Below are 72,089 nucleotides of genomic sequence, written 5' to 3'. Positions count from 1 at the left end.
GGAGCCCATTGAAACCTACACAGATGGGTGGACCATGGTCTGCAAACACTCAGGTGTTGAAATAACATGTGCTCGGGATGTTTTTAGGATGTTTTATTTTTAATTTTAAAAAATAAACTACATGGATTTTGAAAGGAGACTAATGATGAAAACAGCCCTCTTGCCTCCCACCAACACACACACACACCAGCAAGATTATCTCAAACCAACTTGCTTTTATTAAAAGGAGAGTGACAAAACTTATATGGTGATACAAGGGCTCCTTTCTGGAATTTCTCCAGCTCGCAAGGCTCTTTACAGCCCAAACAAACAGCACTTCAAAGTTCCATTGAAGCAAGATCCGATGATTTTAGAAGCAAGTGACAGTCTGCCAGATTCCCGGAGAGCCTGCTTAGACAATCAGTCAATAATTCACCTGTACAAAGAAAAGAGAATCAGATTTGTTTATGTTTTTCCACAGAACAGGGCTAATATGAAGTTTGATTTAAAATCAAAAGGAGGAATTGCCTAGTCACTCTGTGGTGGGTGAAGAGGTTCTTCAGCTACGGTGCAGGGAATTCATTTTCTCTACTGCAACATTCTATTACAGAGTTTTAAGGGGAATAGTCATATGTATCTAAACAGGTGAACTGGCTGCCTATAAAATCTATACTGCAGAAAACCACGACTCACATCCAGGTACAGTTGTTCTACCACACACACCTTGTGCACAGCTGAAGCTAAAATTACTTAGGTGATAAATCACTTACTTTTAAAGAATGAAGGGAAATTCCAATTCTCTATGAAGGCTGACACCACTGGGTGGCAGTTGCTTCTGAGAAGCTGCTGGCATGGCCACTCTGGCTGAGTTCCCAGGCTCTCAGTCTGCAACTCCAAGGGGCTCCCAGCTTCACCTCTCCTGCTCTCAACCTTAGAGACTAACCAATTTATTTGAGCATGAGCTTTCGTGAGCTACAGCTCACACGGCATGCATCCGATGAAGTGAACTGTAGCTCACGAAAGCTCATGCTCAAATAAATTGGTTAGTCTCTAAGGTGCCACAAGTACTCCTTTTCTTTTTGCGAATACAGACTAACACGGCTGTTACTCTGAAACCTGCTCTCAACCTGTATCTTTAGTAGGGGGGAAAATCTCTCACCCTCCAAACTGCTTCTCTGGGACCTGTCCGTGCTGCAAAATTAATTTGACCATGCTGGGCGACGTGTATAGTTTATGACAGATACTGTGCGAAACAGGCAGAGCAGGAATAGAAAGGCCCCCAGAGATATGGCATGTGGCCAAGCTAACTTTCCATGGGAACCCTGATGTTTAAAACATTAAGAAACCTACTGAATAGTGCTCACATTGATGTCACCAAGATTTTTATAATTACTGTCCTCGGCCTTCAAAAAGGGGGGAAATCAAGGGCTAAAGTCTGTACATAGCTGCTGTAAGCACTGAAGGATTCACCAGCTCCTAAATGGCTTTAAATCCTTGGTGGATTGGTGCTGATTTAATTATACTGAAGAGTGAGCACTTCTGATTACATGCAGGTGTCACCCAGTGGTCAGTGCATGTTATTTGTACCCGATGTGCCTGAGCTACAGAGAAGGAGAATCGGTTACATCCCCAGCTAGAGAGCCGTAGAGACTTGTGCTTTGCTTAGGAGGTTTCTGCTTTAATACCCAGTCTGTTGGGCAAGATAGTGCCTAGCACACTTCTGTCGACAATGGGGTGTTCGGGCCCGAGCCCCTGCCCATATATGATGTAGTGGTGGGAGTCTGCTATAGACCACCGGACCAGAGGGATGAGGTTTTCTTTCGGCAGCTCGCGGAAGCTACTTGATCGCATGCCCTGGTTCTCATGGGTGACTTTAATTTTCCTGATATCTGCTGGGAGAGCAATACAGCGGTGCATAGACAATCCAGGAAGTTTTTGGAAAGCGTAGGGGACAATTTCCTGGTGCAAGTGCTAGAGGAGCCAACTAGGTGGGGAGCTTTTCTTGACCTGCTGCTCACAAACCGGAAAGAATTAGTGGGGGAAGCAAAAGTGGATGGGAATCTGGGAGGCAGTGACCATGAGTTGGTTGAGTTCAGGATCCTGACACAGGGAAGAAAGGTAAGCAGCAGGATACGGACCCTGGACTTCAGGAAAGCAGACTTCGACTCCCTCAGGGAACGAATGGGTAGGATCCTCTGGGGGACTAACATGAAGGGGAAAGGAGTCCAGGAGAGCTGGCTGTATTTCAAGGAATCCCTGTTGAGGTTACAGGGACAAACCATCCCGATGTGTCGAAAGAATAGTAAATATGGCAGGCGACCAGCTTGGCTTAACGATGAAATCCTAGCGGATCTTAAGCATAAAAAAGAAGCTTACAAGAAGTAGAATGTTGAACATATTACCAGGGAAGAGTATAAAAATATTGCTCGGGCATGTAGGAATGAAATTAGGAGGGCCAAATCGCACCTGGAGCTACAGCTAGTGAGAGATGTTAAGAGTAACAAGAAGGGTTTCTTCAGGTATGTTGGCAACAAGAAGAAAGCCAAGGAAAGTGTGGGCCCCTTAATGAATGAGGGAGGCAACCTAGTGACAGAGGATGTGGAAAAAGCTAACGTACTCCATGCTTTTTTTGCCTCTGTCTTCACGAACAAGGTCAGCTCCCAAACTGTTGTGCTGGGCATCACAACATGGGGAATAGATGGCCAGCCCTCTGTGAGAAAGAGGTGGTTAGGGACTATTTAGAAAAGCTGGACGTGCACAAGTCCATGGGGCCGGATGAAGTGCATCCAAGAGTGCTAAAGGAATTGGCGGCTGTGATTGCAGAGCCATTGGCCATTATCTTTGAAAACTCGTGGCGAACGGGGGAAGTCCCGGATGACTGGAAAAAGGCTAATGTAGTGCCAATCTTTAAAAAAGGGAAGAAGGAGGATCCTGGGAACTACAGGCCAGTCAGCCTCACTTCAGTCCCCAGAAAAATCATGGAGCAGGTCCTCAAAGAATCAATCCTGAAGCACTTACATGAGAGGAAAGTGATCAGGAACAGTCAGCATGGATTCACCAAGGGAAGGTCATGCCTGACTAATCTAATCACCTTCTATGATGAGATTACTGGTTCTGTGGATGAAGGGAAAGCAGTGGATGTATTGTATCTTGATTTAGCAAAGCTTTTGACACGGTCTCCCACAGTATTCTTGTCAGCAAGTTAAAGAAGTACAGGCTGGATGAATGCACTATAAGGTGGGTAGAAAGTTGTCTAGATTGTCGGGCTCAACGGGTAGTGATCAGTGGCTCCATGTCTAGTTGGCAGCCGGTGTCAAGTGGAGTGCCCCAGGGGTAGGTCCTGGGGCCGGTTTTGTTCAATATCTTCATAAATGATCTGGAGGATGGTGTGGATTGCACTCTCAGCAAATTTGCGGATGATACTAAACTGGGAGGAGTGGTAGATACGCTGGAGGGCAGGGATAGGATACAGAGGGACCTAGACAAATTGGAGGATTGGGCCAAAAGAAATCTGATGAGGTTCAATAAGGATAAGTGCAGGACCCTGCACTTAGGACGGAAGAACCCAATGCACAGCTACAGACTAGGGACCGAATGGCTAGGCAGCAGTTCTGCGGAAAAGGACCTAGGGGTGACAGTGGACGAGAAGCTGGATAGGAGTCAGCAGTGTGCCCTTGTTGCCAAGAAGGCCAATGGCATTTTGGGATGTATAAGTAGGGGCATAGCGAGCAGATCGAGGGACATGATCATTCCCCTCTATTCGACATTGGTGAGGCCTCATCTGGAGTACTGTATCCAGTTTTGGGCCCCACACTACAAGAAGGATATGGATAAATTGGAGAGAGTCCAGCGAAGGCAACAAAAATGATTAGGGGTCTGGAACACATGACTTATGAGGAGAGGCTGAGGGAACTGGGATTGTTTAGTCTGCAGAAGAGAAGAATGAGGGGGGATTTGATAGCTGCTTTCAACTACCTGAGAGGTAGTTCCAGAGAGGATGGTTCTAGACTATTCTCAGTGGTGGAAGAGGACAGGACAAGGAGTAATGGTCTCAAGTTGCAGTGGGGGACGTTTAGGTTGGATATTAGGAAAAACTTTTTCACTAGGAGGATGGTGAAACACTGGAATGCGTTGCCTAGGGAGGTGGTGGAATCTCCTTCCTTAGAAGTTTTTAAGGTCAGGCTTGACAAAGCCCTGACTGGGATGATTTAATTGGGGATGGGTCCTGCTTTTGAGCAGGGGGTTGGACTAGATGACCTCCTGAGGTCCCTTCCAACCCTGATATTCTATGATTCTATGAAGCTCCGGCGGTATATGGAGGCTGTAAAAGGACCATAAAGGGACTCATGGGGATTCTCCCAAAGTGTGAGCAGCAAACGGCTGCCATAATAGGTCCCTGTTGCAAGCACTGGAGTTGGGGTGGTGCTGTAGAAGTTGGTGGTGGCTGCCAGGTCTCTGGGGGCAATCCCTGTAGCACTGAGCACTACAGAGAATCTGGGCTGCTCTAAGCTGTAGAGTGTCCCACAGGCAGCCTGGGTAAGGCTGCTGTATGTAAGAGCAGCCAGAGGAATGGTTCTCATACATGTTGGGGCCACTCTAGTCCCCAGGTGGCTCAGAATGTGGGCAGTACAGATGTGGCTTCAAGTCTCCTTGGCCTTGGGCTGAGCCATGTGTGTGGAGCGTCTGAGAGCATTAAAGAACAGCTTGGATGTAAGAAGGAGAGGAACAGGTATTTCTGTACACACTGCAATGTCTGCCTTAGAATGCTAAACTTACCTTAGACAGCAAAAGTGCCCGACTCAAGAGCACCTTCCAATGTATATCACAGTAGGAGGACATCTCCCAAGGGAACAAAAACCTCTACACAGTCTACAGCTCCTGCTGAGATTCTGAGCCTGGGAGAATTCTGTAGAAAGACAAAGAGTCATCCTCAGTCTGCAGAGCAGGGTTAATAAGGGCTGTGATTAGAGGACGACAGGCATTTAAGCTCATAAGAACGGCCATACTGGGTCAGATCAAAGATCCGTCTAGCCCGGTGTCCTGTCTTCTGACAGTGGCCAATGCCAGGTGCTCCAGAGGGAAAGAACAGAACAGGTAATCATCAAGTGATTCATCCCCTGTCGCCCGTTCCCAGCTTCTGGCAAACAGAAGCTAGGGACACAATCCCTGCCTGTCCTAGCCAATAGCCATTGATGGACCTATCCTCCATGAACTTATCTATTCTATATGTTATCTATTCTATCTATCTTTCCTATTCACTTCCACCTGGCTAAGACAGACCAATTATCTTCAAGTGCAAAAGCTTATCACAGCTTAAGTACCACTCCTCAAATGGGTGTAGTTCTGTGCACATTCCGTGGCTGACTTTAAGAAGGGAACAGAGCGAGTTACTTAAACAGGGTGCTAGCTTGCAGGCCGCAGAGTTCAGAACTGGTGCTCTGAGCACAGACATCCTTAGCTGCCCCCTGCCTTTAAGCAATGGAAAGGAAGTAGCTGTCCACATCTCTACCTTCTTCTAGTGGCTGCTGCTGTGGGTGTGATTCCCTCAGGCTCTGACCATGATGTGCCAGACAGTATCATCCATGCAATTTGGCTAATTAGGGTTGAACTGGTTCAGCACTGAGTTGCATGACTACAACGTTTTGAAAGAGAAGGGCTTGAAAAAGTCCCTTCTGGTATGAACGCCTGCCTGTCTGTGAGACTGTGCAGATTTTTTTCTGAAGACTCACACAGGAATAGTTTCTTAATAACTAATTGCCACTCTTTGGTTATACCCAAAGGACCTGTTATTTTGAAAATGCCACCCTAATGTGCACAACCAAAGCTTGTAGAATATGTAGGTTAGACCATTTTTAATGGGAGGTTATTGGGCAACTGAAATGGATCCATTGTCACAGCTGTCCCATCCTGATAATATTATTTCTAGGAAAGCAGCCAAGCACGTAGTAGTGACAGGTTCTGAGAAAGAGTGGGGATAACACACTGAGAAGAGGGGGTGCCATTTTATAGACCCAGGTTCTGTTCCCAGCTGTGTAACCTGTTAGTGGGACATGAGGCCCGACTTTATCATACAGACTGTGAAAGGCACGGAATTACTAACACTAGTGAGCCTCAGAAGTTACATTTTAAGTTATAGTCTTCCACCTCCCAGCCCTATGCACCTTCTCCTAGACCAAAGGCATATTGAACGGAGTTGGCATGAGTTCATTTTGTCTGTATCCCATCCGGTTGTTCAATTCTGTGATTCCCTGTTTGAGGAAGAGTACGTGCTGTGCGGGTAGATTGTGGGATAATTTAAGCAGCAAGCCTCAGAAAGATCTGAGGAAAACATTATGGGAATTTTTCCCCCCAGGTGGTCATAATTCAGTCAAATCTAAGTTTTAGTGGGGCAGCAAAGACACCTCCCTGACCTCAGAATAATTCTTCTCAAATGTCATGTGTCGTCTGCAAACTGAAGACATGCTAGAACTTATGAGAAAAATGTCAGAAACATGTTTCTAATAGAAATGGTTAGATAATCTTCATATAGCCTCCCATATATCCCACTGTATCATCCCTTGTTTTCATTTACTTCTTACCTGGCACACCCTGGAGCACCAGAAAGACAACAGCAAAGAGCAGATAAAGGATCTTCATGGCTGAAGGTGGGCCTGGAACTCAGCGTCACTGGAGAGAAGAGACACCAAGATAGAGAGGAGACTGAGTCCCTTTATTTATAGGTTATGGGAAAATACTGATCTCTAGAAATATTATTTTAAATCAAAATGACATTTATGTATTCTGTAATCTCTTAATAGGAATGATTGTCATCTATACAAGGAGGATTTCAGAGAAACATGATTGAGAGGCAAAATACAGTTTACAAATGTGTTTTGTTTCCAGTGTCTTAAATTAGGTTTCTTGTAGTAATCTCTTATTCCTTAGACAAAATACAGACTGTAGAATTATTGCACAACCACATTTTATATTCATCAAGTTAGAATTGAAAGCAATTCAGAAATTACAGAGAGCAAAATAAAGGTGGTTGGATTTTTATGTTTATGACATTTCTAACAATGAATTCATGATGTGATGTTACAATTTACCAAGAAATAACAGGTCACATCAAGTCATTCAAGGCCTCATCAGTCTTGTTACATAGGCAAATTTTACCCTAGTTCTGTACTATGCTGGGCAGGTGACTTTGGTTCCAACACGGAACTATGAAGCCTTTAATGCATCTCTAAGCAAAGGTGTTCATTAGTGGAATTAAGGGAGCACCTGTGGCAGTTCTAACAAACAGCTGTAAAGTTACAATTCAGAAAATGAGAACAGTTACTGAAGCACTAAGAATAACAATTCAATTAGTTATCATTCTTTAAAGCACAAACACATAATGCAGATACTGATTTAAACTATTCCAGTTTCTCTCGAATTTTACCAGTATTCTAAGTTCTTAGGCCACATTAACTAACTATTCTATGATAACTTAATATTCAAATAGCTTACCAGCCAATTAAATCTTCTCCCTTCTCTTGTAAAAGAAGCTGTCAATTTCAGTCAAACACAAACTCCATGTGATTTCTAGGCTACATTCAGAAACACTCAAGTTTCTCTCAGTTATCTTCTAAGGACGAGACATTTCCTTTTACAAATACTTTTCAACTTTAACATTCATCATCACATACTGAGCTACCCTAATTTCTAGACAACCAAGTATCAGTTTATTAGCAAAATACAAGTATACATAAAATATTCTATTACAGCGCAATCCCGTTTATCTGACCGGCCTGGCAAGATCCAGAATTTTGGATAACTGGGCATTTGGACTAACAAATGGGCAAGAGAATTTAGTGCTAGAAGCAAGGGGGAACAAGAAGAGGAGGTGGCAGGGGTAGCGCAAACCTGTGCTGCAGGCCAGCTCCAACCCCCTGCTCAAAGCAGGACCAACCCCCAACTAAATCATCCCAGCCAGGGCTTTGTCAATGAGCTGGAGGAACAGACCTCCTGTGCAGACCCTATTTGCATAGACACACCTGCTTTGCCAAGGTGATCAATTTCTGCTGGTTTGGGTTAAAATTCACTTAAACCTTGGATGCAGGGGATGTGAAGCCACATTGGTCCCTTCTGGTCTTGGGAATTCATTAATCTATGAAGTGTTGTTATCCTTATTGTATGATTAAAGGACAGCCTTCTATGCTGGTGGTTCTCAACCTTTCCAGACTACTGTACCCCTTTCAGGAGTCTGATTTGTCTTGCGTACCCCCAGGTTTCAACTCACTTAAAAATGACTTGCTTACAAAATCAGACCTAAAAATACAAAAGTGTCACAGCACACTGTCACTCACAAATTGCATACTTTCTCATTTTTACCTGAACATCTCATTTGATAAAATAAATCAATTGGAATAAAAATCTTGTATTTACAGTTCAGTGTATAGAATATACAGCAGTATAAAAATTCATATGAAATTTTAGTTTGTACTGCCTTCACTAGTGCTTTTTATGTAGCCTGTTGTAAAACTAAGCAAATATCTAGATGAGTTGATGTACACCCTGAAAGACCGTTATGTACCCACTTGGTTGAGAACCACTGTTCTATGCTGTATGCCTATTTCAGGGCAGCTGAGAGGAAGTTGCTTCCTGAATTTCTCTCTAAACCATGTTGTCTCATCCAAAGCCCACTGGTCAACGAGACTATCTATTCACTTTGTTCAGCTTTGTACCAGACCAACGATGTTTAATCAGTGTAGATGTCCAGGATGTAATCTTGACCCCATGGAAATCAACAGAAAACTCCCATTGACTTCCATGGGGCAAATCACCCTAGATTGTAATTTTCTCTAGACAAGGATTTGTCAACTGTAAGGATGACACAGAAAATATGGAATTTATTACTACTAATAATGTCACATATATACAGACATAGAACATAATCCTTAACATAGCTTAGGGCTAAATCCTTAAAACATGTCAAACAGCACATGTTGTATCTGTGGTTCACAAAGGAGTTAGATTGAGTGACAACAACGGTCGGTAGCAAACCACAAACTCTTTCTAAGTTGTGAAGTAACTTCATCTTTGATCAGGTTCTTCTATATATGCTTTATATTTTGAAGTTTGTAACAGAGATAGAGTAAATCAAGGTGTTATGAGGCTGTATAATATTCGAGATGATAAAAAAATAAAAGCTATCTTGAGTACTCTGCAACAGAACCCTGCAGTCTGAGGAAGTTGCATAGCCACATGGAGTGTAGAAATCAGTTTGGACACCTTTGGGTACAAATATATAAAATAAAATGTATAAAAATAATGTCTCACTAATCATTAACAAAGGTATGACAAAGCATATTTTGATAAAGAAGGTGATACCATCAGTTGATATATTGTGAAGCCAATGAAAAGTTAAAATATGTAAAGTGAATCCCATTGAAATATGATAAGGACCCTATAACACTTGGACCGATCATCTGTCCTATGGCCAGTTCTAAAGAGGTCTCATAAGAAATGTACCTATTCTTCTACGAATAAAAAGAAGTGTAAAGAATAAACACATATGGTGCAGATGGGACAGCTGTTTTGTCTTACTATTTAAATAATTGTGGATAATAATTGTAAATTAGTGGTAAACCAAGGAACTGAATCAGATCATTTATATTACTGCATTATGAGCTATGTAACAAGTACAGAATCTTCAAGGAACATGTAAAGACTTTACATAAAGAATCTTTCCTGACTTCAAAATAGACATTTCTGCAGACAGCTCAAAGTGCTGACAGAGGATGATACATGTGGGAAAGGGTACAGAGTCATGTCAAATTGGACAAGAATCACACCACAGGGAGACCTGGGGAAGGCATCTGTAGTCGGTTGATGATCAGAGCTCAACTAGTAGGTGTTCAGTTTATATCCAAGACATTTTACACAAAGCACTGTGAGCTAATATGTCTTACACAAGATGTTCTGTCGAAAGCTCATGGATTATTACAGAGAAAATGTTGCAGCAATCCATAAGAGATGCCTCATTTTGTCATTGGTTGGTGAGAAGAGACAACTCATATTCTGGTTGGACGTTTCCAATCTTTTATGCCACTTTCAATGATATAAATATCAAAAATACATATATTTTCTTTACCAAATTAAAAGATGATTATTGTAAAGCTAAGTACTTCTCTGAAAGTACATACATGAGTTAAAATGATCAAGATGACTAAAATATATGATGTATACTTGCATTTCACAAACAAATTTAACCTGAATTGTTTAGAAATTGTGGTAACTCAGTTAGCACGATTAAGATTGTTGAAGTCTAGAACTATCTGTAACAGGAAACAGCACTGATCAACAGCAATAGATAGCCGAGAGAAACCCCTGAGTGTTTCAGAGTTTAGCCTAGAAATTGTTCAGATTTTGTGGTCAATGAAATTGACAGCTTCTTACACAAGAAGAGGAAGAAGCTTTCAATTGGCTTGTAAACTACATTTCTTAACCACTATTTGATTATATATCTAAAGTTGCCTGAGATAATACAATACAGACAAAATCCCAGATAAATTGGGATAAATATTATCGGCATATTATGTTTGGGGATTAATGTGCGATGATTAATTCGATTGTCACTCTATTGCTTAAGTAACATGTCTGATTTTGTAAATTGTAACTTTAGAACTGTTTGGTTTAGCTGCCATTAGCACTCCCATAATTCCATTGGTGAACACACTTGGTTAGAAATGGATAAAATTCTGCATTTATTGATCCATGTTAGTGCCAAAGTGACCTGCACAGTGCAATATATATAACCATGTAGTGGTGTTGGCAGCAACAAGGACTGAGTTCAATATCTACTGGTTCCTCTTGAAACCCTTCTGCCAGGTGGAGCCGGCAGCAACAAAGGTCCGGTTCAAAATCTAGGGGTTCCTTTTCAACAATGCAACACAGAACCGGCTTGAGCCCCCACCCTGTAACCTGGGAAAATTACTCACCACCCCTGGGCACCTCTGAGAGGCAATACTTCCCCTCTCACAAGTAAAAGAATAAATGGACACTAATCAGACATCAGGAATGATAACATACAAAAAGCCAGTTGGAGAACACTTCAATCTCCCTGGACATTCAATAACAGATTTAAAAGTAGCCATAATTCAACAACAAAAACTTCAAAAACAGACTTGAAAGAGAAACTGCAGAGCTACAATTCATTTGCAAACTTAACACCATTAATTTGGGCTTGAATAGGGACTGGGAGTGGCTGGCTCACTACAAAAGCAATTTTCCCTCTCTTGGTATTGACATCTCATCAATTATTGGGTGTGGACCACGTCCACGCTAATTGAATTGGCCTTGCATCACTGATTTTCCACTTGTAAGGTAACTACCTTCTCTTTATGTGCCAGTATATTTATGCTTGTATCTGTAATTTTCACTCCATGCATCTGAAGAAGTGATTTTTCACCCACGAAAGCTTATGCCCAAATAAATTGGTTCGTCTTTAAGGTGTCACTGGACTCCTCCTTGTTTTTGTGGATTTAGACTAAGACAGCTACCACTCTCATAAGATGTACACCAGTTCATTGCTGGCTCTCTGGGGGAGAAACATCTACTTCTTCACTATGTGCCTTACGGTATTGGCTGCCTGGTTAAGGGGCACCTTCGCCACAGCAGATCCCCTCAGGACAAATGAAATATGGGGGAGCAGGAAGGTGTTTAAGGCATTAATCTTCTGCCATGGTGCCAATAGGGAGGAGTTGATCCTGGCCACATCTTGTAAGATCTCCTCAATCGTATCCTCAGGTGTCTGCTTGATGTGGAAACCCGTGTGTGTGCCGAGATGTTGGTACGCTTGCCCGTCTTCAAGGAAAATCATGGGTTCACCCTAGATCTGAAATGGCATCACCTGGACTGAGTCCCTTCTACTAGCATCGATATGAAGGAATGCACACTTCTTGGCATTGAAGCAGAGTCCCATCCAGTTGGCAGCCTGGCTCGTAACATCAAGCATTTGTTGGAGACTCTCAGGGTTGTCTGCGATCAGGACCAGATCATCTGCATAGGCCAGGATATTCACTGTATTGCCATACAAGTCGAAAATGCCTAGATTGCTGGAGATTGCTCGAATGATTTGTAACCCAAAACCAGCCAAAATTGATCACTTTGGCAAAGCAGCTTCATCTGCAGAGCACATAGGCAGGGTAGGTGTGTCTATGAAAGTCTGCTCCTGAAGTCGTTTTCCCAGCTCATTACCAGATGTCAGGGGAGAGCTCATTCAGACCCTACTTACATGTAGAACTAGGATAAAGCTTGTATACGTAAAAAGACAGGGATAAGACTCTGAAAAAAATGATTTAATTAGTTTTTCCCTGGTAAATTGTAACTTCACATAAATAATTTATTTTTATAAATTTCATGAACAAGAGCATGTAATCACCTAGTTTTCTTTTTTTTCCTACTTTCTTAATTGCTTTCAATTCTATTTGGCTAATACAAATCATAGCTGTGCAATAATTCTCCACTCTGTACTTTAACTAAGGAATAAAGATCCAAAGAACAGTGAGAAACCTAATATAAGTAACTGGTAAATTAAAATTACTTACAAAACATCTTTTTAAAAAGTATATTTTGCTTCATAATGTTGCAGTTACGCCAACATCAACAGATCAAACATCATGTGTTTTACCCACTTACGAGATCAAAAAATCATGAGTAAGACCCCCCAAAATCATGATGATCTTGCCCCAGATTTATTGGGAAAGGTGATGCTGGCCCGTGCTACAGGGTCTCTCACCCCCACATCTGACTGTCCCCCGTCCGGCAGCTAATTCTATCCCCCCATAGGCCCCACCCAATCAGTTCAACCCCTGCCCATTAATTCAGCCACATCTTCGTTCAATCTCACCTATGCTCTTCCTGGGGGTCTTGACTCCCTCTCCCAGGCCTTAGGGGACTGCAGCAGGGTCCTGTTACCCCCTTTCATTCTGGGGAGGTGGCTGCTAGAGCCCCTCACACCCCCTCTGTCCTTTCTCAGGCTGGGTGTTGCAGGGGGGAGGTGGGAAACAGTGGTACCATCCCATCCCCATTGCTCACAGATGGGATGGGGGAGCCACCATCAGCTGTTGGGCTTTTTAGCTCCTTCCTCCTCCCACCCCTCCTGTGAGAACTGGTTCCAGTTGCTGGGGGAGAGGGAGAGGGAGAAGGAGAGATCGCTGTCTGCTGCAGCTCCGATTGCTTCTTCTGCCCCAGAAGGAGTGCAAGTTCTTCTGGGAGACTGCACCTCAGTCACTTGGAACATGCAGGGGAACTGGGTGTAGTTTAATGGGGATCATTTGCACCTGTAATGAGGTAATTAGCGCACCAGCTGGCTAGTGAACAAAGGAATGCAAGCAGTCTAAAATGCTGACCCAGGAGCAGGCAAGGTCTCTTCTATCTACCACTACACTGTGCTGTACCAGGAGTGTAAGGCAAGAAATAATAACTTAAAGGTGCCCTCATGTGCTGTTCAAACCCCAGGAGGACTTACAAGCCAGGGTTTATGCAAGGGGAAGACACATATGTTGGATCATATTAAAGAAGTTCTGTATTAAAATCACAAATGAGTTTGATTCCCCAGAGTTTAAATTCCAGGGTATTACTAATTAAGAGGTCTCTTGGTTTTTGGTACTGTTTCTTTCCCTCTATGTGTGAAACTTGCAAGCTGCTAATTGTGTTAGTACATTCTAAGACAGAGTCTGTTCTCAAAGCAATTCACAGAGAGAGAGACTCAAAGCAATAATCTAACGACAGAAACAGCACCCAGAGACTCCCCGCCCTTTTGTTGTATTAACAATTGTGATTAAAATAGAGATAGAGGATGTATGTAGATGGATGCTTGGTGTGGATAATAACTGAATGATCAGGGAGGTGCCAGCCTAAGAATCCAGTGTCCATCGGCTGAAGAAGGCGTCAAGTGGAAATAACCAGAGGACCCCCCCAGAGGGCAGACTGGAATCCACCCAACAGCCTCAAGGATGGGAGAACCAAAGAACAAGATAACACCTTGGAGCCGTCAGGAATGTGCTATCTGCTGATTGATTCAGCAACAGCATGATGAAGCAATTCCCATAGACTGGCATAGGAAGAAATTCCTATAAAAATAGACTCTAAAAAGTGAGAACTTTGGGGTCTGATTCTGCAAACCAACTTCCAGGAGCATCAGATGAGCATCTGACAAGGCCCTGCTCCCTCCTCATGTCCAGGCCACCTGGCCAGTGGCTTGGCATGAGCAACTCTAAGGCTGGTAACTATTATAACAACCTTGCAGAACCCGTGTGTGTGTGTTTGTATGAATGAATGTGTGAATAAATATGAGATTGAATGGCATGTTATAGCTATAACTAACTGCTTACTAGGATTCTTTCTGTATTCACAACAAATGTGGTATTTTGCCTTTTTCCCTTTAATAAGATCCTGCTGGTTTTTATTTTATTGGTATAACACATACAGTTTGGTAGTAGTCATCTGCCAATCTTTTTCCATTCTAAGCTTTCCTTCTTACATGGTTGCCCATTTCTGGAAAGGTTTTCTGTTTGGGAGGAACATTCTATGCTCTCTCTATGACCAAAGGGGGATTTTTGGGGAGAGTCTGAGCAAAATTCACTCAGCTGTAGTTGGTTTACGTGTGTGACACAAGTTCAGCTCACTTCTGGGACATGGTCTCTACCAAAACCAGAGACTCTGGGGCTTGTGACCAGCAATCGTGGGAAATATAGAATGCTAAGAAAGCTGGGTGTGAGAGACCTGCTCCCCTCTGAGGGGAGTTGGTAAGACCTGCTGAAACCCCTCTAGGAAGGAGGAGAGAAGAGAAGGACAGGATGGGAGATCTTACCAAAGAGTTTAAGAATGAAGTGTGGAAGCCTGGGATGATCTGAGCAAAGAACATTTTGGAAGATCGATGTAAAATGGCTGAAGGGGAGACATGCCCACTCAGAAAAGGACCTGGGTATTACACTGGATGAGAAGCTGGATATAAGTCAGCAGTGTGCCCTTGTTGCCAAGAAGGCTAATGGCATATTGGGCTGCATTAGTAGGAGCATTGCCAGCAGATCGAGGGAAGTGATTATTCCCCTCTATTCAGCACTTGTGAGGCCACATCTAGAGTATTGCATCCAGTTTTGGGCCCCCCACTACAGAAAGGATGTCGACAAATTGGAGAGAGTCCAACGGAGGGCAACGAAAATGATTAGGAGACTGGGGCACATGACTTACGAGGCGAGGCTGAGGGAACTGGGCTTGTTTAGTCTGCGGAAGAGAAGAGCGAGACCTGCGGAAGAGAAGAGCGAGGCCTGCAGAAGAGAAGAGCGAGTGATAGCAGCCTTCAATTATCTGAAGGGGGGGTCCAAAGAGGATGGAGCTCAGCTGTTCTTGGAGGCAGATGACAGAACAAGGAGCAATGGTCTCAAGATGCAGTGGGGGAGGTCTAGGTTGGATATTAGGGAAAACTATTTCACGAGGAGGGTGGTGAAGCACTGGAATGGGTTACCATGGGAAGTAGTGGAATCTCCATCCTTACGGGTTTTTAAAGCCCAGCTTGATGAAGCCCTGGGTGGGATGATTTAGTTGGGGTAGATCCTGTTTTGAGCAGGGGGTTGGACTAAATGACCCCCTGAGGTCCCTTCCAACCCTTCATCTATTCCTTACACCTCTTACAAATCCGTTTGTGTGGTTATCAGAGCTAGGTTCAGTCACAGCCTGACCACATGGTATGTAGTCTTTGCCACAGAGCTGAGTGGCACCTAGACTCTCTCCACTGCTCTGAAACCTCCCAACCCCCATGACTCCTTCTCTTGTCCCAGAGCACCCAGACATGGCTAGAGCCAGCAGTTTCCCCTCACAGAACTTAAAATGACAACACAAAACCTCTAAACCTTTCACTGTGCACATGGGAGCTCTGAGAGATTCCCCAAAACAAGGCCACATTGAGGAGAAGAGAAGGATTCCGGCTAAGTTGCTTTAAGGTTAAAGCCTGAGTCTGCTCCCTGTTACACTGACAGGTGTAAACCAGAAGTGACTCCACGGAATCCATCATCGTTACATTGGTGTGAAACTTTCATAATGAGATATGAATCAGGTCCATGATTTCTATGAAAATACTAGAACATGTTTACAAAAGGGAAATGTTTCAGCTATTTCAGCTGATCACATGATCTCCCAAAAGCCTTATCTGATCCCATGTTGAGATCTGTCCCAGATGTCTGCCAGTTGCCAAAGGGAAAACCTGAGTGAATGAGCTGAGCAGGATTTCACCCTTTCAGGGTCAGAGCTCCTCAACTGTAAAATTGGGTTAATAATATGGTCTCTGTCTTGACTTTTTTTATTGCAAGCCATTTGAAGCAGACACTGTCTTTAACTAGGTAAATGTACAGTGCCTAGCACAATGGGGCTTTGCTCTAGATTGAGGCCTCTAAGCACGACCATAATAATAGCTGGTATGGTCTGAACAAAAATTACCTGGTGCTCTATAGTAACACTCAGTCATTGACAACAACAACCTGTATTTTGGCAGACCTTAGGGACAGGCCACATTAACTCGGGGAGGGATAGCTCAGTGGTTTGAGAATTGGCCTGCTAAACCCAGGGTTGTGTGTTCAATCCTTGAGGGGGCCATTTAGGGATCAGGGCAAAAATTGGGGATTGGTCCTGCTTTGAGCATGGGGTTGGACTAGGTGACCTCCTGAGGTCCCTTCTAATCCAGATATTCTGTGATTCTATGAACTCACACGAGAAAGCTTCCTAGATAATGTACCCACTGAGTTTGGCATGGGGTAGAATTCATGGAGGTTGCTCTAAAGCCCTCAAGCCAGCAAGATACCTGAGATGTAACCTGGAGAAGAAGTCAATTTCAACCTGACATGACCACAGCCTCTGAGCACCCTCTGGAGTTAGATCCCCACCTCCTGAGCTATCAAACTCTCCCTACACCCCAAGAACAGCTTCAACCACTCCTAGCTGCCCAAACCCCCTAAACCCCGTCCCCACCTCCTGCAAATCCAACTGTCCGTAAGCGAATGGCTATGCTGGAGGCAGAGATGTAACTTCGGCTAGCCGCCCTGCGTAGGCGTGTCGGGTTTCAGAAGGGATCACACACCAGCTGGCCAGCCAGTTCCACCGCGACTGCTGCCACAGCTACATTTCTACTTCCTGTGCCCTAGCTGAAGCAGAACTAGTGCAGGTGCATCTACCTGAGCTGGAAATTACACCTCAAGCCCCAGTCTAAAGACACCCTTACGCGGACGCCAGAGTTGATAAGCTCTGCACGGTTGGGGAAGGGAGAGGTCAGAGGGCTCATCATCCATGATCTAGCAACCTTTCCAAAGTGTCTTTCACTGGCACTCCTGACTCTCAACCACTCCATGACAGCAGCATCAGAAAGGTGCTCCCTCTAGTTGAACATCTTCCTTCAAGTAGGAACCTGCTGTCTCACAGTGCCGCCTGCTGGATTTTAGCGACAGAACAACGAAGACAACTGGAGAATGGCGACAGCCTCTGACAAATTAAAGCTGTTGTAAATGTTCAAATGTAAATCCCACACGTCTAAAGGGTGAAAAAAAATCTACCGGGAATTTCTGATTCATGGTCCAATGACAGAGGTGAGTTTCAGGGAAACGTGAAGATGGGAATCAGAAATTAATTTTGAAGTTGTTGGAGGACTTTCCCTTCATAGAATCATAGAAGATTAGGGTTGAAAGAGACCTCAGGAGGTCATCTAGTCCTACCCCCTGCTCAAAGCAGGACCAACACCCTCTCCCCGGGTTCTCGTCATGCAGACAGAAAACAGAAGACCAGTAGTTCGAAGTGCAGGCAATACAAAGTTTATTGGGGTTAGTTCCAGCAAGCATGTATACCATAACCCTGACACCGCAGAGCCTTGTTTCCCAGCATCCCATTCCCAGCTCTCATGCCGCAGAGCCTTGCCTGTGTCCCCATTTCCCTATTCCCTATTCCCACCTCCTTCTTCTTAGAAGGTCCAAATATACCTGCAGTGCACACCCCAGTCACACCCCTTACAACTTATGGTCATGTTCCACTTTGGGGGGTCATTGGTCTGTGGTCTTCATCCCACCCCTTTTGTACCCCATGGGAGGGGTAAGGAGTGGGGTTGTTTTCTTGCCAAGGCCAGGCTTTTCTTTGGCTTTTAGTGTTTTATACCTTCCCCCTCAATTCCCCCCTTGCCCCTCCTAACTGGTTGCTTGACCTTGGCTTGTGAGAAGAGCCAGGCAGCCTTCCCGGGTGTGCTCATATATTACATTCCCACCATGCCCTGTAACACTTTAACTGATCTATCCCTTATCTCTTCCCATTGTACTAAAAGTCCCATCTGGTTGTGGGAAATGCAACACACAGTTTCTTTGTTCATTGTTCTTCACACGTATTAGTATAAGATATAAGAGTAGCAAAAGGTCAAACCCCAAATTCTATCTCAGGCTAACAAAGAAGACTATATGCTAAAAGGGGTATCATGGGATCAGTTGGAATACCAGAAATTTTTACCTTTCCTAAATTAGTTCCCATCTTTTTATGGACAATCCTGTGCTTGATTCTGATGTCAATTACACTGGTTTTATGCTAGTGTAACAATAATGGCTTCAGTGGAGTTAATCCTGATTTACAGCAGTCAGTGTAACAGGGAAGTGAATCAGGCATGAGACCTGAATGCAGTTTGGCCTGATTTCCCTTTTCTCCCCAATGTAGAAGATGAGGTTTTGGAGCAGAGAGGTGTGGAGGGAGGGGTGTGTGTGTCTAAGGTGCCATGGAACTCCATGGTGGGTGTGACACACTGTACAGTCAGTCTGTGACCTGAACCCAGCCCCCCGATACCAACAAGCTCAAAGGATTTGTAACAATAATAAGAAATAGAGATTACCCACAGGAGCTCATTGAAACCTTCAGAGATATGTGGACCATGGTCTAAAAATACCCAGGTGTTGAAACAACATGTGAGAGGGATGTTTTAAGGGCATTTTATTTTTAATTTAAAAAAAGAAAAACTAAATGGCTCTCTAAAGGACACTGTGATGGTGCACTCCATAAGGTTTTATGGAAATATGCTGATGAATGTATATATGACATAACTGGAATATGTTGTATGCTACTGTCATAAATATAAAGGGAAGGGTAACCACCTTTCTGTATACAGTGCTATAAAATCCCTCCTGGCCAGAGGCAAAACCCTTTCACCTGTAAAGGGTTAAGAAGCTAAGGTAAGAAGCTGGCACCTGACCCAAAATGACCAATCAGAGGACAAGATACTTACAAATCTGGAGTGGGGGGGAACAAAGGGTCTGTCTGTCTGTCTGTCGCTTTTGCAGAGAACAGATTAAGAATGCAACCTTACAACTCCTGTTAAGTTAGTAAGTAATCTAGCTAGAAATGCGTTAGATTTCCTTTTGTTTAATGGCTGGTAAAATAAGCTGTGCTGGATGCAATGTATATTCCTGTTTTTGTGTCTTTTTGTAACTTAAGGTTTTGCCTAGACGGATTCTCTGTCTTTTGAATCTGATTACCCTGTAAGGTATTTACCATCCTGATTTTACAGAGGTGATTCTTTTACCTTTTCTTTAATTAAAATTCTTCTTTTAAGAACCTGATTGATTTTTCATTGTTCTTAATGAACAATGGATCTTGGAAGGCTCCAATCCACATAAGAAGTCTTCCTGGAGACATTCAAGATAGCAGATGGGTAATGGCTGTCTGTAAAAACTGAGTCATGCATGGACATGTGACTTGCTCAAGTGTCTCCAAAACTCCATTTTGTAGCTGGATTCTATACAGGGGGAGGGAGGGGTATCCACCCACAAGAGAAAGTCTATTTAAACCCCTGGGAGACCCCTCCATTTTGTCTTCACTTGGCTCAAGAGATAGCCTTTCCACCCCCAAGGATATCTTAAAGAAACTGGACCAAAGGACTGTAACTACAGGGGGTGTGAGTGATCGCTGGACCCAGACTAGAAGAAGACTAATCTGTAAAAGGAAGCTTACTGGAATTCCTCTGAGGGTGAGGTTTTTATCTGTATTCAGTTTTCTTATTGTATTAGACATAGACTTGCGTGTTCTATTTTATTTTGCTTGGTAATTCACTTTGTTCTGTCTGCTATTACTTAGAACCATTTAAATCCTACTTTCTGTATTTAATAAAATCACTTTTTACTTATTAATTAACCCAGAGTATGTATTAATACCTGGGGACAGGGGGCGACAACACAGCTGTGCATACCTCTCTATCAGTGTTATAGAGGGCAAACAATTTATGAGTTTACCCTGTATAAGCTTTATACAGGGTAAAACAGATTTATTTGGGGTTTGGACCCCATTAGGAGTTGGGCATCTGAGTGTTAAAGACAGGAACACTTCTTAAGCTGCTTTCAGTTTAAACCTACAGCTGTTAGGGGGCATGGTTCAGACTTGGGTCTGGGTTTGCAGCAGGCTAGCAGGCCTGGCTCAAACCAGGCAGGGCACTGAAGTCCCAAGCTGGGAGGGCAGGGAAAGCAGGGGCAGAAGTAGTCTTGGCACATCAGTTGGTAGCCCCAAGGGGGTTTCTGTGATCCAACCCGTCACAGAGACAAATTATAGAAACAGATCCTTTGCTACACACACACACACACACACTTCAGGAAGGTTATCTCAAACCATCTTGCTTTTATTAAAAGAAAAGTAACAAATCTTATATGGGGGATACAAGGTCTCCCTTCTGGAATTTTTTCAGCTCATAAGGTTCTTTAGAGCCTAAACAAACAGTACTTCAGAGTTCCCTTGAAGTAGGATCCAATGATTTTAGAAGCAAGTGGCTGTCTCCCAGATTCCCAGATATCCTGCCTAGACAATCAGAATCACAGTCCCCTGTAGGAAAAAAAAGAGAATCAGATTTTGTTAATGTTTTCCTGTAGAACAGGGATAATATGAAGTTTGATTTCAAATCAAGAGGCACAAGTGGAATCCCCCAGTCACTGTGTGGCGTGTGAAGGGGTTCCTGGTTAACTCTGGCACAGGGAATTCATTTCCCTACTGCAACATACTGTTACAGAATTTTAAGAGGGATAATTTTATGTATCTAAACAGGCGAACAGGCTGCCTATAAAAACTATACTGCCGAAAAACACAACTCACATCCAGGTACATTTGCTCTATCAAAGACACCTTGAGCACAGCTGAAATTAAAATGAGAGCTAATTAATTCAGTGATAAATAACTTCATCCTTTAAGAGTAAGGGAAATTCCAAGTCTCACTGAAGGCTGACTCTGTTTGAAGGACAATTGCATACTAGGGCCACTCCAGCCTAGCTCTCTGGTTCTCACTGTGCAACCCCAAGGGACTCCCAGCTTCACATCTCCTGCCCTAAATCTGTTTCTCTGGTGTTTTAGTAGGGGGAGAAAATCTCTCATCCTCCCAACTCCTTCTTGGGGAGCTGTGTTTGATACAACAATATGACCAAACTAGGCCTCCTGTAAAATTTATGACAGATATGGTCTAAAACAATAAAAGCAGGAATAAAAATGGCTAGAGAAATGCAAAGTTGCCAAATTAACTTTCTATAGCAACCTTAACATAAGAATGGCCCTACTGGGTCAGACCAAGGGTCCATCTAGCCCAGTATCCTGTCTTCCGACAGTGGCCAGTTCCAGGTGCCCCAGAGGGAATGAACAGAACAGGTAATCATCAAATGATCCATGCCCAGTCACTCATTCACAGCTTCTGGCAAATAGAGGCTAGGAACACCATTCCTCCCCATCCTGGCTAATAGCCATTGATGGACTTATCCTCCATTAATTTATCAGAACCCTGTTATGGTCTTGGCCTTCACAACATCCTCTGGCAAGGAGTTCCACAGGTTGACTGTGTGTTGTGTGAAGAAATACTTCCTTTTATTTGTTTTAAACCTGCTGCCTATTAATTCTATTTGGTGATCCCTAGTTCTTGTGTTATGAGAAGTAGTAAACAACACTTCCTTATCTACTTTCTCTACACCATCTAAACTTTGATGTTTAAAACATTAAAAAAACACTTATGAATAGTGTTCACATTGACACAGAGGTGAAAGTAAGCCAGTATGGTCCGGTACGGCATACTGGCAAGAGCCAGTACGCTGTGCCGGACTGGCTTCCCTGGTGGTGATTTAAGGGCCTGGTGCTCCTGCCACTGCGGGGAGCCCCAGGCCCTTTAAATCACCTCTGGAGCTCCGGCAGTGGGGCTTGGGCGGCGCTTTAAAGGGCCCGGGGCTCCCTGCAGTGGTAGGTGCCCCGGACCTTTTAAATCCCCGCCCAAGCTTTGCTGCCAGAGCCCTGGGGCTCCAGCAACCGGGCTCCAGCAGGGATTTACAATGCCGGGAGCTCTGCAGCTGCCGGAGCTCCAGGCCCTTTAAAGCGCCTCTTCCGGTTGAGGCCACGCCCCTTCCGGTTGAGGCCACGCCCCACTCAGGACTCTGGCGTACCGGAAAGTCCTTTAAGTTACTTTCACCCCTGCATTGACATCACCAAGATTTTTATAATTATCTCCCTTTGTCTTCATAAGGGGGGGGGGGATCATGGGCTAAGAATCTGTGCTGAGCTGCTTTAAGGACTGAAAGATTCATCTGCTCTTAAATTACTCTAAATCCTGGGTGGATTGGTGCTGTTTTACTTATATGGAACAGTGAGCACTTCCAATAGCATGCAGGTCTCACCCACTGGTCAGCATGTGTTACATGTCCCCTCTGTGCCTGATCTACAGAGAATGGGAGTCTGTTACAGGCCCAGTTAGAGAGCCCCTCTTGTGATTTACTTCAGAGGTTTCTGCTTTAATTCCCAATCTGTTGGGCAAGATAGCGCCTAGCACATGTCTGTGTTCTACAGCATCTCCAGTCTGAAAGATGTCACACCCATGAACAATGATACTCTTAATCCAGCTCCTGATGTGCATTAGTACTTGCAACATTTGGACCCACATATAACATACGGAAGCCCAGTGAAATGCTGCATTGTGTCTGTCTGGCTGCACTTTTAATTAATGTGTAAGCTTCCACTTGAATATTTTTCACACTGGGTTGGTGGTGTGGACTTGAGTGAGGACTGAGACACACGCCCAATTACAATGTTCTGCCAGTTTTGAGTTAAATAGTTTGAAAATACTTTACCTTATTTACTTTTTTACCTTTCCTGCACAACACAAACTTACATTCACCCTCAGGTGTCAGTAACCTCCAAACTCTTAGGCTTTTCTTTGTCATAAAGCTTTAGCTTTACAGTTTTAAAGCCTTATAAATATTCTGTTGATGCAGACAGCAGCCATTTTGTTCCCAGAATTTGGACCATTTGATCATCTAGTCTGACCTCATGCCATAGAATTTCCTCCAGTTACCCCCTCTATTTAGCCCAGTAACATGTATTTGATTCTCTTCCAGAAAGGCATCCAGCCATGATATGAAGACACCAAGAGATGGAGAATACACTATTTCCTTTGGCTGTTTGTTCCCTCACTGTTAAAAATCTGTGTCTTATTTCTAACTTGAAATTGTGTGGCTTCAGCTGTCAGCCATTGGATCTTGTTCTGCCTTCTCTGCTAGATCAAAGAACCCTTGAGAACCTGGTATTATCTCCCTGTGACTGTGCTTATGTAACGCCGACACAAACCCCGGTCGTTGGCGGGTGGGATCGAACCAGGGACCTCTGGAGCTTAGTGCATGAGCCTCTACCGCATGAGCTAAAAGCCAACTGCTTGTTAGCTAAGGCTGTAGAGCAGACTCATTAACTGCTCTCTAAGTGGTCTCGGTGCCACTAGATGGGACAGAACACCTCACCCAGGAGGTGTGTGGGTTACACTTATACACTTTAATCAAGTCACTGGAAGCACCCACATACAATGATGAATCCCCACTGACAACTATTTTAGGTTGTGCATTGTATGATATGTGTGCTTTAATGAGGTTCTATGGTGCTAGGCTTTTACTCAGAAACATGTGCAGTGCTAAGTCAAACTGTTTGCAATAACAATTGTTACACGTACACAGTTACCTTTCTCAACTAAGGTTGTAATGTCATCTAAAAATTACATTAGGTTTGTTTATCAAGTCCTAATGTCCTAAAAGACCTGCTGAGTGACATCAACTATATTCCTAATCTTTAATTCTTTATTGATGGAGTCATTTTCCCATTATTTTGCTGGGAACTGATGTCAGACTAATTGTTACCCAGACCATCCCACCTGCCCTTGTTACCTATTGGCAGAACATTAACACTCTTCTGGTCTTCTGGAATCTCCCCAATGTTCCAAAATTTGTTACCAATGGTCAATGCAACAGAGCTCCCTTCAGCCAGTTCTTTGAGGATTCCATAATGGAAATTATCCAGCTCTGCTGATTTAAAAATGTTTATCCCTAGCAGATGTTATTTAACATCTTCCTTATTTTCTAATGGATAGATAGTAGTCACCATCTTCACGTATTATTAGTGCATCAGCCTGCTTCTTTCCAAATACAGAATGGAACAACCTTTGCCCTTTCTGCCTCATTATAAACAATTTTATCGCCATCTAGGAATGGCCCCATATGATTGTTAGGATTTCTTTTCTTCTAGATTTTTTTTTAAAATGCCATTTTATTCTTAGCCCTGCCAGCCATGGATTCTTCCACAATGTCCTTAGCTTTCCCTTTCACAAGGCTAAACTTCATCACTTCTAATGTAGATTGACTATTATCTATTTCCCCTGTTTCCCATTTGGTATAGATACTGTTTTATTTCTAATTGTTGCCTTCACTTCCTCTGCAGACTGATACAAAGTAGACCCAGGGTCTGCACTCACTCTTCCAGATTTTTGTTTTTCCTACTTGACTTCCCTATTCTAAAATATAAAAGCAATGTAGACAATGGGGTGTTTGGGTGCCAACCCCTGCCCATATATGAAACTTCAGCAGCATATGGAGACTGTACAAGAACCATAAAGGGACTTGGAGGGGGGAGACTTTCCCAAAGCATGAGCAACTCACAGCTGCCATAATAGGCCTCTGCTGTCCCTGTTGCAAGCATTGGAGCTGGGGTGGTGCTGGAGACATTGACGGAGGATGTCAGGTCTCTGGGGGCAATCCCTGTAGCACTGAGCATTACAGAGACTCTGGGCTGCTCCATGCTGTGGAGTCGCCCACAGGCAGCCTGGGTAAGGCTGCTGTATGTAAGAGCAGCCAGAGGAATGGTTCTCATACATGTTGGGGCCAGTCCAGCTCTCAGGTGGCCTAGAATGTGGGCAGCACAGATGTTGCTTGAAGCCTCTTTTGCCTCTGGGCTGGGCCATCTGTGCGGAGCCTCCGAGAGCATTAAACAGCTTGGATGTAAGAAGGAGAGGAACAACTGTTCCTCTGTTCACACTGCAATGTCTGCCTTGTAGAATGCTGAACTTACCTTGCACAACAAACACCACCGCTGAAGCATCTTCCAATGAGTGTCCTTACAAAAGGGGGGCATCTCAGATAGAAACAGGTACCCCCCCGGAGTATACATCTCCTGTTGAGATTCTGAGCCTGGGAGAATTCTGCAGAAAGAAAAAGAGTCACCCTCATTCTGCAGAGCAGGGCAAATAAGGGCTTTATTTCCAGGATGACAGGCATTTCCTATTCACTTTCACTTGTCCAAGTCAGCCCAATTATTTGCCAGTGCAAAAGTTTATCACAGCTTCATTACTACTTGAATGGTTGTAGTTCTGTGCAAATTCAGTGGCTGACTAAGAAGGGAACAGAGTGAGTTAATTAAATCAGCCGCTGGCTTTCGGAGGTATATTTCTCCAATCTGCAGCCTGAGCATGGACATCCTTTGCTGCCCATGCCTTTAACAAGTGGAAAGCAAGTAGCTGCCCACATCTCCACCTTCCTTTGGTGGCTACTGCTGTGAGTTTGATTCCCCCTGGCTCTGACCATGATGTGCCAGGCAGTATCATAAATGCAATTTGGCTAAGTACGGTTGAACTGGCTCAGCGCTGGTTTGGATGACTACAGCTTTTTTGAAAGAGAAGGGCTTGAAAAAGTCCCTTCCCCTTTGAAAGTTTGACTGTCTGTGAGACTGTAGATTTTTTTTTCTGAAGAGTCACTTAGGAATAGTTTCTTGATGACCAATTGCCACTCTCCGGTTATACCCGTAGGACCTGTTGTTTTGAAAATGCAGCCCAAATGTGCACAGTCAAAGCTTGTAGAATAGTTAGATTAGAACATTTTTAATTGGCGGTCACTGGGCAATTGAAACGGGTACATCGTTACAGCTGCAAACACTGTCCCACGCTGATGATATCATTTCTAGGAACAAAGCTAAGCACTGTTACGAATTACACCTGGTAGGACACGCACACCAATGCTGCGAATTATACCTGATAGGTCACGCACAGTTCAAATCTAGGCTGAGGCACATAAACAAAGTCCACAACTGCAGAGTTCCCAAAAGACACTAAGTTTATTACGCTCGAGCGTGGTGCCCCCCTGCTAGCCAGGAGGGGACGCTGAATACAGATTATACAAAGGTTATATACTTTTTAGCAAAGCATGTTGCCCTCGTGCATCGGAAACCTTAGCCAATAAACAAACCCTTTTCTTATCTACCACCTATCCCTGCTTGGTGCATTCCTCGTGCTAAACCAGTATGTTAATTACACAGCATGGTCCTAAAGCCATGCATCAGTAACTTTTATTATCAGGATGGGAGGCCTCACATCAAAGGCCAAGAGATAGGGAGTTAGAGACTGACAAAAAACAAATACTGGGAGTCAAGGCAGGCTGGAGACAAGGAGGAGGATTTTCACAGGGATTCAGTATCTAAGGATCACTCCTCCTGGTGTATGATATGCTTGCTTTTAGACAATGGTGGGCCCCAAACCAAAATGGAGTCACATGTGCTAACTTTTCCTTAACAGCACATAGTTGTGGTAGGTTCTGAGAGAGAGTGGGGCTAAGACACTGAGATGAAGGGCTGCCATTTTTTGTAGACCTTGGTTCTGTTCCCAGCTGTGTAACGTCTTAGTGGCACAGGAGGCCTGACTTCATAATACAAGTTGTGAAAGGCATAGAATTACTAACACTAGCCAGCAGATGATACATTGTAAGTTACAGTCTTCTAGCTCCCAGACCTACGCACCTTCTCCTAGGCCAAAGGTATATTGAACAGGGTTGGCATGAGTTCATTTTGTCTGTATCCCATCCAGTTAATCAATTGTGTGATTTCCGATTTCAGGAAGAGCACATGCAGTGCTGGTAGACTGTGGAGCAGTAAAAGCAGCAACCCTCCAAAAGATCTGAGAAAAACATGATGGAAACATTTTTTCTCCCCACTGGTCATAATTCGGTCAAATCTCAATGATTTTCACCGGGGGCAGCAAAGACACATCCCTGACCTCAGGATAATTCCTCTCAAATTTCATGTACTGTCTGCAAACTGAAGAGGTGCTAGAGCTCTTAAGAAAACATCAGAAATGTTTTTCTAATAGAAAGGATTAGACAACCTTAGTATGTGCTCCCAGATACCCCTCTGTATCATCCCTCATTTTCATTTACCTCTTACCTGTTGCACCCTGGTGCACCAGAAAGAAGACAGCAAAGAGCAGATAAAGGATCTTCATGGGTGAAGGTTGGTCAGGAACTCAGTGTCACTGGAGAGAAGAGACACAAAGACAGAGAGGAGACAAAGTCCCTGTATTTATAGGTCATTGGGAAATACTGATCTTTTTCTCTCCTCCACCCTCCTCTGTCTCTCTTCATTCCCCTCCCTCCTGCCCTGTTCTCTTTCCCTTAACTGCTGTCCTGTCTCTCCCTTTCTCCTGTCTCTCCTTGACCCCTTTTCCTTTCAGTCTTCACCTTAACCCCTTCATCTGTTTCTTTCTTGTCTGTTTGCTTTTCTCTCCCTCCCCACCTATTCTCTCCTTCCCACCTTCTCCCTAATTCTTCCCTTTTTTCCTTGTCTTCATCGCTAACTCTGGAAATCCTCCCAGATCGCAGCTCCCACAGCCCTAAGGTTAGTTCATCAGAGGGTGATTAACTAACACAGCACTACGGGAGGGACCCACTGTGCATTCGGATAATTAGGATTTCTGGATAAAGGGAATTCAGATAACTGAGATTATCCTGATGGTTTTAACTCAGATAGCTTTAAAATAACCAAGTTTTTATTGGAGTAAACAAAATGCATGGAATTTGGTACTTATCCATTAAAACTGGCATGAAGGCACGTTCTCCAGCCTTGCATCACAGTGGCTCCAAATGGATTCTTGAGATAGCTAGAAAGTTCATTCAGGTAGTTCATTCACTCAAGGGGTTATCACAGCTGTCTTCTTCTCTTTCTGCATCTCACAATCATCTCCCTAGACTTTAAAGGAAGAGTTATAAAGACTTTAAAGAGTGAGTATAATGGAAGCGACTTTAGTAGTTACCAGATTTGAGGCACTCTCAGTAGCCAGGTGACGACAATCACACTTGCTGTCTCTCTCATCCAGATATTAGATCTTCAGAGAGTGATGCTTTGACCCAAACTGCCTGTTTAATGCACTTGCTGAAGGCTTGGTTTCTTGGGAAAGCTGCTATGGGCCAATCGGAAAGAACCCTGCTTGTGGGGAAAATCTGAACTGCCTTACCACAGGTTGGACGTTGGAAATCTTGCTACTTTCTCTCTCTGGAATATCTTGTGCCATCTCAGATTGTGTAAAACATGTTAGGCCACAGAGGTTTGCGTAAAATATCGTGGAACATATAATGAACACCTGCTGCTTTAACTCTGATCAGCAATTTACTTCTGTGGGACACCTCTATAGTCCTCTCTGCGGTGCAGTCCTTGGCCAGCTTGACACAACTCTGTGTCCTTCTCCCAGGCAGTGTTTTCTGTCAGCATTTTGAGCTGCCAGCAGAAATGTCCATTTATGTAAAATCCTTTCACAGTCTTTGATGACTCTGTATGGTTTTCATAGTTCATCATGCTGCAAGGAAGTCATTTGGCTAATTTGCTTAATGTATTACTAATAATGTTGATAACTATTAAATCAATATTAAGACAAACTGCTCTACATGGTACGGTACCAGGAGTTGTGTAATCTCTACATTTTATTTGTGAGATAGTCGGATTGCATCATATGTTTAAAAATACCAATAAATAATACTAGTAATTGTTAAGAATAATAAAATTAAGGTGTATCGGACCCTGTGGTTGTTTATGCCTTATAACATATTATCTGAATTCACCTTTCAGATTTTCACCCTCTTTAATATAAACCAAATATTTTATTACCTTTGTTAAAATTAGTTCGACATTATAGGTGGCACAGGGAGCAACATCTAAGGTTGAGGTTGCTCGACACTTTCTTTTATATGTCCTTGTTTTCAGTTACTTAGATCTTTGCCAAAGTTGAAGTGTTTAAAGTTTCCTGTGCCAGGGTGAAGCAAGGGCATCTGCATTGCACGGAGAATATCTGGGGTGGGTTTTTTTAAAGCAATAAGCCTGTATCAAGCTCTGCTGAGAAAAACAACTGGAAAAATGGGCTTTTTGATAATTTCGCCATATCTGAATAGATTTCCATGGAGGTAGTAAAGGAATCTCCCTGCCTACAAAATATCACATTTCTGCTGCAATCCACGGAGGCTTTAGAGCTCTTCAGAAAAAAAGTATTGGAAAAAGGTTAATAATGGAAAACTTTAGGCAGCCATATTCTAGGGTCACAAATATATCACTGTACTATCCCTGGATTTTACTTACTGCTTACATGCATCCGATGAAGTGGGTATTCACCCATGAAAACTTATGCTCCAATATGTCTGTTAGTCTATAAGGTGCCACAGGACTCTTTGCCGCTTTTACAGATCCAGACAAACACGGCTACCCCTCTGATGCTAAACTTCCTTGCAAACCAAAAACTGTGAGTTTTGGCAGGTTCTAGGCAGAGCCCCCTCCCACAGATGCAGAACAGGAGTGGAGAGCCAGGAGGCAGACCCACTAGTGGAGGACGAGCAGTCAGTTTTGCAACTGTGTGGCACCAATGGGAGGAGGCACCAAGTGCGACTAACTCCAGCAGATATAACATGATATCAAGGCAAAATATCTGGCCATGTAACCCCCTGGTTACAGCTTTGGAGTCAACTGCATGTACTTCCATTGGTGGGCCAACCCAAGATTAATGACTAATAGTCACTAATTATACTGAATTAAAAATATTGGGCACTCATTGGTACCTTCCTTCCAGGACTATCCAAGCTCTTCCCACAATTAATTACACTCACAACATCTCTGGAGGGCAGGCAAACAGTTACCTGCTGTTCTAATTAAACCATGTGCTGCATCATACAATTATCTTTAACCCTTTAATTATTAAATAAAACTGTTGCACAAAGCATACAAATAATACATCTGAAACCAATGTACATTGCAAACCTTCAGAGGTTCCCATCCCCCTCCCTACATCCTGCCCTGCGAGCATCCACAAAGAATGCTGATGCCTTTCTCTAGCAAATATATTGAATTGCTAAACAGCCCTCACACAGAGCTGAGTTTGCAATACAACATGGCAGCAAAGAAGGCCATTGTAATGTTGGGGCTCCCTACATAGGGGCATCGCATCATGGGAGAAGGAGAGAGTAGTCCCTCCCCACTCTGCTCTGGTGTCCCTCCACTTCTTGAGGGTGTCATGACACCAATAGGCCTAGACTCCACAAGTGCTAGTAGAAATAGTGAGGGGTAGGGCTGGCTCACTCCCCTGGGATTGTCTGAGCTAGGAAATGCTCAAGCAGCACCAAGGAGGCTCCTGTCTCCTGCAGCTCCTCACCCTCTTTCCCCCTCTCTCCTCTGTCTTTTCTTCCCCTTTTCTATCCTCTACTCTCTGCCTCCCTTTGTGCTCTGTCCATGCAGCACCTTGGGGACTGCCATCATCACAGCATGCAGGGGCAAAACGCAGATGAGCACCACTCCTTCCTCTTCTGCTGCCTCTGGCTTCTAACACTACATGTCAGACTGACAGGCCCATAATAGCCCAGGGCCTCCCATTCACTCATTTTAAATACTGGCACAACAATAGCTTTCTTCCAGTCTTCTGGAACTTCCCTGGTGCTCGAGACTTACTGAAAACCAACATTAATGGTCCAGTCAGCCAGCTTCTCAGCCAGCTCTTTTAAAATACACAACTTTCACCAAAATGCTCTCAGTACTCTTTCTAGTGAAATCACCTTGTCAGTGAAACTTTCTCAAACTGCAAGGCTCTGTTGCAGATTGTGCCAGATAGACTAATTTTCTATATATTAGAAATATAGTCTATATATTTCTAAAATTGTATATTATGATGACATATCAAGTCCCAACTTGATCTTTTATGTCTGTTATGAACTTCTAGCATAAAGTACATAATATAGAAGAAACTGATAAAAGGTGAAGTTACTTCACAGTTTAGAAAGACAGGTTTCAGAGGAACAGCCGTGTTAGTCTGTATTCGCAAAAAGAAAAGGAGTACTTGTGGCACCTTAGAGACTAACCAATTTATTTGAGCATGAGCTTTCGTGAGCTACAGCTCACTTCATCAGATGTTTACCGTGGAAACTGCAGCAGACTTTATATACACACAGAAATCATGAAACAATACCTCCTCCCACCCCACTGTCCTGCTGGAGATAAGCTATTACCAGCAGGACAGTGGGGTGGGAGGAGGTATTGTTTCATGATTTCTGTGTGTATATAAAGTCTGCTGCAGTTTCCACGGTAAACATCTGATGAAGTGAGCTGTAGCTCACGAAAGCTCATGCTCAAATAAATTGGTTAGTCTCTAAGGTGCCACAAGTACTCCTTTTCTTTTTGCAGTTTAGAAAGAGTTTGTGGTTAGCTTCCCTAATGGCTGTTGCTGTTACTCAAACAAACATCTTTGTGAGCCACAGACACAGCATCTGCTTTTTGACATGTTTTAAGGGCTTGGCCCTAAGTTCTGCAAAGGATACTTGCTTGTCCCTGGATATATATGATATTATTAAAAATAAATTCCATCTTTTCTGTCATCATTACAGCTGCCAAACCTTGCCTGGAGGAAATTACTACCTTGGTTGAAATACTGGCCCCATGGAAGTCAAGGGGAGGTTTAAACTCTATGGTGATGAATGTGGGTGTGCCTGGCACAGAACATTGGTCTGGTCCCCAAAATGTGTTTTCTGTCTAGGATTTCTTGAGATGGAGGGTGGGAATCTCAGCACACTCCCCACAGCCACAGTGCCTCTGACTGCAAGCCATTAAGTCTGAGTTAGTGCAACAGCCAAACAATGGAAAAACCATCATGGGAGATACTCTTAGATGGCCTGACTGGTTTTGCCCAGACAGTCAATCTCAGGCAAAGGAAGACTCTGTCCCGGTCCAGCTAACAAAAAGGCACTGGGCAGTGTGGTAACTGAGCTCAGGCATGCATGGGGTGGGTCGTTCTGTAAAAAGAATTTCCCTGAGAAGGGACAAATAGACTGGGGATCACTTTCTCTGGAAGGGAAACTGAGCCCAGGCTTTGTCTTTAGAGTTGTGGTGCTTTCAAAAAGAACATAAGGGCTTGTCTACACTGAGAAATTTATTGGAGTAACTATAATGGTGGAATTATATTGCAATAGTAATAGAGGTATAGTTCCCCGGGTGGACAATTGAGATGCTAAAGGAGCACTCAAGGCCGATAAGGCTGTTGCGGAGAAACTAAATGCATTCTTTGTATTGGTCTTCATGATTGAGGATATGAGGGAGATTCCCAAACCTGAGCCATTCTTTTTAGGTGACAAATCTGAGGAACTGTCTCAGATTGAGGTTTCATTAGAGGAGGTTTTGGAATGAATTGATAACCTAAACAGTAATAAGTCACCAGGACCAGATGGTATTCACCCAAGAGTTCTGAAGGAACTTATGAAATTGCAGGAGTACTAACTATCGTCTGTAATCTACCATTCAAATGAGCTTCTGTACCAAATGACTGGAGGATAGCTAATGTGGTGCCAATTTTTAAAAAGGGCTCCAGAGCTGATCCCAACAATTACAGGCTGGTAAGCCTGAATTCAATACCGGGCAAACTGTTTGAAACTATAGTAAAGAACAAAATTGTCAGACACATAAATGAACATAGTTTGTTGGGGAATAGTCAACATGGTTTTTGTAAAGGGAAATCATGCCTCACCAAACTACTAGAATTCTTTGAGGGGGTCAACAAGCATGTGGACAAGGGGGATCCAGTGGATATAGTGTATTTAGATTTTTAGAAAACCTTCAACAAGGTCACTCCCCAAAGGCTATTAAGCAAAGTAAGAAGTCATGGGATAAGCAGGAAGGTCCTCTCATGGATTGGTAACTGGTTAAAAGATAGAAGTACTATCAAAAGTCAGGACACTGGGCTAGATGGACCTTTGGTCTGACCCAGTATGGCCGTCCTTATGTTTTTATGTATTAATATTGATTTAATTGTGGTCAACATTATCAGTAATAAACCAAGCAAATGAGTCAAATGACTTTATGTTGCAGCATTATAAGCTTTGAAAAAACTTATAGAATCATCAAGGAATGTGAAAGGGCTTTATATGAAGAACCTCTCCTACCTTCAAAATGGACAATTCTGCTGACAGCTCAAAGAAAGAGCTGATAGAGAAACTGCCACTTGAGGAAGGACAAGAGTTGTGTCAAGTTGGCCAAGGACCACACCGCAGGGAGGCCTATGAGAAGTGGCCTGAAGAAGTAAGTTGCTGATCAGAACTAAATCAGCAGGTGTCCATTATATGTCCCAAGACATTTTACACAAACCTCTGTGGCCTAACATGTCTTACACAATCTGGGATGGCACAAGATGTTTTGCACAAAGACCATGGAATTTTCCCAAGACAGAAAGAAATTGCAAGAATTCCAGCCTCCAGATTGTGGTTGGATACTTCAAATCTTTCCCATGTGCAGGGGTCACTTTCTGATTGGTCCACAGCAGCTTTGCCAAGAAGAATCCAAGTCTTCACAGCCTATATAAAACAGGTTGTTTGTGCCAAAGCCTCACTTCCTGAAGCTGAGAGAGACGGTGAGTGGGACTGTCTTCACCTGGCTACAGAGAGTGCCCCTAGTCTGGTAACTGATAAATTCTCTTCCCTTGTACTCACCCTATTAACTCCTCTTTTAAAGTTCTATCTAGGGATATGGCTGTGAGATCCAGAAAGAGAAGAAGAACATAGCTGTCATAACCCCTTGAGTGAATGAACTACCTGAGTGAACTTTCTAGCTATCTCGAGAAACCATTCTGGCCTGGGCCACTGTCATGGAAAGCTGGAGAACATGGCTTCTTCATGCCAATTTTAATCAATAAGGAGCAAAATTCCGTACGTTCTGTTTACCCCCCCAAAAAACCTTGGTTATTTTAAAGCTATCTGAGGCAAAACCATCTGCAGAATAAATCCAGTTATCTGAATTCCCTTTATCCAGAAATATGACCTATCTGAATGCACAGTGTGCCCCTCTCTGTCATGCTGTGTTAGTTAATCACCCACTGATGAACAAACCTCAGGGGTGTGGGAAATGAGATTTGGGAGGATTTCCAGAGTTAGAGATGAGGACAAGGAGAAAAGGGAAGAATTAGGGAGAAGGTGGGGAGGAGAGAATATGTGGGGAGGGAGAGAAAAAGTAAACAGGCAAGAAAGAAACAGATGAAGGGGGTTAAGATAAAGATTGAAAGCCGAACCGTTCAAGGAGAGAGAGGACAAAGGGAGACAGAACAGGAGTTATGGAGGAGGAAAGAGACCAGGGCAGGAGGGAGAGGAACAAAGAAAAGCAAAGGAGAGTAGAGGAGAGAAAAAGGGAAGGAAAGAAGGAGGAGGGGGGAGTAGCCACAGGAAACAGGAGCCTCTTTGTGGCTTCTTGAGGGTGTCATGACACCAATAGGCCTAGGCTCCACAAGTGCTAGTAGAAATCTTGAGGGGTAGGGCTGGCTCACTCCCCTGGGATTGTCTGAGCTAGGAAATGCTCAAGCAGCACCAAGGAGGCTTCTGTCTCCTGCAGCTCCTCACCCTCTTTCCCCCTCTCTCCTCTGTCTTTTCTTCCCCTTTTCTATCCTCTACTCTCTGCCTCCCTTTGTGCTCTGTCCATGCAGCACCTTGGGGACTGCCATCACCACAGCATGCAGGGGCAAAATGCAAATGAGCACCACTCCTTCCTCTTCTGCTGCCTCTGGCTTCCAGCACTGCATTTAGAAGCACTTCTTATGTTTATCCAAATATTCCAAATTTTGAATATCCCCCAGGCCAGTTGGATAAACCAGAGGGTGCTGTAATAGAATGTGTGATGTATGCATATCTTTCACTACCAAACTGAATCTTAATGGTCTAGAAATTTAGGGTAGCTCAGTATGTGATTATAAGCGTTAAAGTTCAGAAATATTTGTAAAAGGGAATGTCTCCTCCATAGACGATAGCTAAGAGACACCCTGAATACTTCAGAGTTTAGCCTAGCTATCATGCACAGTTTGTCGCTGAGAGAAATTGACAGTTTCTTTCCCAAAAGCAGGAAGAAGCTTTGAATTGGCTGGTAAGCTAAAGATTGTTCCCACTACCTGAATATTTAGTTAACTTTGAATATTTAGTTCAAGTGGCCGAAGAGCAAAGAATCCTGGTAAAATTCGAGAGAAATTCAAATTGTTTTAATCATTATCTGCATAAAGTGTGAAAATTAATTGAATTGTAATTCTTAATGTTAAGTGACTTGTCTGATTTTCTAAATTGTAACTTTAGAGCTGTTGGTTATAACTGTCACAGGTGCTTCCATAATTCCGCTGGGGAACACTTTTGATTAGCAATAGATAAGAATCTGCACTAAAGGATTCACAGTTTCTGTTGCTATCAAAGTTACCTGCACAGCACAGTACAGAACTAGAGTAAAGTTTGTCCGTGTAACACAACTATGATAAGGCTTTGAATGAATTAATAGGATTTGTTACTTTTTAGTAAATTGTAACATCAAATCAGGAATTCATTTTTATAAATTTTATAAACATGAATAACCAACCATCTTTTTTGCGCTTTCTGCAATTTCTAAATTGCTTTCAATTTTGTATTGGCTACTAAAATATGTAAATGCTCGATAATTCTCGAGTCTGTACTTTGGCTAAGGAGAAAGAGATGACCACAAGAAACCTAATTTAAGACACTGGAAAATTAGTTATAAAACCTGTGTTTGTAAAATGTGATTTGCCTCACACAACTATCTCTCTGAAATCCTTCTATGATTTCTATGGAGCTGTATAGATAAGAATCATTATTATTATTAAGAGTTTCCAGAACAAATATTATAAATGTCATTTGGATTAAAATAATATTTCTAGAACTCAGCATATGCCCATGATCTGTACATATAGGTACTCTGACTCCGCTTTGTCTTGGTGTCTCCTCTCTCCAGTGACGCTGAGTTCCCAGCTGACCTTCAGCCATGAAGATCCTTTATCTGCTCTTTGCTGTTTTCTTTCTTGTGCTTCAGGACGCTCCAGGTAAGATATAAATGCAAGCAAGGGATGATGCAGAGGGATCTCTGGGAGTCTAAGGTTGCCTAATGCTTTCCATTAGAAACAAGTTTCTGACTTTTTTCTTAGGAGTATTAGTACCTCTGCAGTTTGTAGAGGATACATGAAATTTGGCAGGGTCATTGTTCAGAGATCTGTGTTATGTCTTTGCTGCCCCCAAGGAAAAATGTTTGACTGAATTATGACTAGTGGGAAAAAAAAATTCCATCGGGTTTTTCTCAGATCTTTCTGAGGCTTGCTGCTTAAACCACTCCATATTATACCTGCATTGCATGTACTCTTCCTTGAAGTGGCAATGACAAAACTGAATATCAAAATGAAATATAAATAAAATGAAGTGTGACCAACCTCATTCAATATACACTTTGGTTTAGGACAAACTACATGGAGTTTGGAGCCAGGAGATTGTGAATTAACTTCTGCAGCAGGCTAGTGTTCCTAATTCTGTGCCTGTCACAAACTGTATTATAAAGTCAGATCTCATAGCCCACTGGCGGGTTACACAACTGGGAACAGAACCCAAACCTTTTAAAATGGCAGCCCCTCATCTCAGTGTCTTAACCCCACTGTCTCTAAGAATCTGCCATTCCTATGTGCTTGGCAGTTTTCTAAGAAATTATATTATCTGAGGGTGGGAGAGTGTCTGCCGTCATGACAAGGTATCTGTTTAGGTCAGCGTTTCTCAAATGTGGCCACCATGGCCACATGCGGTCACCAGGGGCTTTTCTTGTGGCCACAGCCTCCTGGGCTGTGATCGGGGGGAGGGCAAAGTAACAGCCCCTCCTACTCCCTGTTGCTCCTGGATGCACTGCCCTGGTGTTGGTTGCTGGGGCCAGCAGCAGGGGTTGGGCCCTGCCCCCCTCTGGAGACACCTGGGGCACAATGCTAGAGGAGCATGCAGCCAGCGAGTTCCTCACCTTCCCAGGGGTTGTGTAGTTCAGGCTTTGGGCATCAGCCCTGGAGTGGTGGGGCAGGAAGCTCTGGCCGAGGGGCTTCAGGCTCCAGCCCTGGGCTATGGCTGCACAGAGGCAGGCTTCAGCCATATGGCTTCAGTCTCCATCCCTGGGCCCCGTCCTCTGGCTGAGGGGCTTTGGGTTTTGGCCGCAGGGCTTTGGGTTCCATTTCCATCTCCCCTGGCCCCCACTACCTCCCACAACCCTCCATCCAGGGCTTAATTGGTTTCCAGGCTTGCCAGGGCTGAGTAAGTCTGCTGTGAAAGTGATACTTATATGTTTGTTAATAGCACTTTTCACAACAGACTTACTAGCTAGCAATAAATAAATTGAAATGATTTGGACATGTATATGTGCACATTTATTTGGTTTTCCTAAAGCTAATTAAGTATTTTAGGAAAAAGTGTGAGAGCGGCACCAGCAAGAGTTGGTGGCCATACTCTGAGGCCACCAAAAAATTTGTCCTGAGAACCGCTGGTTTAGGTTGCCCAACAACCTTCAGTTAAAAATGTTCTAACCTAAATATTCTACAAGCTTTGGGTGTGCACATTGGGGCTGGATTTTCAAAATAACAGGCCCTTTGAGTGTAACCAAAACCTGACAACTAGTCATAAAGACATTATTTCCAAGCAAATTTTTAGAAAAAAAAATCTGCACAGACTCTCCCAGACAGGCATGCGTTGAAACCGGCAGGGATTTTTTCAAACCCTTCTCCTTCAAAAATGTGTAGTCATCCAACCTGGTGCTGAGCCAGTTCAACCCTGCTTCACCAAATTGCATTTGTGATACTGCCTGGCACATCACTGCTAGAGACAGAGGGAATCAAACCCACAGCAGCAGCCACTCAGGGAACTTGGAGGTTTGAGCAGCTAAATGCTTTCCATCACTTAAAGGCAGAGGGCAGCAAGGGACAGCAGGCTGAGAGCTACAGTTCTCAACCCTGCAGACTGAGAGCCAGCGCCCCTGTTTAATTAACTTTCTCCATTCTCTTCTTAGTCACAGCACTAATGTAGCTCTAAAGCTGTGATACATTTTTGGACTTGAACTTTAGAGCTGACATGGCCAGGCATCAGTGAATGAGAAATGCCTGTCCTCTTGGAATCACAGAGCTTATTTACCCGGCTCTGCAGAATGATGACTGACTCTTTTTCTTTCTGAAGAATTCTCTGAGGCTCAGGATCCCTTCAAACTCTGTCGATCCCGCAGGGGTTTCTGCTCCTATAAGAGATGTCCCTTCAATTCTAAACTCATTAGCAGATGTGCTGGACGCTTTTTGTGCTGTCGCAGGTAAGTTCAACATTCCACAACGGAAACATTGCAGTGTGAACAGAAATGACTGTTCCTCTCCTTCCTACATCTGAGCTGTTGTTTAATGCTCTTCGAGGCTCAGCACATGTGGCCCATGGGCACGGGTCAAAGGAGGCTTCAAGCAAATTTTGTGCTGCTCACATTCTAGGCCACCTGGGGGCAGAGTGGCCTCAGCGTGCATTAGAACTGCCCCAGTGGCTTCTATTGCATATAGCAGCCTTACCCAGGCTGCCTGTGGGCTACTCCTCAGCCTGGAGCAGCCCAGATTCTCTGCAGTGCTCAGTGCTGCTGGGATTGCCCCCTTACACCTGACAGCTCCCAGCAACATCTTCAGCATCACCCCAGCATTTGCAACAGGGACAGCACAGACCTATTATGGCAACCATGTGCTGCTCATGCTTCGGAAGAATTTTCCCCAGACCTCTTAGTGGCACTTTTAAAGCCTCCATATGCTGCCGAAGCTTCATATATACGAAGGGATTGGGGCCCAAACGTACCTTTGTCTACATTGCTTTTATATTTTAGAATAAAAAATCAAGCAGGAAAAACAAAAGTCTGGAGGAGAGCGTGCAGAAGCTGTGTCTACTGTGTATCAGTCTGCAGGAGAAGTGCAGGCGAAAGAAATAAAACAATATCTATCACAAATGGATACAGAGGAAATAGATAGCAATCAATCTAAGTTGGAAGTAATGAAGTGCAGCAATATGAAAAGGGAAGCTAAGGACAAGAGGGAAGAAACCATAGCTTGGAGGGCTAAGGACAAGAAAGCATTGAATTAAAATATCAGGAAGAAAATAAATCTTTACAATGGTACAGATCCATTTCTAGATAGTGAAAAAAGTTGTGAATAATGAGGCATAGATGGCAGAAGTGTTCACTACATATTTCTATTCTGTATGCGGAAAGAAGCACGTTGATGTACTGATATTACAAGAGGATGATGACTTTTATCTAGTCCATTAGTAACTCAGAAGGATGTTAAACAGCATATTCTCGAGATAAATATTTTTAAATCAGCAGACCTAGATAACTTCCATCACAGAATCCCCAAAGAGTTGGGGGAGGAGATCTTAATTCCACTGATCATTTTTGATACATTTTGGAATGTTGGGGAAATTCCAGAAGATGGGAAGAGTGTTAATGTTATGCCAATGGGCACAAAGGACAGGCAAGATGACCCAGGAAACTATAGGCCAGTGAGCTTGACATCAATTCCTGGCAAAATAATAGAAACGATGACTCAATCAATAAAGAATTAAAGATTAGGAATATAGTTAATGCCAGTGAACAGGGTTTTTAGCATATTCAGTCTTGCTTAAAAAAACATTAATTTATTTTTAGATGACTTTAAAGTTATTTGATAAAGATACCTGCCTGGATGTAACATAATTATATTATTTCAAAAAGCTTGACTTACACTGCACAAGATTCTGAGTAAAAAACTAGCACCATACGATCTCAGTAAAGCACACATTACTATAATATAATATAATATAATATAATATAATTATAATTAATTTGTCAATGGGGAATCATCATCTAATGTGGGTGTCTCCAGGGATTTGATTAAAGTGCTTAAGTATATTTACAGGGAGAAAATACCAGATTCTCAAGGACTCTTTAATCTAGTAGAGAAGGCAAAACAAGAACCACTGGCTGCATGCTGAAGCCAGACAAATCAAGTTAGAAATAACAGAAAAATGTTTACAGTGAGGGTGTTTAACCATTGGGACAAGCTACCAAGGAAATGACATATTCTCCATCTCTTGGTGTCTTCAAATCAAGGATGGATGCATTGTGGAAGATAATCAAATACAAGTTGCTGGGCTCACTATAGGGGTAACTGGGGGAAATTCTATGGCCTATGTCTTACAGGAGGTCAAACTAGAAGATTTATTGGTACCTTCTGGCATTAAAACCTATGAAATTCTGGGAACAAAATGGTTGCTGTCTGCAGGAACTTTCAAACTGTAAAGCTACAGCTTTATAATAAAGAAAAGCCTCAGAGTTTGGAGTTTACTGACACCTCAGGGTGGATATAAGTTTGTGTGTGTGAAGGGAAGGTATAAAAATTAATAAGGTACAGTATTTTCAAACTAGTTAACTCAAAATATTGTTACTGGACACATGTCCTAGTGCTCACTCAAGGGTCCTTCCAGACAGACCTGGTGTGAACAATTTTTGAGTGGAAACTAATATATTCATTAAAATTGCAGTCAGACCAGCACTGTGCAGCATGTCACTGGGCTTCCTTACAGTATATGTGGGTCCAGATGCTGCTAATAGTAATGCATATGAGGAGCTACATTAAAATATGGTAGCTTGTGTATGAGAGCTTACAGACTGGAGATGCTGTAGAACACATCAGTGTGCTCGGCGCTATCTTGCCCAACAGATTGGGGAATGAAGCAGACATCTCCAGAATGAAGCTCATGGGAATCTAAACACTGAAGGACCAGCTCTCTAGCTGGGGCTGTAATAGACTCCTATTCGCTTTAGATCAGGCACAGAGGGGACATGTAAGACACACTGACCAGGCATATGACACAGGCATATTATCGGAAGTGCTCAGTCTTCTATATAATTAAAACAGCACCAGTCCACAAAGGATTTAAAGCCATTTAAGAGCTCATGATTCCCTCCGTCCTTAAAGCAGCTCAGTACAAAATCTTAGCCCTTAACCAAGGGAGGTAGTTGTAAAAAGCTTGGTGACATCAATGTGAGCACTATACCTAATTTGTTTGAATGGTTTAAACATCAAGGTTCCTATCTAAAGTTAGACTGGCCACACTGTAAATCTCTATTCCTTTCTATTCATGTTTGGACTGTTTCCACAATATCAGCCATAAAGTATTCAGGATACCCAGTCAGGATATATTAATTTTGCATCAAGTACAGCACCCCAAGAAGCAGTTGGGAGGGTGAGAGATTTTCCTACCTACTAAAACATCAGAGATGTAGGTCAAGGGCAGGCGATGTGAAGCTGGGAGCCCCTTGGGCCTTCAGAATGAGAGTAAGGGAAGCAGGCTGGAGTGACCATGCAGCTGCTCGGCAACCCTCCTGGTTGATTCACTGAGAATGCAGAGAGTCCCACGCTATCACAAGGCCAGGCCGCTAATGTGCAACTGCTACCAGAATGGAGTCAACTTTCATATAAGACTGGAATTTCCCTTCATTTTTTAAGAGTAACTTATTTATCACCTAAGTAGTTATCCATCATTTTAGCTTCAGCTGTGCACAAGGTGTGTGTGATAGAACAACTGAACCTGGATGAGTGTTGTCCTTTTCTGCAGTACAGTTTTCATTGGCAGCACCTGTGTAGATACATACGGGTATCCGCATTAAAACTCTGTAACAGAATGTTGCAGTACGGAAAATGAATCCCCTGTGCTGGAGTTAACCAGGAACCTCTTCACTCACCATAGAGTTACTTGGGAATTCCTCCTGTGCCTTTTCATTTGAAATCAAACATCATATTATTCCTGTTCTATGGGAAATCATCAAAACATCTGATTCTGTTTTTTTTTCTACAGGAAATGGTGGTTCTGATTGTCTAGGCAGGACCTCTGCGAATCTGGCAGACAGCCACTTGCTTCTAAAATCATCAGATCTTGCTTCAATGGAACCCTGAAGTGCAATTCATTTGGACTTGAAAGAACCTCATGAGCTGGAGAAATTCCAGAGAGGAGCCTTGTATCGCCCATATCAGATTTGTTACTCTCCTTTTAACCAAAACAACTTGGTTTGAAATAATCTTGCTGATGTGTAGGTGGCAGGCCAGGGGGCTGTTTCTATCATTCATCACCCTTAGAAAGCCATCTTGTTTATTTTTTTAAAAAAATTAAAATAAAATAAAATAAAATAACCTGAAAACTGCCCTGTCAGATGTTATTTCCTCAAATGGCTGTTTATAGACCACGGTCCACACATCTCTGTAGATTTCAGTGAACTCCTGTAGGTAGATCTTTAATTTTTACAACTTGTACAAATCCTTTCAGTTTGTGGTGTCAGAGGAGCTGGGTTCAGTCACAGACTGACTATACGGTGAGTAACAAACCCTGTGGAGCTGCATGGGATTGAGACCCCCTCCCTATCTTCCAAAACTCATCATCCACACTGAGGACAGCAGAGGAAATCAAGCCAATCTGGATTCCAGTGTAAGGCCTGATTCTCCTTCCTGTTATACAGACTGCTGTAAATCAATGGTAACTCCACTGAAGCCACCATCATAGTTACAATGGTATAAAACTGTCATAACTGAGATCAGAATCAAGCCCGCTTTTGTGCACAAAAAGACGATATGAAATTTGCAAAAGGAAAAGTTTCTGATTATTTCAATGGAACATGATCTCCCAATGGAACATGATATTCCCTGAAGCAACAATTTACCATTGTACCACACATCAGAAATTTCAGGCGGATTTTTTTTTAATCCACTTGATGTGACAAAATCTACATTTGAAATTTTTTATCCTAGCCTTAATTAGGCAGAGGTTGTCATCCTTCCATCACTGTATTCATTGTAGTGTCACTAAAGTCCAGCAGGTTGTACTCTGAGACAGCAGATTCCTACTTGGAGGATGATGCTAAATTAGAAGTATCTTTCTGACGCTGCTGTCCTGGAGTGGTTGAGAGCCGGGAGTACCAGTTTAAGACACATTTGAAATTACAGTAATCATGTATGATGACCCCTTAATCTCTCTTTTCCACTGCTGTGCACAGTTTATCAATTCTCACATCCTCTAAAGGTAACTTTACACTGGGGCTTGAGGTCGCATTTCCGGCTTGGGTAGATGTACCCACACTAGTTCTGCTTCAGCTAGCGATCTAAAAATAGAAATGTAGTGGTGGAACTGGCCGTTCTTAGGGTGTATGGAGAGTCTGATTGCTGGGGAGTTGGGGGTCAGACTCCAGAGGGTGCTCCAAGGCTGTGGACATGTCAGGTTGAAATTGTCTTCTTCTATAGGTTTCATCTGACATGTCTCTTGGTGGCTTGAGAACTTTAGAGCAACATTCATGAATTCTACCCTGTGCCAAACACAGTGGGTACATTATCTAGGAAGCTTTCTTGTGTGAGCTTATTCTAGCCTGTCCCAAGGGTCTGCCAAAATGCAGACTGTTGTAGTCAATGCGAGATTGTTATTTGCAGCACCAGGGGACCTTTTGTTCAAAACATACCTTCAGTGGTTATTATTATGGTTATGCTTAGAGGCCTCTAGATTAGAGCCCCATTCTGCTAAGCACTGCACATATTCCTAGGAAAGTATTGTGCTGGAGCCAATCAAATTGCAACCAGAAGAGACAGATGAAGTATTATTGACCCTATTTAACAGGTGAGGATCAGAGGGCCAGAGACAAAAGGGCCAGATTTGTAAAGTTTTTTAGACATCTCAAGTGCATAGATTTTTGAAAGTTCACTGGGCACATGTCTGCATCTTTAGGTACCTAAATAGCCTTACAGATCTGTCCCCAAATGACATGACCAAGGTCACCCACGGATTCTATGGCAGAGCAAGGAACTAACCCCTGACTTTCTCAGTCTCCTCTAAAGACTGAATTATAAACCATCCTTCCTGCCTAAGAATTATAGCAAAGGAAAACAGAGTGATGCTGGGAATTACTATGTGATAATTAAATTATACTCTGATAGATCAAAGCATAAAATAAGAGTCTGGATGTAGGGGATAATGGAACCATGGACAGGAGCAGGACGTGGGTTTGGAGACAACAATCCTTGCTAGACACACCTGAGTGCTCTGTGTGATAGAATAATAAAATGAGAGGCTCAGCGGCTCGTCATTGATGTCACATGCTAGGATTTTAGCACAGCACTTATGACAGCATTGTGTGAAATCTTACCCTACAGGGCCAAATGGTGCTTACCTCACACACTCAGGTTTTCCCTTTGGCACACTGGCAGACATCTGGGACAGGCCCACATCTCAAGCTCACACAAGATGGGATTGGATAAGGTTTTCTGGGCTATCAGACGACCAGCAGAAATAGCTGAAATATTTCCCTTGTTTTGCTCTCTTCATTAAAAGTTATGCACCTGTTTCTCTTCTGCCTCTTGGCAGTTTCACACCACAGTTATCACGATGGCTTCAGTGGAGTCACTCCTGGTTTACACCAGACAGGATGACTCCCAGATTCCCAGACATCCTTCCAGGAAAATTAGACACATCAAAAGAAAAGACGCACTGAGATTTTTTGTGGACATCCATAAGAACAGGAATAAGAAAACATTTGATTATAAATGAAAGGCACAGCAGGAATTGCCCAATCGCTGACTAGTGAGTGCAAATATTCCCGGTTAACTTCAGAGCAGGGTATTCATTTTCCTGGAACAGATGACAAGGGACTCGTTTAACCCAGAATGAAAGGAAGATAATATAATTAATGCAAAGCAACATGGGTTTATGGAAATAGATCCTGTCAAACAAACGTGATATCTTTTTTTGATGACATAACAAGTTGGGCTGATTGAATTAATAGTGTTGATGCAGAAGAAGTTATATTTTAATTTATGGTCTTTTGACTCCCAGATGACTATACTTTCTCCTGGGAGAAAGGGTATTTTGAAAGTGGTTGGCTGGACTTCATTTGTCTGTTTCCCATCTGGATGTTCTGTTCTGTGTGGTTTGTGCTAGGAAGAGCATATGCATGGCAGATAGAACATTGGGTTTAAGCAACAAGTCATAGCAGTATACAGTGATGAGAACATGGAGGGGTAATGGTGATTTTAGACTGGTCCTAGTTGAGTCAAATCCAATGGATTTTCATGGGGTCAGCAAGGGTACCTGTCTGACTGCAGGGCTATTCCCCCACCAAATTTCATGTCTCATTTGCAAAGCATGGGGGCTCTACAGCTCATAAGGAAAATAGTCAGAAGCATCCGATGAAGTGAGCTGTAGCTCACGAAAGCTCATGCTCAAATAAATTGGTTAGTCTCTAAGGTGCCACAAGTACTCCTTTTCTTTTTGCGATGTACTGCATAGATATTTCTAGACATCAATAGTCTCAATTATGTATTAAGTTACTGCAATTTCTAAACAACTGAGATTCAATTTGTGAGTGGAAAACAAATAGATATCATACATTTTAAACATTCAGATGGTTTTAACTCAGGTACATACTTTCAAAGAAGTATTTAACTTTAAAGTAACAAGTTTTCACTTGGTATTGATTGAAAGTGGCATGAGGCCATTTTCTTCATGTCAGCCACACTGACTGGTTTCTTGATATACATAAAAAGTTAATTCAGGAAGTTCATTTCCCCAAGTCGTTATGACAACTCTGTACTCAGTCTAGATTTTGTTGCAGTTACCCTAGATAGGACTTTAAAGGACAGTTAATAAGGTGTTTATCGAGGAAGATATTTTAATTGTTACCAGACAAAGGGCAGTTTCAGTGGCCAGAAAATGCCACGTATTCTCTGTCTCTTTGACCCAGATATTTTAGCTCCAGGAAATTACAATTTAACCGAGTTCTTGCAACCTTGTCTCTATGAAATTCCTCTTCATGCATACCCATTTTGAGCCATCCCAGTTTGTGTAAGACACATTAGGTCACAGTGGTTTGTGCAAAATGCCTTGAGACACAAGCTGAGCACCTTCTCATGTTGTTCTGATGATCAGTCTCCTTCTGAAGGCCTTTTCTGCAGGCCTCTTCCTGTGTAGTCCTCACCATGGTGTGGTCCTAGTCCTGCTTGGCTCAACTCCGTATCCTTCCCCAGATGACAGTTTCTCTGTCAGCACATTAAGCTGTCTGCAGAAATGTTTGTTGTGAAGTCAGGAGAGATTCATTAAACGCTTTTCACATTCCTTAATGATTCTGTTCCTGTTTCATAGGTCATCATGCTACAAGTAATTTGACTTATTTACTTGGTTCACCACTAATAATATTGATAACATTACTGGACTATAAAACAAAATAGCTGTCCCTTCTGTACCCATACCTGATTATTCTCTACACTTTATTTGTTAGTTAGGAGGATGACTACATATGTTATGAGATCGCTGTGAAACTGGCAGACAGAAGAAGATCAAGCCAAGCATCATACAGGCCTAATAATATTTCAGTTGGATTCACTTTACAGATTTTCACTTTTCATTGACTTCACAACGTAACAACTGAGTGCATCAGCTTCTTTATTATAAAAAACGCAGTGTCATACCTTTGTTTATGATTAGTTAGGTGGACACACCCGTATGCACTTGTGTGCGCACACAGACACGGTTTCTATTTAAAATGTTTCACTTTCTCCAAAATGCTTGCAATATTTTTTCTAGTGACAGCACTGTGTCAATTGAATTTCCTTAAACTGATGGCTCTCTTGCAGAATGCTCAAGATAAATTTTAATTTTCTATGTAGTTTCTAAAATAGTATGTTATACTGCCATATCAAGTCACAACTTGATCTACAATAGCTCTATTATGAACTTGTAAGCATAAAGCATATAATATAGAAGAAACTGATAACAGATGAAGTTACTTCAGAAATTAGTGAGAGACTGTGGTCAGTTTAGCTAGGGACTGTTGCTGTTACTCAATTTAACTCCTCTGTGAACCACAGACTCCGCATCTACTGTTTGATGTGTTTTAATGGTTTAGGCCTAAAGTATGCCAGGGATTATGCCCCATGCCTGGATGTTTATGACATTGTTATTAATAATAAATTTCATATTTTCTGTGTCATCAATACTGCTGACATGTCCTTGCCAGGAAGATATTACAATCTCGAGTGAAATTCTGACCCCATGGAAGTCAATGGGAGTTTTGTCATTGACTTCAGTGGGGCCAGGATTACATCTTGATCACCTAAACCAATTAAACGTCATTGACCTGGTCCAAAACTGACTAGAATGGAAAGAATCTCAGTGACTGCAGCGGGCTTTCAATGAGGCCCCATGTTTCAAAGAGGAATTCAGGAAATAGCTCCCCCTGGAAGTGGTTTAGCATACAACTGTTTGTGTGTATTGGTTGTATATCTCTTTTCTGTACTATTGATAAATATTCTATGTGTATATAAAGTTATTATCCTATTTTTATGCAGCCACCTCCTTACAGAGAGGTTTTAAATCCTGGTAAAACCTCAAAATATCCCTCATAATTAGGAGGATACTGTGAGCCATGAATATATGTGTGTGGGAAGGGTGGCATTATGTGGTGTATAGGAATTGGGTAGTATCCATTTAAAGAGTGGGGAGCACTTTAGTGCAGCAGTTCTCAAACTTTAGCAACCCAAGAACCTCCTTTTTGAGTTAAAAATGTTCTGGGACCCCCAAGCCCCCTCGCTCAGCTCTTGCTCTGCCCACTTCCCGAGGCCCCGCCCCTGCCCTGCCTCTTCTCTGAGGCCCTGCCCCCTGCTCACTCCATCCCCGCTCCCTCCATTGCTCACTCTCCCCCACCCTCACTCACTTTCACCAGGCTGGGGAAGGGGGTTGGGGTGCAGGAGGAGATGTGGGGTGCAGGCTTTGGGAGGGAGTTGGAGTGCAGGGTGCAGGCTCTGGGCTCTGAGAGGACGTTTGGAGGCAGAAGGTGGTGTGGGGTGTGGGCTCTGGGAGGGAGTTTGGCTGCAGGCTCTGGGAGGGAGTTTGGATGTGGGGGAGTGGTCTCTGGGCTGTGGCAGCTCCTAAAAGCGACCGACACATCCCTCTGGCAATGGTCTTGGCAGGAGTGGGGGCAGTGGGTCTCCGTACGCTGCCACCACCCTCAGGCACCGCTCCTGCAGCTCCCATTGGCCGCAGTTCCCGGTCAATGGGAGCTGCGGAGTTGGCACTTAGGGCGGGGGCAGTGCGCAGAGACCCCCTGCCCTGCAGGGACGTGTCGGCTGCTTGCCTTAGCCCCACTGCGCCACCAGACTCTTAGTGTGCAGGAGGCACTGGGAGGGAGGGGAAGGAGTTGATCAGCGGGGCCCGCGGACCCCAGTTTGAGAAATTCTGCTCTAGTGGGCTTCTGTGACTCCTACTGCTGTAGCCATCAGAACTCTGCTGGAGTTGAGCAGAGGCTGAAGTAACTGGGTATGTTTAGTTTGGAAAAGAGGAGATTAAGGGGGATATGATAGCAGTCTTCAAATACTTGAAAGACTACCATAAAAAAAGATGGAGGCAGTGGGTTCAAACTACAGTAGAGCAGATTTAGCTTAAATCTCAGGAAAACCTTCCTAACTGTGAGAACAGTAGGACAATGGAACAAACTGCCTAGGGAAGTCATGGAATAGCCTTCACTAAAGTTTTTCAAAAGGAGCCTGGATAGCCATCTGTATTGGCTGGTTTAGACACAACAAATCCTGCATTTTGGCACGGGGTTAGACTAGATTATCTTTGCAGTTTCTTCTAACCCTATGGTTCTATGGTTCTATACCAAATTAAAACATTTCACAAAGCAGATAAATAACACATCAGAAATGAATACTCATTGCAGACCTTCTGATGTTTGCAAACCCCTCCCAAAGTGATGCCATTCTGTTGCAAATACATTGCATTGCTAAACAGCCATAACATAGACCTGTTTGTAATGCAATAGGGCAGCCAAACAAACCAATGTAATTTTGTCACAGCATATGAGCAAAATTTCTGAACAGCTTCTGTTTTCTGCCTGCCTTTGCAACACAGCAGGGCATGCAAGTCAACATTTCCCCATGCATTTTCCCACCCAGATTTGCAGACCATGTTAAGCCACTGAAAATCGGCCTTCAATTATGCCAAGTGTTGGGATTTCACTTCTCTGGGGAGATTAATATAATACTGCCTCCCAATGGGGAGAAGTGGGGATATAATGGGGTACACCAGCCCTTTAACATGAGACTACTCCATTCCATGAATTCTGAAGTAAATAAAGAGCTGAGAATTGGGAGTAGCAGGTGCTGAGAGAGAGGAAATGATCCCAGGGAGGGATAGTTGCGTATCTGGGGAGAAAGCAGGCTATTTCTTTAAGGTCCTAGGACCAGGAGCCTTGTGATCTCTCTGTCAATCACCAAACCTATCAAGACACATTCTGGGGAGGGGTGAAGAAAGAGGGAGGAGGTGTTTATTAGTGGATTGGCAAAGCCCCTGGAGGAAAAGGGGTGCCCCAGTGTCTCCCTTCTAGGCTGTAGAAGAGGGACAGACCCCTCCCCACACAAGTCCCACTTCCTACAAAATACTGGTGGGCGTGGGGGTTGGTCTGAAGGTTTTGTGTTTGAGAAAATTTTATTTCGAAAGATTTTTGGGGCCGGTCAAAGTGGAGCTGGACTGTAAAGGACTTGCCAAGAAGCAATGGAAGAGAGCAGCTCAGTGGTAATAAACCTCTTATGGAGGGAGAGGGGAAATCTGAGCGCTGGGAGGGATGGTCTGAAGCTTAGGGGTGGGGTTGAAATGTTGTTGGCTCTATGCCTTGGTTACAATGTATTCCTTACTAGTTGTATCTGTTGGGGACACTGGGTATGGCCACTAGGTAACTCGAGGGGATGGAAGATCACGAGTGTCGATGAAGCCCCCTCGCACTAGGCCCAAGTGTCCTTGGCCCTCCGGCCTGGAGGCACTCGCAACAGTCATGCTGGGGATTTTGCAACAATATGTTGCAAAGTCAGACTGTCTGAAACTAAACAAGGCCAGACAGGGCAGATATGGCAGAACAATGCTGAACAAGGTAGGTAATCAGCCCTGAAGCCAGGGATGTTCCTTTCCTGCCTTGATTCAAATCCATTTAGATTTACTTAAATTGTAAATGATCAAAAAGACCATTTCACAGCTGTGTTTTCCTTGTAGAACTTGCAGGCTTGCTGCTACCCCCCCCCCCCCAAACATTCTCTGTGCACTGCACATGGTCTTGCTTCAGTCTGGTACATGAAACATTAAACACTTTAAATTTGGCAAAGTTCTAAGTAACGGAAAAAAGAGCATATAAAAGAATGTGTCAATCAATCCCAACTTTAGGTATCTCTACCTGTGCCACTTACAATGTGTAACTAATTTTAACAAAGATAAGAAAACCTGGTTTATATTCAATAACGTGATATACACAAAACGAATAGGAAGTGAAAATCTGTAAGATGAACTCAAATAAAATGCTATAAGGTCTAAACAACCAAAAGGCCCAATTAACCTTAACATTATTAATTATTAGTATTTTTAAACACATGATGCAGTCCTACTCTTTTATGTAGAGATTTCCCAGTGACTCATACAGAGCCATGTAGAGTGATTAGTCTTAATACTGATTTAATTGTTACCAACATTGTTAGTAATAAACCAAGCAAATAAGTCAAATGATTCTATGTTGCAGCATGATAAAATATATTTAAAAAAATACAGAATCATCAAGGAATGTGAAAGGACTTTACACAAAGAATCTGCCCTGTATTCAAAATGGACATTTCTGCTGGCAGCTCAAAGAAAGACCTGACAGAGAAACTGCCACTTGGGGAAGGACACAGAGTTGTGTCAAGCTGGCCAAGGACCATACTGCAGAGAGGCCTATGGGAAGTGGCCTCCAGAAGTAAGTTGCTGAGTAAAGCTAAACCAGCAGGTGTTCATTATATGACCCAAGATATTTTGAAGAAACCTCTGTGGCCTCACAAATCTTACACAATCTGGGATGGCACAAGACATTTTGCACCATGGATTTTCCAGAGACAGAGTTGCAAGAATTTCAATGTCCAAATTGTGGTTGGACATTTCATATCTTTCCAAGGTGTGTGCGGAGGATCACGTTCTGATTGGCCCACGACAGTGTTGCCAAGAAGAAACCAAGAATTCAGAAACTGTATAAAACAGGCAGTATGAGTCAAAGCATGGCTACCTGAAGCTCATATATCTGGATGAGAGAGACAGCGAGTGGGGCTGTCATCACCAGGCTACTGAGAGCGTCTCCTGTTTGGTAATTACTAAAGTTGCTTCCCTTTTATTCAAACTATTAACACTTTCCTTAAAGTCCTAATTAGAGAGATGATTGTGAGATCCAGAAAGAAACAAGAACACAGCTGCTATAACCCTTTGAGTGACTGAACTACCTGAAAGAACTTTCTAGGTATCTTGAAAGACCACTCAGGGCCATACAGATCCCTGGAGAACATGCCTTCATGCCAGTTTTAATGGATGAGTGACACAATTACATGCATTTTGTTTATCCCAATGAAAACTTGATTATTTCAAAGCTACTTGAGTTAAATCAAGATAATTCCAGTTATTCAAATTCACTTCATTCAGAAATTCTAGTTATCTGAATGCACAATATGCCTTGTTCTACCTTTGTTAATGATTAGTTACAGATATATATATGTCTGTAGCTAATCATTAATTCACAACATTGTCTAAAATGCATTACAGTACTCCTTTTAATGAGATCACCTTGGCAATGAAACGTCCTCAGACTGCAGGGCTCTGTTGCCAAATCCTTAAGATAGATTTTAATACTTTATACAGTTTATAAAATAATAGGTTATACTGCCATATCACGTAAGAGTTGATCTACTGTATCTCTATTATGAACACTAAGGCATAAAGAAAATAATATAGAAGAAACTGTTAAAAGCTGAAGTTGCTTCAGAACTTACTGATAGTTTGTGGCTATCTTCACTAGCTGCATGTGATGTTTGAGATGTTTTAAGAATTTAGGCTGAAATGATGCCAAGGATTATTGGCTATGCCTGGATTTATGTGACGTTATTATTAGTAATAAATTCCATGTTTTCAGAAAGAAAAGGAGTACTTGTGGCACCTTAGAGACTAAGGTGCCACAAGTACTCCTTTTCTTTTTGCGAATACAGACGAACACGGCTGCTACTCTGAAACATGTTTTCAGAGTCATCATTACAGTTGACAAATCCTTATCTGGAGGAAATTACAGTCTAGAGTGAAATACTGGCCCCAGGAAAGTCAATGGGAGTTTTCTCATTGACTTCCTTGGGGCCAGGATCACATCCTGAACATCTACACCAATTAAACATCATCACCCTGATAGACAATGGATCGACGTGAATGGAAAGGATCTCATTGACTGCAGTGGGCATTACACAAGGCTCCATGGTGCAGAGAAGAATTCAGGGAACAGCTCCCCCTGAGAAGTGCCTTGGGACCAGACTATGTGTATGTGGGTTGTGTATCTCTTTTATGTACTTTTGATCAATATTCTATATATATTTGAGTTCATTTTCCTATTTTTATGCATCCACTCCCTTAGAGAGAGGATTCAAATCTTTGTAAAAATTGCAAAATACTGCTAAGAACATTGCATTCGCTAGAGAAGCGCATCAGTGTTCTTCGTGGAAGCTCACAGGGCAGGATGCAAGGAGGGGTTTGAGAACCTCAGACAATTTGCAATGCACGTTAATTTCAGATGTGCTATTTGTCTGCTTTGTGTAAAATTTTAATTTGATAATTAAAGGGTTAAGGTTAATTCTGTGATACAGCCTTTGGCTTAATTAGAACAGCAGGTAACTACTTGTCTGCCTTCCAGGGATGGTGTGAGGCTAATTAATTATGAGCAGAACTTGAATATTCCTGGAAGGAAGGTGCTAATGCATGCCCAATATTTTTAATTGAGTATAATTTAATTAGTCACTGTTAGTGATTAGTTTTGGGTTGGTTGGCAGTCCTAATGGAAGTATGTGAAGCTGTTCTTCCACCGAGCTGCATTGTCAGACCTTTTAGCTTGATATCATGTAATATCTGCTGGAGTTGGTCCCACTTTGTCCCTCCTCCAATTGGTGCCACACAGTTGCTCACTGACTGCTCACCCTCCACTAGTAGGTCTGCTTCCTGGCTCTCCACTCCTGTTCTGCATCGGTGGGAGGGGGATCTGGACTATAGCTGGCCAAAAGTCACAGTCTTTGGTTTCTGAGAAATTTGGGGTCTTTTGAATTAGGGTTCACTCTGCAAAACCAAATTTGCCAAACTTTCTTGATGAAATTTCATGGAGGGAGGAGCCTGGCCAGCCCTGAAAGCTTCTCCTCTAGCTGGGTCTGATAGTGCTTCTGGGGTCCTTGTTGCCCTAAGCTGCCCCAAGAATCCAAGTTCTGGCCAAGGCTCCCATCATGGAGCACGGAGCCTAACAACCAAGAGAGTCCAAGGTCCATCCAAGACTCTGGCAGCACCCCCTGCATACCACATCTCTGGACCCTGAAGCACCAGAAGGTTACCAAGCAAAGTGCCTTTGTTTTGACAAAAGTTTTGTTGAATCTTTAATAGTTAAGCCCCTTGACCCATTTATCAGGGATTTCAGCTCTGATGATCACTGAGGAGTGACAACCATTCTCAGTTGACCTATCTTTAAACATTGGAGGAAAGGGTCAAAAAGCCTCTAGACCCTTAAACAAAAGCCTGACAGACAGGTAGGAACACCTTTCTCCTACCCAACACTCCCTCCCTCTCTTTCTTTCACTTGGAGTTGACTCACTACTCCATGCTTACAGTGTGAGGTTTCAGTTCCCCAAAATAGGGCGTATATTAAATGCAGCTCTGCTGCCCTTTAGTCACACAATAAGGACAACAACATGTCACAGATTAATGAATTCATAGATCCCAAGGCCAGAAGGAACCAATGTGATTTCATTACCCCTGCGTCTAATACATAAGTGAATTTTAACCCCAACCAGCCAAAACTGAGCACACTGGCAAAGTAGGTGTCTCTGTGCAACTAAGGTCTGCTCAGGAGGTCTGTTCCTCCAGTTCATCAACCAGTGACAGGTAAGAGCTCATTCAGTCCAATGGCTCACACTTCCTTCTCAATATTTAGTACTGTGATAAGGTCCTTTGGGTTTTGAGCCCTTCTGTTGTCTTCAGGTAAAAAAACAGATAGATAGACACATGCACAAAAAGAGGGAACTGTTAACATTGGGACACTGCAGGTACCAAGGAAGTATTTAAAAACCTCCCTGTTTATTATTTTTATTATTAACAACTATTTCATTCAAATGCTTTTTTGGTACTTAGGAGAAAATCTTTCTATTTTAAAGACTCCACAAACTGACTTCTGCAGTTCAGGGAGGAGGAACATCACAGACATTTCTTTGGGCCCTTCAAAGAGACCTCCAACAAAAGAAGGCAAACCAGACGTGACTTTCCTGTTATTCGTAAGGGAAACCAAAAGGAGAACCCTCCCCTGCACTTGAATAAACAAAAACCTTCAGGTTTCTTGATACCTTAGAAAAAGGCAAAAAGGAGCACAGCCCCTATGTTATTTTCTCCTTTGCAATTAACCTGCAATAACATGGGTTAAATATCTACAGCGCATTTGAGTATTAGTAAATCTTCCTCAAACTTCAGTTAAGTTTTGCTCCAACTTCCAGTTGGTTCTGAAAAGAGGGCAAGGTGGGGTTTATTGGCAGAGGAAGGGGAAGAAGGGGCATTTATTATTTGTGCAGGGACTGACTGTCATTTTATCTGAAGCAGTTCACTCATCCATGCCTGGGACACCCACAAACCCCAGCCTCTCACAAAGCCAGCTGTGGTCAACAGTGCAAAAGCTGGATGCCAATTAAGGAGAGGTGCTGAGACACCCATCAGCAGCTGGAAGGGACCCAGCTGGAGCATCAGCACCTCTGGGAAAAGAAGGGGACTGAGCTGGCCAGCCAGGCTGCTGTGGCAGTTCTTTGTGTCTCCACTGGACAGGGAAGCATTCTGTGTACCTGTCCTGTCTCTGTGGAGAAAGTGGCAGGAGAGGTGACCATCACTGCTGCCTCCCTCCAACCACAGCAGACAACTGAAATAGGGTGCAATGACTGAGGGATTAGATCGACAGGTCACCCCTGCTCCAAACCACTTCCAAAGAGACATAAGCTAAACTGGGAAACAGCACCCTTCTTAGGGACTAAGAGTCTCCACACAGGTTTGTTCTAGTATAACTATAGTGGTATAATTACACTAGTGTAGTTATACCAGTAGATTTCCCCATGTAGACAAGCCCTTTCTTCAGCTTGCTCTGCTCCTGTAACTCAGAAAGGAAGCCTGTCTAGCTTAATTTGCTGTGAAGCATAAGGTGAGATGGGTCTAAACATGTGTTGGCTGTTTATTGTTTTAAAATCATTTTCTCTAATTCCTTCTTCCATTTGCTACTTAAACCCAGTTGTTTTCAGAAGGCCCTTTGTCACTGGATAGCTCTGGTCATAGGCCCCCAAAGGGAAGAGATGCAAGTTTCCAGTCAGACAAGCATGACAATAAGCAGTTAGCATAGACGGGGTGTTATACCCAGACAGTTAAATAATTCTACCCCATGACCAGTCAGGGCCCGAGGCCTGATACGTAAGGGGGGCACTGAGATGCCAGTAATGGGACAGAGGTGCAATCGGTCCAGTAACCATGGCATCCATCATAAAACCCTTAGAATTTGTCTTGAATTTTCCTGGCAAGGGTGCAAGCCAAATGTCTTCTCGTTCTTGCCCTCTTGAATCATGTGAATGAGAGGAATCAGAGGGCATGTGTCACTTACTAGTTTGAACTGGAGTAAATGGTAGAATTTCTGTAATTTGAAGTCTATAAACCAAGATTTGAGGATTTCAGTAACTCAGCCAGAGGTGGGTGGGTGAAGTTCTCTGACTTGCAATGCACAGGACATCAGACTAGATCACATGATGGTCCCTTCTGGCCTTCAAGTCAATGAGTCTATGAGGTGCTTAGCACAAGCAGCCCCCCTGGGTTTTGCCCAGCTTGACTCATCAATAGTTTGTGTCTATACTTTTAACTGTTATTGTTAATAATGGTGGCTAGTGATGACAAAAATAATGGGAAAAAAATCACAGCTTGGTCCTGGCAAAAGCTGTTAAATGTATCATGTTAGATCTACAATAACCTCCATAAATTAATGGCTCACATGATTGTCTTGTTATAAATGTTATTTTTAGTCTTTACAAGGATGTTATACCTTCCTGTAATTGCTTGGATGCATAAGATTGCAGGGGGGAAATCCTATATTTAAAAAAGTTGATAAAATAGTTTAAAACTGATACACTCAGATGCACACAAAATCCCCTCTTGCAAGTAACATTCGGGGGGCGGGGGGAGGAGGCTATTTGCTGGAGTTTCAATCTGCACTAAGGACCTCTCCATACCGTTGTCAATGGGTGGTCTTTCCATAGACTACAAGGATGTGTACAGGCCATAGATGTTTGCCAGGTGTAAATAATGATGTTGTTACTTCCACAAGGAAGCAAGGACCTGCTAATTTCATTTCCCTAACATGCTGGTGCTGTTCATATAATATTCAGTATTATTCATTGCAGCAGATGTACTTTAAATATCACTTCCATCAAAACAAGACTTCTGCAACTCAGTATATCACAATCCCCAGCACCTTAAATATGGGGATTATCTAGCTCCTCTTTTTGTGTGTGTGCTTTTTGTCTCTAATGATGCTAAAATCTTAAATGGCACTATGATGCAAAGATGCTTTACCTTCTCCTTGCTGTTTTTGTGTACCAGATTGCTTCAGGTAAGAAGTAAATAAAATCCAGGGATAGTATAGAGGGATATTTTTGAGGCTGGGGTTAGGTTGCTTAATTCTTTTTATTATTATATTTTTTCCAGCTCTTTTTTTGGAGCATTCTAAAGCTTCCATGGATTGCAGTAGAAATGCAATATTTGGTAGGCAAGCAGCCCTGAAGCCAGGGAGGTTCTTTTCTGCTTCCATGGAAAGCCATTCAGATTTGGTTAAATTATAAATGATCAAAAAGCCCATTTCACATATGTGTTTTCCTCAGTAGAGCTTGCTACGGCCTGTTGCTAAAAACAAACAAACAAAACAATCCAAACATTCTCTGTTCACTGCATGGCACAGAGAACTTAAAACACTTTAAATATGGCAAATTTCTAAGTAACTGAAACAGGGGCATATAAAAAAATGTGTCGACCAATCTCAAATTAAGGTGTCGCTACCTACGGTGACACCTATAATGTCTAACTAATTTAAACAAAGGGAAGAAAGCATGTGGTTTATATTCTACATGTGATACATTCAAAACCAATAGGAAGTGAAAATGTGTAAGGTGAACTTAATTAAAATGTAGTATGGACTAAACAACCACAATGCCTGATTAATTTTAACATTATTATTACTAATAATTATTTTATTAGAGCATAAGCTTTCGTGAGCTACAAAAAAAAACACGAAAAAAACACGAAAGCTTATGCTCTAATAAATTGGTTAGTCTCTAAGGTGCCCCAAGGCCTCCTTTTCTTTTTGCGAATACAGACTAACACGGCTGTTACTCTGAAACTAATAATTATAAGTATTAATTATTACTATATGTAAACACGAGTCAATCCTATGATTTTACAAATCAAATGTAGAGATTATCGAGCTACTGGTACAGAGTCATGCAGAGCAATTTGTCTTATATATTGATTTAATTGTGCCCAACCTTATCAGTCATTAACCAAGCCAACGAGTCAAATGACTTTATATTGCAGCATTATAAGTTATGAAAAAACATACAGAATCATCATCAGTGAAGGGGCTTTATGCAAAGTATCTCTCCTACAGATTGGGTATTTCTGCTGGCAGCTCAAAGTGCTGACAGGGAAACTGCCACTTCAGGAAGGTCTCAGAGTTGTGTCAAGTTGGCCAAGGACCACACCGCAGGGAGGCCTGTGGGAAGTGGCCTACAGAAATAAGTTGTTGATCAGAGCTAAACCAGCAGGTGTTCGTTATATGTCCCAAGATGTTTGGCACAAGACACTGTGGCCTAACATATCTTACACAATCTGGGAGGGCACAAGACGTTTTGCACAAAGACCATGGAATTTTCCAGAGACAGAGTTGCAAGAATTCCAGCATCCAGATTGTGGTAGGACAGTTCAAATTTTTCCCAGAAGCAGGGGTCACTTTCTGATTGGCCCACAGCAGCTTTGCCAAGAAGAAACCAAGCCCTGAGAATCTGTATAAAACAGGCAGTTTGGGTCAACGCATCCATGTGAAGCTCATATATCTGGATGAGAGAGACAGCGAGTGGGACTGTCATCTCCTGGCTACAGACAGCACCCTCAGTCTGGTAACTACTAAAGTGACTTCCTTCATGCTCACCCTATTAACTTTTTCTTTAATGTTCTGTCTAGGGAGACGGCCGTGAGATCCAGAAAGAGAAGAACATAGCTGTCGTAACCCATTGAGTGAGTGAACTACCTGAATGAACTTTCTAGTGAGCTCGAGAGACTACTCAGGGCCACTGTGATGCAGAGCTGGAGAACAGGCCTTCATGCCAGTTTTAATGGATAAGTGGCACATTTACATGCATTTTGTTTGCCACAATGAAAACTTGTTTATTGTAAAGCTACTTGAGTTAAAACCATCTGCAGGATAATTCCAGTTATCTAAATTCCTTGTACCCAGAAATCCTAGTTATCTGAATTCACAGTATGTCCCCCCTGTAGTGGTGTGTTAGCTAATCACCCACTGATTAACTAAGCATAGGGCTCTGGGAACTGTGATTTGGCAGGATTTCTGGAGTTAGGAATGATGGCAGTGAGAAAAATGGGAAAAAGTAGGAGAGGAGAGAAGAGGTGATGTGAGGGAGAGAGAGAGAACAGGCAAAAAGAAAACAGATGAAGAGATTAAGGCGAAGGCTGAAAGGAGAAGGGTTCAGGGAGAGAATGACAGGCTCAGACAGAAGAGAAATTAAGGGAAAGAGAACAGGGCAGGAGGGAGAGGAAAGAAGGGAGGCAGAGAGGAGGATAGAGGAGAGAAAAGTGGAAGGAAAAAAGGAGGAGAGATGCAGGAAGAGGTCAATTAGCTACCTGAGACCAGAGCCACCTTGGTGCTTCTTCAAGGCATCCTGGCACTGATGCCCTGGGCTCTACAAGCACTAGTAAAAATAGTGAAGGGTAGGGCTGGCTTACTCCCTCGGATCTGTCAGTGCTGGGAAATCCTCAAGCAGCACCAAGGAGGCTTCTGACTCCTGCAGCCCCTCTGCCCTCCTTTCCCCTCTCATCTGTCCTTCCTTCCCCCTTTCCCTCCTCCACCCTCCTCTCAGCCTCCCTTTGGGCTCAGTCCATACAGCACCTTGGGGACCACCATCACCTTAGCATGCAGGAGCGAAGCATAGCTCAGCCCCATCCCCTCGTCCTACTGTCTCTGGCTTCTAGCACTAAATTCTCTAGCACTTCTTCTGTTTGTCCAAATGCCTAGTTATCTGAAAGTTTGGATCTTGCCCAGGCTGGTCAGAGAAACAGGAGTGTGCTATAATAGAATGTGTGATGCATACGAGTATTTCACTAACAAACTGAATCTTTGTTGTCTAGAAATTAGGGTAACTCGGTATGTGATTCTGAGTGTTGAAGTTGGGAAATATGTGTAAAAGGAAGTGTTTCCTCCATATTAGATAGCTGAGAGACACCCTGAGTTTAGCCGGGAAATCCTACAGAGTTTGTCATTGAGGGAAATTCACAGCTTCTTTCCCCAAAGGGGGAAGAAGCTTTGAATTGGCTGGTAAGCTAAAGATTGTTCCCACTATCTGAATATTGAGTTAACCTTGAACATTTAGTTCAAGTGGCCTAAGAGCAAAGAATCCTGGTAAACTTCCAGAGAAATTCAAATAGTTTGAATCATTATCTACACAAAGTGTGAAAACTAATTGCAATTTAATTCTTAGTATTTAAGTAACTTGACTGATTTTCTAACTAGTAACTTTAGAACTATTTGTTAAAACTACCAGAGATGCTCCTTTAATTCCACTGGGGAACACGTTTGATTAGAAGTGGATAAGAATCTGCACTAAAGGATTCATAGTTCCCGTTTCAGAGTAACAGCCGTGTTAGTCTGTATTCGCAAAAAGAAAAGGAGTACTTGTGCACCTTAGAGACTAACCAATTTATTTGAGCATTTATTGGTTAGTCTCTAAGGTGACACAAGTACTTCTTATAGTTCCCGTTGGTACCAAAGTCAGTTTCCCAAAATAATAAAGAACTAGGGTAAACTTTAACTATGTAACACAATTGTGATAAGGCCTCAAATGAATTTATGTGATTCGTTACTTTTTAGTATTCATTATTATAAATTTCATAAACATGAATATCCAATCACCTTTTTTTTTACTTTCTGTAATTTCTGAATTGCTTTCAATTCTATCTGGGCTAATAAAATATAGAATTGTGCAATAATTCTCCTCCAGTAATTCTTATTTTGGCTAAGGAAAAAGAGATTAGCACGAGAAACCTAATTTAAGACACTCAGTTAACATTAAAATTAGTTACAGAAAATGTGTTTTTAAAATATATTTTGCATCACACAATCATATTTCTCTGAAATACTCCTAGAAGCTGTTCAGCTGTATAGATAAAATAATTATTAAGAGAATACAGAACACATATTATAAATACCATTTGGATGAAAATAATATTCCTACACAGTGGTGAATTAATGCACAGGTCCATGGGGCCCATGCCCAGGGGCCCTGCCCAATTTGGGGGCCCCCGTAGGAGCACCAGAACCTGTATAGAAGTGGGGGGTCCACTGGAACTGTGGCCCCATCCCCTGCTCCTCCTCTTCCCTAAAGATCCCACCCCCTGGCCAGGCCAGAAGATGGAGCCAGGCCACAGTAAGAGGTAACCAGGGAGCCTGGGCCACTCTGGGAAGCCCCAGACCCTCCACTTGCCCTGGGCAAGGGGCCAGAATGCCCAAGGGTAGCCCCTGGCCCATGTCCCAGCCCCACCAGAATGTGCCACCCAGGGCAGGTGGAGGGTCCGGGGCTTCCCACAGCAGCTGGGGCTCCTTGGGCAGCTCTGACCATGGCCCAGCTCTGGCTTCCAGCCTGGCCAGGGGGCAGGACCTTGGGGGGCAGTGGAGGAGCAGGAGGCAGGGCTGCGTGGTGAGGGGAGTGTCTGTGGGGGGTCCCAAAATGTTCTTTGTGCCCAGGGCCCCAATAAATTTTAATCTGCCTCTATTTCTACAACTCAGTATATCCCCAGTGTCCTATAAATATAGGGACTTTCTGCCTCCTCCCTGTCTTTCTGTGTCTTCTCTGCAGTGACGCTGAGTTCCCAGCTGACCTTCAGCCATGAAGATCCTTTATCTGCTGTTTGCTGTTTTCCTTCTAGTGCTCCAGGGTGCACCAGGTAAGAGGTAAATGAAAATGAGGGATGATACAGATGGATATATGGGCGTCTATACTAAGATTGTCTAATACTGTCTATTAGAAACGTGTTTCTGACTTTTTGCTTAGGAGCTCCAGCGGCTCTGAAGTTTGCAGACAATATGTGAAATTTGGCAGTGGAATTGTCTGGATGTCAGGGATGTGTCTTTACTGCCCCCAAGAAAATACATAAAGATTTGACTGAATTATGACCAGTGCAAAAAATATTGCCATCGTGTTTTCCTCAGATCTTTCTGAGGCTTGCTGCTTAAACCACCCCGCAGTCTCTCTGCACTGCACGTACTCTTCCTCTAACAGGCAATCACAGAACTGAGCATCAGAATGGGATATAAAGAAGTTGAGGTGTGGCCAACTCTTGTTCAATACACCCGTTGGTGTAAGACAAAGTACACAGAGTTAAAATGTAACTTCTGCAGCTGGCTGGTGTTCATAATTAGGTGCCTTTCACAACCTCTATTATAAAGTCAGGCCTCATGTCCAACTGAGAGGTTACACAGCTGGGAATGGAACACAGATCATTAAAGCAGCAGCCCTTCATCTCAGTGTCTTAGCCCCACTCTCTCTAAGAATCTGTCAATATTATGTACTTGGTTGCTTTCTAAGAAATTATATTATCTGAAGGTGGGACAGTGTTTGCAGACAGGACAATGTATCTGTTTAGATTGCACAATAACCTTCAGTTAAAAATGTTCTAACCTAAATCGTCTACAAGCTTTGGGTGTGCACATTGGGGCTGCATTTCCAAAATAACAGGCCCTTCATGTGTAACCAAAACCTGGCAACTGGTCATGAAGACATTATTTCCAAGTGAGTTTTCAAAAATAAATAAAAATAAAAATCTGCACAGAGTCTCACAGACAGGCATGCTTTGAAACGGGAAGGTTTTCTGTTTCAAAAATGTGTAGTCATCCAACCCAGTGCTGAACCAGTTCTACCCTACTTCACAAATTGCATTTGTGATACTGCCTGGCACATCACTGCCAGAGACAGAGGGAATCAAACTCACAGCAGCAGCCACTCAGGGAACTTGGAGGTCTGAGCAGCTGCTTTCCATTACTTAAAGGCAGAGGGAAGCAAAGAACACCATGCTGAGAGCTACCGTTCTCAACTCTGCAGCCCGAGAGCCAGCGCCCCTATTTAATTCACTTGCTCCATTCACTTCTTAGTGGCAGCCGCGGAATGGCCACAGAAGCACACACATTTCAATAGCACTAATGCCGTGATAAATGTTTGGATCTGAACGTTTGGGCCGACATGGTCAGGTATGAGTGAATAAGAAATGCTGGGGATCACAGCGCTTATTTACCCAGCGCTGTGGAACGACTGACTTTTTTTTCTGTGTGCAGAATTCTCGCAGGCTGAGAGTCCCTACCTGCAATGTAGACTCCATGGGGGTGACTGTTACTTGAAGAGATGTCACTTCGATTTTGAAGCCATTGGAATATGTGATAAATATCAGGTCTGCTGCAAAAGGTAAAAAGAAAAGGAGTACTTGTGGCACCTTAGAGACTAACCAATTTATTTGAGCATGAGCTTTCGTGAGCTACAGCTCATTTCATCGGATGCATACTGTGGAAACTGCAGCAGAATTTATATATACACAGAGAATATGAAACAATACCTCCTCCCACCCCACTGTCCTGCTGGTAATAGCTTATCTAAAGTGATCATCAGGTTGGGCCATTTCCAGCACAAATCCAGGTTTTCTCACCCTCCACCCCCCCACACAAATTCACTCTCCTGCTGGTGATAGCCCATCCAAAGTGACAACTCTTTACACAATGTGCATGATAATCAAGTTGGGCCATTTCCTGCACAAATCCAGGTTCTCTCACCCCCACACCCCCCTCCCAAAAACCACACACACAAACTCACTATCCTGCTGGTAATAGCTCATCCAAAGTGACCATTCTCCCTACAGTGTGCATGATAATTAAGGTGGGCCATTTCCAGCACAAATCCAGGTTTTCTCACATCCCCCCCACCCCCATACACACACAAACTCACTCTCCTGCTGGTAATAGCTCATCCAAACTGACCACTCTCCAAGTTTAAATCCAAGTTAAACCAGAACATCTGGGGGGGGCGGATAGGAAAAAACAAGAGGAAATAGGCTACCTTGCATAATGACTTAGCCACTCCCAGTCTCTATTTAAGCCTAAATTAATAGTATCCAATTTGCAAATGAATTCCAATTCAGCAGTTTCTCGCTGGAGTCTGGATTTGAAGTTTTTTTGTTTTAAGATAGCGACCTTCATGTCTGTGATTGTGTGACCAGAGAGATTGAAGTGTTCTCCGACTGGTTTATGAATGTTATAATTCTTGACATCTGATTTGTGTCCATTTATTCTTTTACGTAGAGACTGTCCAGTTTGACCAATGTACATGGCAGAGGGGCATTGCTGGCACATGATGGCATATATCACATTGGTGGATGTGCAGGTGAACGAGCCTCTGATAGTGTGGCTGATGTTATTAGGCCCTGTGATGGTGTCCCCTGAATAGATATGTGGGCACAATTGGCAACGGGCTTTGTTGCAAGGATATGTTCCTGGGTTAGTGGTTCTGTTGTGTGGTATGTGGTTGTTGGTGAGTATTTGCTTCAGGTTGCGGGGCTGTCTGTAGGCAAGGACTGGCCTGTCTCCCAAGATTTGTGAGAGTGTTGGGTCATCCTTTAGGATAGGTTGTAGATCCTTAATAATGCGTTGGAGGGGTTTTAGTTGGGGGCTGAAGGTGACGGCTAGTGGCGTTCTGTTATTTTCTTTGTTAGGCCTGTCCTGTAGTAGGTAACTTCTGGGAACTCTTCTGGCTCTATCAATCTGTTTCTTTACTTCTGCAGGTGGGTATTGTAGTTGTAAGAAAGCTTGACAGAGATCTTGTAGGTGTTTGTCTCTGTCTGAGGGGTTGGAGCAAATGCGGTTGTATCGCAGAGCTTGGCTGTAGACGATGGATCGTGTGGTGTGGTCAGGGTGAAAGCTGGAGGCATGCAGGTAGGAATAGCGGTCAGTAGGTTTCCGGTATAGGGTGGTGTTTATGTGACCATTGTTTATTAGCACTGTAGTGTCCAGGAAGTGGATCTCTTGTGTGGACTGGACCAGGCTGAGGTTGGTGGTGGGATGGAAATTGTTGAAATCCTGGTGGAATTCCTCAAGGGCTTCTTTTCCATGGATCCAGATAATGAAGATGTCATCAATATAGCGCAAGTAGAGTAGGGGCTTTAGGGGACGAGAGCTGAGGAAGCGTTGTTCTAAATCAGCCATAAAAATGTTGGCATACTGTGGGGCCATGCGGGTACCCATAGCAGTGCCACTGATCTGAAGGTATACATTGTCCCCAAATGTGAAATAGTTATGGGTAAGGACAAAGTCACAAAGTTCAGCCACCAGGTTAGCCGTGACATTATCGGGGATAGTGTTCCTGACGGCTTGTAGTCCATCTTTGTGTGGAATGTTGGTGTAGAGGGCTTCTACATCCATAGTGGCCAGGATGGTGTTATCAGGAAGATCACCGATGGATTGAAGTTTCCTCAGGAAGTCAGTGGTGTCTCGAAGGTAGCTGGGAGTGCTGGTAGCGTAGGGCTTGAGGAGGGAGTCTACATAGCCAGACAATCCTGCTGTCAGGGTGCCAATGCCTGAGATGATGGGGCGCCCAGGATTTCCAGGTTTATGGATCTTGGGTAGTAGATAGAATATCCCAGGTCGGGGTTCCAGGGGTGTGTCTGTGCGGATTTGATCTTGTGCTTTTTCAGGAAGTTTCTTGAGCAAATGCTGTAGTTGCTTTTGGTAACTCTCAGTGGGATCATAGGGTAATGGCTTGTAGAAACTCGTGTTGGAGAGCTGCCGAGCAGCCTCTTGTTCATATTCCGAACTATTCATGATGACAACAGCACCTCCTTTTGTCAGCCTTTTTGATTATGATGTCAGAGTTGTTTCTGAGGCTGTGGATGGCATTGCGTTCCGCATGGCTGAGGTTATGGGGCAAGTGATGCTGCTTTTCCACAATTTCAGCCCGTGCACGTCGGCGGAAGCACTCTATGTAGAAGTCCAGTCTGCTGTTTCGACCTTCAGGAGGAGTCCACCTAGAATCCCTCTTTCTGTAGTGTTGGTAGGGAGGTCTCTGTGGATTAGTATGTTGTTCAGAGGTATTTTGGAAATATTCCTTGAGTCGGAGACATCGAAAATAGGATTCTAGGTCACCACAGAACTGTATCATGTTCGTGGGGGTGGAGGGGCAGAAGGAGAGGCCCCGAGATAGAACAGCTGCTTCTGCTGGGCTGAGAGTATAGTTGGATAGGTTAACAATATTGCTAGGTGGGTTGAGGGAACCGTTGCTGTGGCCCCTTGTAGCATGTAGTAGTTTAGAAAGTTTAGTGTCCTTTTTCTTTTGTAGAGAAGCAAAGTGTGCGTTGTAAATGGCTTGTCTAGTTTTAGTAAAATCTAGCCACGAGGAAGTTTGTGTGGAAGGTTGTTTTTTTATGAGAGTATCCATTTTTGAGAGCTCATTCTTAATCTTTCCCTGTTTGCTGTAGAGGATGTTGATCAGGTGATTCCGCAGTTTCTTTGAGAGCGTGTGGCACAAGCTGTCAGCATGCTACAAGGGGCCACAGCAATGGTTCCCTCAACTTAAAGTAGTTGGGAGAAAATCTTTCTTTGTTAAAGATTCCACAGTCTCTTTTAGTTGAGGGCTGAAGACCCTGGCAGACATTTCTTTGGGGTCTCCAAAGAGACCTCCAGCAAAAGAGGGAAGACCAGAGTTGACTGTCCTGATATTTCTAAGGTAAATCTCAAGCAGAAAAAAACACTTTAAAAAACAAAAGAATCTGCAGGTGTCTTCATACCTTATAAAGAGGCACAAAGGAGCACAGGCCCAGTGTTTTGTTTTATTTCTCCTTTGCAATTAACCTACAATAACCTGGGTTAAATATCTTGAGGGCATTAGATCATTAGGAGGGTAGGTGAATCTTCCTCAAACGTTGATCAAGTTTCACTCCAACTTTCAGTCGGTTCTGAAAGGCGGCTGAGGTGGGGTTTGTTTGGCAGCAGAAGGGGAAGAGGAGGCATTTCTTATTGTTTGTGCAGATGGTGTTGTTGTTGTTTTTTATCTGGGGCAGTGCGCCCATCCTGAACTGTGACACCCACATTCGCCAGCTCCTCCCAAACCCAGGTGTGGTCACCATTGAGCCAGCCAGGTGCCAATTAAGGGCAGATGCTTGAGTTCCAGTTAGTAGCTGGAAGGAACACAGCTGGAGCATTCACATCTGTGGGGAAAGAAGAGGACTGAGGTGGCCAGCCAGGCTGACATGCCAGCTCCTTCTGTCCCCAGTGGACAGGGAAGCAACCAGTGCCCTCATCCTGTCTCTGCAGAAAGCAGGAGAAGAGGTCACTGTCTCAGCTGCCCCCTTCATCCACAGCAGACAATTAAAATAGGATGCAATGAGTGGGGGATGACACTTTTATTAGGGAGTTAGAGTGTCCACATGGGGGGGTGGGGGTAGCTCCAGTGTAACTACAGAAATATAAATATACTGGTATTGTTATGCAGTAGATTTCCCCACTTAGCAAGCAGTTACCTGTGCCTGTTCTGCTCCTGTAACTTGGAAGGAAGCCCAACAAATTTAACATGCAATGAAGCATAAGGTTAGATGAGTCTAAACATGTCTGTCGACTGTTGTTTTAAAATAATTTCCTCTAAAGCTTTCTTCCATTTGCTAAATAAATGGAGTAGGAAGGGACAGTACCTCAGGGAAAAGGGACCAGGCTAAGGCTGGGTGGAAGATATGTTAAAGGAGCCCCGAAGAAGGGGAAACAAGAGGTAGGGCACTGCAGAGCACCCCTGTCCACAACGGGGTGCTCAGGTGGTCACCGCCATGTAACACTGGGTAACTTCCCCCAAGGCACTCGTTTGCCATCTCAGAATGGGAGCTGGCAGCATGGTGTAGCCACAGCCTGTACACTACCCCATCTCAAGACAGATTCAAAAAATGAAAAAATGTATTTCTTAAAAATCAACAGCTCACTGAGACAGTGGTTACAGGAAAAGAAGTTTGGTTGGTATTTATTGTTTACGTGAGTTATAAATGAATAGTGTCTGCCCAGCACAGGTACAACAAGTGCTGCTCCCACTGAAGTATAAATGTCCTGTAACACACATTCTGCTGTACAATCATTGCAGGACTTTCTTGATTTTTCTCTGCACTGTCTCTATGTCTGCAGGAGAGATAAAGCAGAATTTAAGACAGAGAAATTGCTCGATTTTGGTTCTCACATTATAGGGGAAAACAACAAGGAGTCCGGTGGCACCTTAAAGACTAACAGATTTATTTAGGCATAAACTTTCATGGGTAAAAACCCCACTTCTTCAGATGCATGGAGTGAAAATTACAGATATAGGCATAAATGTACTGACACATGAAGAGAAGGGAGATACCCTACAAGGGGAGAACCACCGTTGACAGGGTCATAGAATCATAGAATATCAGGGTTGGAAGGGACCTCAGGAGGTCATCTAGTCCAACCCCCTGCTCAAAGCAGGACCAATCCCCAATTTTTGCCCCACATCCCTAAATGGCCCCCTCAAGGATTGAACTCACAACCCAGGGTTTAGCAGGCCAATGCTCAAACCACTGAGCTATCCCTCCCCCCTGTTTAATTCAGTCAGGGTGGATGTGGTCCACTCCCAATAACTGACAGGGAGATGTCAATACCAAAAGAGGGAAAATTGCTTTTGTAGTGAGCCAGCCACTTGCAGTCCCTATTCAAGCCCAAATTAATGGTGTTAAATTTGCAAATGAATTGTAGCTCTGCAGTTTCTCTTTGAAGTCTCTTTTTGAAGTTTTTTAACTGAAGGATGGCTACTTTTAAATCTGTTATAGAATGTCCAGGGAGATCGAAGTGTTCTCTGACTGGTTTTTGAATGTTCTGATTCCTGATGTCTGATTTGTGTCCATTTATTCTTTTACGTAGAGACTGTCCAGTTTGGCCAGTGTACATGGCAGAGGGGCATTGCTGGCACATGATGGCATATATCACATTAGTAGATGTGCAGGTGACTGAACCCCTGATGGTCTTTATCAAGCATTCTTAAAACTACAATACCCACCTGGGGAAGTGAGGAAACAGATTGACAGGGCAAGATGGGTACCTGGAAGTCACCGAAGTACAGGACAGGCCCAACAAGGAAAATAACAGAACAGCACTGGCCATCACGTACAGCCCCCACCTAAAACCTCTCCACACATCAACGACCTACAACCTATCCTGGGAAATGATTCCTCACTCTCACGGACCTTGGGAGGCAGGCCAGTCCTCGCTTACAGACAGCCCCCCAGCCTGAGGCAAATACTCACCAGCAACTACATACCACACCACAGAAACACTAACCCAGGAACGAATCCCTGTAACAAACCCTGTTGCCTACTGTCCCCATATCTACTCTAGCGACACCATCAGAGGACCCAATCACATGAGCCACACCATCAGGGGCTCGTTCACCTGCACATCTACTAATGTGATATATGCCATCATGTGCCAGCAATGCCCCTCTGCCATGTACATTGGCCAAACCGGACAGTCTCTACATAAAAGAATAAATGGACACAAATCAGACATCAGGAATGGTAACATACAAAAGCCAGTAGGAGAACACTTCAATCTTCCTGGACATTCTATAATGGATTTAAAAGTAGCCATCCTTCAACAAAAAAACTTCAAAACAGACTTCAAAGAGACACTGCAGAACTAAAATTCATTTGCAAATTTAACACCATTACTTTGGGCTTGAACAGGGACTGGGAGTGGCTGGCTCACTACAAAAGCAATTTTCCCTCTTTTGGTATTGACACCTCCTCATCAATTATTGGGAGTGGACCACATCCACCCTGACTGAATTGGCCCTGTCAACACTTGTTCTCCATTTGTAGGGTACCTCCCTTCTCTTCATGTGTCAGAATATTTACGCCTGTATCTGTAATTTTCACTCGATGCATCTGAAGAAGTGGGGTTTTTACCCACAAAAGCTTATGTCCAAATAAATCTGTTAGTCTTTAAGGTGTCACCGAACTCCTCATTGTTTTTGTGGATACAGTAAAAACCTGGGACAATACAAGCTAAGGGGAGCAGTAACTCCTTCCTACTGTACCCGCACAGACATTCCTCTCACCCAGCCATCCTCTGGGCACGGAGAACACTCGCTGCTGGGAGCCCAGCTCCTTTGAGCCCTCCCACACCCCTGGCCAGTTTGAGCTGCACCACTCGATCCCAGAGGCCCTGCAGACAGGCAGAGGGAGAGCAAAGGCATGTACACGCCTTTGACTTTAACCCCCCCCCCCCCACCAGCTGTTCTGCCCTGTTTTGCACTTTCAGTTTTGGCTGCACTGTTGTTTTTTTTTTAATGGTTCTTTTGCAGTGGCTGGGTGATAGCTTGGTTTGTTAGATGTGTTTTCAAAGAACAGTTTTTTCAATGTTGGTTCAATTAAAACTTTATTTTTGATTGGTTACATTACTGTTTGTTGACAGGTTTCAGAGTAGCAGCCGTGTTAGTCTGTATTCGCAAAAAGAAAAGGAGTACTTGTGGCACCTTAGAGACTAACGCATTTAACTGAGCATAAGCTTTCGTGAGCTACAGCTCACTGCATTGGATGCAGTTGTAACTCACGAAAGCTTATGCTCAAATAAATCGGTTAGTCTCTAAGGTGCCACAAGTCCTCCTTTTCTTATTACTGTTTGTTGTTTCATAATAAAAACAGTTTAAAATTCATCCATTCTAGCTCATCACCTCATTGAAGCCAGAAATCCCTTTCCATAAAGGTGAAATAATTTACGAAGTTTAAAAAGAGTACATAGGCAATGTCCCACTTCCAACTTCCGTAGACTCTACTATACAGTTCTCAATGAACCCAGACACTGCTCCCCATGGGCAAACAGCTGGATGGACAGCCCCTTATTTTCAGGCCTGAGACTCAAAATAAGACCAATTACCATCCCAAACAGGTGTTTCTGTTTTCTATGGCGCATCTTGCTGACTGTTTGAACTGCCAAGCAAACATCTGCACTTCAGCCTCCCATGCATCATTAATTGTTTCTCCCTAGGTCTCAAAAATATCATGCAGAATACAATCTTTAATTAGTTGTGGTTTCAGAGTAACAGCCGTGTTAGTCTGTATTCACAAAAAGAAAAGGAGTACTTGTGGCACCTTAGAGACTAACCAATTTATTTGAGCATGAGCTTTCTTATTTTTTCTATCATGTGACAGCTGGGTTTATTTTTTTGTGATCGTCGTTTTCACTTCGCAGCATGTTAACTGGAAGGATGTTAAAACAAAAACAGGTTTCAGAGTAGCAGCCATGTTAGTCTGTATTCGCAAAAAGAAAAGGAGTACTTGTGTCACCTTAGAGACTAACCAATTTATTCGAGAATAAGCTTTCGTGAGCTACAGCTCACTTCATTGGATGCATTCAGTGGAAAATACAGTGAATGCACACAGCCACACTATCAGAGGCTCGTTCACCTGCACATCTATCAGTGTGATATATGCCATCATGTGCCAGCAATGCCCCTCTGCCATGTACATTGGTCAAACTGGACAGCCTCTACGTAAAAGAATAAATGGACACAAATCAGATGTCAAGAATTTTAACATTCATAAACCAGTCAGAGAATACTTCAGTCTCTCTGGTCACTCGATTTCTGACCTAAAAATGGCTATTCTTCAACAAAAAAACTTCAAAAACAGACTCCAATGAGAGACTGCTGAATTGGAATTAATTTGCAAATTGGATACAATTAACTTAGGCTTGAATAGAGACTGGGAGTGGTTGAGTCATTACAGAAAGTAAAACTATTTCCCCTTGTTTATTCCCCCACCCCGCCCCCACTGTTCCTCAGATGTTCTTGTTAACTGCTGGAAATGGCCCACCTTGATTATCACTACAAAAGGTTTTCTCCCCCCCCCGCTCCCCCGCACTCTCCTGCTGGTAATAGCTCATCTTAAGTGATCACTCTCCTTACAGTTTCAGAGGAACAGCCGTGTTAGTCTGTATTCGCAAAAAGAAAAGGAGTACTTGTGGCACCTTAGAGACTAACCAATTTATTTGAGCATGAGCTTTCGTGAGCTGTAGCTCACGAAAGCTCATGCTCAAATAAATTGGTTAGTCTCTAAGGTGCCACAAGTACTCCTTTTCTCCTTACAGTGTGCATGATAAATACCCATTTTTTCATGTTCTGTGTGTATATAAATCTCCTCACCGTATTTTCCACTGAATGGATCCGATGAAGTGAACTGTAGCTCACAAAAGCTTATGCTCAAATAAATTGGTTAGTC

The 72,089-nt window shown here is 43.2% G+C and overlaps 3 long non-coding RNA genes across 9 annotated transcripts; 2 read left to right on the top strand and 1 right to left on the bottom strand.

The window, feature by feature from the left end:
* Positions 1–20,614: 20,614 nt before the first annotated feature.
* Positions 20,615–29,755, bottom strand: LOC140908112 (uncharacterized). Of its 6 annotated transcripts, none has more exons than XR_012157763.1 (5): positions 28,355–28,462; positions 27,483–28,290; positions 27,067–27,223; positions 25,351–25,480; positions 20,615–20,823 (listed from the first exon to the last, which is right to left on the bottom strand). It is a non-coding gene; the product is annotated as an uncharacterized LOC140908112 (long non-coding RNA). The 6 variants fall into 6 exon arrangements; XR_012157762.1 differs by having other exon boundaries at positions 27,490–28,290; XR_012157766.1 differs by lacking the exons at positions 27,067–27,223; positions 28,355–28,462 and adding an exon at positions 29,668–29,755 and having other exon boundaries at positions 27,490–28,290.
* An 8,859-nt stretch (positions 29,756–38,614) lies between these two features.
* On the top strand, positions 38,615–42,574 carry LOC140908111 (uncharacterized). Its single transcript, XR_012157760.1, has 2 exons — positions 38,615–38,688; positions 42,243–42,574. It is a non-coding gene; the product is annotated as an uncharacterized LOC140908111 (long non-coding RNA).
* An 8,909-nt stretch (positions 42,575–51,483) lies between these two features.
* On the top strand, positions 51,484–61,679 carry LOC140908491 (uncharacterized). 2 transcript variants are annotated; one of them, XR_012157888.2, is made up of 3 exons: positions 51,484–51,570; positions 58,740–58,793; positions 61,646–61,679. It is a non-coding gene; the product is annotated as an uncharacterized LOC140908491 (long non-coding RNA). The 2 variants fall into 2 exon arrangements; XR_012157887.2 differs by lacking the exon at positions 61,646–61,679 and having other exon boundaries at positions 58,740–59,155.
* Positions 61,680–72,089: the final 10,410 nt, after the last annotated feature.

The sequence above is a fragment of the Lepidochelys kempii genome, chromosome 3 (genome assembly GCF_965140285.1).
Source record: "Lepidochelys kempii isolate rLepKem1 chromosome 3, rLepKem1.hap1, whole genome shotgun sequence".
NCBI classification, from domain to species: Eukaryota; Metazoa; Chordata; order Testudines; family Cheloniidae; genus Lepidochelys; species Lepidochelys kempii.
Note: the sequence above shows the minus strand (reverse complement) of the source record. Positions and strands in the feature narration are given on the sequence as shown.